Source organism: Acartia tonsa, chromosome 13 (assembly GCF_053477335.1).
Source record: "Acartia tonsa isolate MP-2025a chromosome 13, ASM5347733v1, whole genome shotgun sequence".
In the NCBI taxonomy this organism is placed as follows: domain Eukaryota; kingdom Metazoa; phylum Arthropoda; class Copepoda; order Calanoida; family Acartiidae; genus Acartia; species Acartia tonsa.
This window is the reverse complement of record NC_137272.1, coordinates 12,757,515-12,822,367: the sequence shown is the minus strand read 5'-3', so window position 1 is coordinate 12,822,367 and position 64,853 is coordinate 12,757,515. Positions and strand designations below refer to the sequence as shown.

Here is a 64,853-nt window from a genome sequence, read left to right as displayed (position 1 = left end):
TGCTAGGCCAAGCTGCTGATCTTTACTCAAATAAGGTAATCATATACTATCCTGGTGTAAAAGTAACAGGTTGTCTGTCTGTCTGTGTAGCATAAGATTCGATAACCGCTGGACCAAAATGGTTTTCCTTTACGGTGGTACGCTCTCGTGCTTGGGGCCTTTCTTGTTACGCTCAAGCTGCTGATCTTCACTCAAATAAGGTAATCATATACTATCCTGATGTAAAAGTAACAGGTTGTCTGTCTGTCTGTCTGTGTAGCATAAGATTCGATAACCGCTGGACCAAAATGGTTCTCCTTTACGGTGGTACGCTCTCGTGCTTGGGGCCTTCCTTGTTACACTCAAACTGCTGATCTTTTCTCAAATAAGGTAATCATATACTATCCTGATGTGTGATATGCTGGGCCTACATAGTCTCTTTTACAGTGGAATTTTACATAACTTATTACATCCAAAAACAAATCGCCCCCTAAAAAAAACTTAAAAACTTTTCCAATAAAATTGATAGTGGACAAATACATAATATATAATATATTTAGACTAAATTAAATTCAATTAAAAAAAATATATGATATTATGGCTTAAAATTCAAAAGGTCCGTATTGACGTTCTGACAATAATTACAGAAAACCTTTGCTTTTAATAAATACTAAAGAAGCCAGGCAACGGTTGTAAAATATTTTGTCTGCTATTATTTAGATAAAAATATTGGATATTGATTTAAATTTGGCAACAAAAAGTGCATTCGGTTGTAAATTATCTAGAAAGACAAGGATGACAACATCCATAAAAGCGAAGCTCTGAAATGGAAGGACAAACGAACATTAACACTTGTAGATTGTCAGAACTGAATTAGCAGAATATTAATGCGTCAGTACAAACAATATTGTAAGTAAATTTGTTGCAAAACTGCATAAATAGATTATACTGTTTAAGGACATACTTACATTTTTGGGACTTGTTTATAGAGATGCTTTGCGTATAACATTGTACCTTGTTGTAATAGGAATCAGTTTTAAAAAATCAGAAGAATAGGATAATTTTAACATACAAAAATTTGTTGTCAAAAAAGTTAAAAATCGACATGTTTCAAATGGACGTACGGACATTCTGGTATTGATTATAGAGTTGCTACGCTTTCTAAATTATACCTAACTACTACAGAAGTTTTGATGCAAAGTTTGGAATCGATAGGACAATTCTAACCTGTTTAAATTAACGGAAAGAGCTAACTCTCTGTGACGGACGTACGGACGGACCGACCCTAATTATAGAAAAGCTTCGCTTTTAAAAACATAAATTTTGTGTAAAAAGGGTGTTTCTATTGTATCCACAGTCTTTAGATAGAATTGAAAGGATGTTTGTTTGTCTATCGAATGATATCGCTAAAAGCTGAACCGATATTGTTCTCCTTTACAATTTAGCTTCTCATTGGTCTTAAGAAGATTTATAACTATATTTAGGGTGGAAACTACCACCTTGCCATAGGAAAAAATATCACTCAACCCCCAAATCTTTTTTCTTTTGGGGTTGAACGCTCCTCCCCCCCCCCCCCCTAGAGGGCGTAGCTGCTATTATAATATTCATATAATACTTCTTGTGGTTGCAAGAAAACTTTCAGGGGCTTGGTTTTTTTTGTGGGGTGGTTTGTTCTCCCCCCCCCCCCATCCCTACAAAACAGCCACAGTATGACCAGTAGATATATTCTCTGACTGAAATAAAGAGCTCAGTTCAGCAGTTAGCGAGATCTTATGCTACAAATGGACAGACATTATTCTATTTTGTACAAATGTGCTATTTTTTCCATTCTATTAAAAAAAATAAATTATTTTACAAGATTGTTATAACATCTATAAAATTTGTGTAAAAAGTTTGAAAAATAAGTTTTTACATTTATGAATATGCTTTTCTTTTACATAAAGTTTAGCAAAGGATATGAAACAAATTTTATCTTTTCTTTTTTACTTAAATCCTGGGAGGGAAGTACATTTGACAGTAAATAAAATTTATACCCAAAAGTTTAAATACAACAACGTTATCTTATTTGTGGACTCAAGAAATTTAGGTACTTTGGTTGAATTTTGATTGGTAGGTTCCAAAGTAGTGTCAAAATATTCAATAAATAGTTTTAATCATTTCATCCATTTTAAGTAATAGGATGTCGGTCACTAACCGCAGGATCGAAATGGTTTTCCTCTACAGTGAAGCTTAGTATAAGTCTATTAAAGGTTTACAACTAGTTTTGGGAAGGGTACCTCTACCCTCCAAAGAGTAATCAACCTTAGAACAAAAAAAAAATCTCAATTTACTTTAAAAAATTAGGATATAAAAAATAATTTTATTTTCTTTTTCAGGCGAAATGATCAGACCAAACTCTGGGGATTAATACAGGAATCATCATATTGCATTTCAACTATTATAAAACAAGTAACAGCATGCTTGTCTGTCTGTCTGTATGTATGTTTGTACTAAAAGATCTTGGTAACAACTTCATAGATAATAGGTTTGGACTGTAGATTACAATGGTAACCAAAGTTCGCTTGTTTAAAAATTTTAGTACTTTCATTGATTTTTATTTTGATTTTCTATTGGTGTCCAAAAATGAATAATTTATTCTACATAAGGGTCAATTTTGTTTATCATCATTTGAAATGTAATTTATTCAATGTCGAACATATTATAAAAAAGTATATATTGTAGAATATGAGGAAGAGTAAATAAGAAGATATTTGATTGGATTAATTTAGCTCATTACAAAAACACATCTACACTTTAGCAGAATATTATATAAATACATTTACATATACAACATAAACATAGTATTGTACATCATATACAATTTTCTTACTTATTTTGTATCAAAGCACATTGTATGCTCAACATTTTTTTGTTTTAAGCACATTTTTCTAATATGCAACTTAATGTGTATCCAAACACAGTGTGACTTCACATTGAAACAATTTAGTTTAAATACAAGCACAGTGTGACTTTAAATTGTAACACTTATTTTGTATCCAAGCACAGTGTGCCTTAACACTGAAACAACTTAGTTTTTATCCAAGCACAGTGTGTCTTAAACATGGCAAAAACTTATTTTTTCATACAAACCCAGTATGCTCTAAAATTGAAACGACATTTTTTTTTATATCTAATCACAGTGCACTAACATTGAAATAACTTAGTTAGTATCCAAGATCAGTGTACCTTAACATTGAGATAACTTAGTATAAATATAAGCACAGTGTGACTTTACATTACAACAACTTATATTGTATCCAAGCAGCATTAAAACAACTTATTTTGTATACAAGCACAGTGACTTTACACTAAAATAACTTATTTTGTATCCAAACACAGTGTGACTTATTATTGAATTAACTTAACTTGTTTTGAATTTTAGCACATTGTGCCTACAGAATGTAACAACTACTTTTTTATCCAAGCATAGTGTGTCTTAATATTGAAACAACTTATATCATATTCAAGCACATTGTGCTGACATTGAATTAACTTATTTTGAATCCAAGCACAGTGTGTCCTAGCATTGAACTGTTTGAAGTAGAATGATAAAGTAAGTAATGATTGCCCCAAGAGTGGCTGTTAATGTCTTTCTTGTCACATCATAGAATCCTCAGATTTATTGTCAGAGTAATCATCACAAAAACATTGGAAACATTTACATTTCTACATCTTTTGAAAGAAAGTTACTTTGCTTAAGAATATAAAGAAAAAAAAGCCAAACAATATCAAAACTGTAGGGACAGATCAAGAAGAAAAAGAATTAAAGAACTGAAGTATAACATGGTATTTCATAAACATTAATAAAGTTTAATGAAAGAAACATTCTTCTAGCTATACTATAGCCAAAGTTGGAGTTTTTTCGTTAACTTTGACAGATGGATGAATGTAAGAATAGATGATCAATAGTAGCTAGAAAGTAGCTTGTACTACTAATGAAAATCATTAATTATCAATGATCCAAGTAGACCCCAATGTGTGACCAAAAGAGGGACAAACAAAGTTTTTTGAGACCAAAGAGCAATGACAATAAAGCAATAAAAGAAATCAGGCCTGGTGGAAGAACTGAAAACTATATGCATTTTGTTATAAAGGCATAGTCAAATTTTTGAACCTTCAACCTCTAAGAGCATATTTATATGATTGAAAGAGAAAAAAATTGTATTGTATGACATTTGAACTTAAACTTAACTTAATATATGTGATGATATTTGTGATGATATTCCTTGTGCAGAGATAGGTCCAATATCCTCCAAATATTTGATTTGTTTTACTATGTTCATTGTGTCTTCTTCAGTTAGAAGCCTGTGCCTAAAAAGTCAAGAAGCCAAAAAAGGTCCAATACATGCCATATATGTAAATGAAGTTATCTTTGGATAAGGAAAATTGTGGAATCAATCATTTTAGATTTATAAACTTTTATCATATTTTAAATGTGTTTATTACAGTATAATTATTCCTACTGTAATTTCTTTTTTTGCTTAAAATACTACAAATAAAGGAATAAGATTTCAAATTATTTAATGATCACTTTGTAAAATTTGTAATGTCTACCTTTTTGTCTCTAAGGAGAGAAAAAAGTTTCAAGTTTTGCCATGTGATCAAATATTGACATAAAGCTTACCTTAAATTTGCTTTAACCTTCTTCAATGTAGAGTAGCATCTGTCACAGCTTATTCCAATATATATCAACTTGAGAACAAGCACCACAATCATACCAATGTTGACACCAATAAGCAATTCATCCCTAAGGTGGAAGAATTTAAGTGAGCTGGACTCATAGCAATGATGGCACAGTATAGTGATGAAGTAACTGTGCATCACAACTCTGATACTGTAGATTGTATACAGGGTAAATAATGTTTTGGATACAGATTTCTGGATAGTTTTGTACATAGTGACGAGATCCACAGATGTTTCAATCCTATAATCAATGGATTTTTTACTCATGACTTAGATTCTATTAAAAAATGTGGATATGGTAAAATGTTCTTGGGAATTGAATATCTTCAAAATCTATTAACTTTAAATGCTGTTTTAATGGCCAAACATCTGAAATTAAAGATGATGCTTGCAAAAAAAATCTTATCAACATAAGAAAGCATTAATATAATCTGGAATAGTGAATACTCAATAATGCACATAATTTTGCAAAAAAAAGACTTATTCTATGCATGATTTCTTTAAAAAAGCGCCCATGTGCATCATTAGATCATGGCTATACCAGACCATGGCTATACCAGTTTCCAGAGAGTAAACAAAATTAAAAATTAAAGAATGTAAAATCCACTATCCTTATATCAACATGTTTTGCTTTTTGTACCAAAACAGCTACTGCCATCCCTATGACAAATTGGGGTATCAGTGCTGTTATGATTGTAAATACTGCACCGACTAACAATGGAAGTATCATGATCATGGTCTGATTCATCATTACGCTAAATCCCATCACCAACACTGTAGAAATCTCAATCAAATATATTACAAGCATTAAAGAAGGCATGTATGGGTTTAGTCGCAATTGTTTTGCCATCTCATTGTCGTAGTTTGTGTTTTCATCATCTGTTGGATTATGTACAATAAAATGTTTAGCAGAATTGTCTTCATTGTTGTTTTTATAATTACAAACTTCATTTTCTATATCATAGGATCTTCCTGCTTTCAGTTTGATAATATTATTCTGTCTATGTGTTTGAATGATGTTTTCAGTGGTGCTAGTATCTTTCAAACTTTCTTTGTTCTCCACGTTAGTTTGATTCTCACCGATAACATTTCCATCAACTTTCTCAATAACAATTAGAAATAAATCTCTGATAAGAATTGGAACACAGGCATTGCTAACAAAAAACAAGCAGAGAAGTATGGAGCTGAATATTTCAACAATCAGATTTTCTGTAAATAATCCTGTAAATAAAATATGTTGTTAGGCTAAACAAGTCTGCATATAGACAACATTTGTTTATTAAAATTTATTAAGATTATGTGTTGGCTCAATTATGGAGTTGTAGAATCAGCCATAAGGTAGCAGATTTACCAAAATTATCTTTTATAAAATCTTTTGATATCATGTTTATAAAACCTAAATTCTATATCATAGATGATCCATTTCTTTAATTTAAATAAGGTAATCTTAGTGCTTTCCCCCATAGTGCCTATCAAAAATTGAAACTCCTTACCCTTAATTTTTAAAATGAATTAAAAATAATAGCCAGTGAGGTAAATTTTTCCAATGTTATCCATTACAGGCTACCCTAACATTACCCCAAAAAATTACAAACTTGTTCTGCGAATTGTTAGCTTTGTAGTAAGAGATGCATAAAACTTCAAAGTTCAAAAGAAATTACAAATTTTGCATAAAAAAATTGAAATAACATTACCTTGTACTTTACACATAACCTCATAATAAACCATAATACTGAGCACAATGAACAGATACAAAATACTACCAAGCTTACTAAATATTTTCAGTGCTTTGTAAAGCTTCAAAATTTGTGTACAAACTTTGAACATATTTCTGCAACAGGAATAATTATATTCAAAAGTAACAATTAAATCAAACAAGGATGACAACATTCATAAAAGCGAAGCACTGAAACGGACATTAACATTTGTTTAGTATCTGAACTGAATAATCAGAATTTAAAAGTATAAGAGTCGAAGCAAAATTGTAAGTAAATTTGTTGAAAAACTGCTTGAAGCAGGATAATGTTTATGGTCATACTTACATTTTTGGACTTGATTATAGAGTTTCTTCGCTTATAATATTGTTCTTTGTTGTCCCAGGAATCAATATACCAAAAATCAGATCAAACGGATAATTAGAACACTTGAAAATTTGTTGTTAAAAAAGTAGAAAAATCAACATGTTTAAAATGGACGTATGGACATTCTGGTAATGATTATAGAGTTGCTACGCTTTCTAAATCGTACCCAACTACTACAGGAATCATCATGCAAAGTTTGAAATCGATAGGACAATTCTAACATGCCTAAATTAACGAATAAAAGCTATCTATCTCGGACGGACGTACGGACGGACGTATGGACGGACCGACCCTAATTATAGAAAAGCTTTGCTTTTAATTAAGAAAAAAATAACATAAACAGTTATAGAATGACAATGCATTTAATCCTACGAAAAAAAAATGTATAAAGAAGATTGAATAATAATTTCATGTTAATTTATTGTAAAACTATCGAAATTCATTATGCTTAAACTTAACATATGAGAACTAACTACAGTCATACTGAAAGTGATATTTTTTATTGTCTTAAGAAACACCAGTTAAAATAAAAAACAATACATCATATGAAAATTTTGTATTTTAAAGTTTAAAAAATTTAATTGTGAAAAATTAACATACATTCCCAGAAAATGATTGAAGAGTTTTCTGCATCATAATTGTACCTCATTGTTACATGGATTTGAATGAAATATTTAAATCAAGTGGTTAGCAAGATTTTAAGCTACAGACAGACTTATAAACAGTCTATTACTTTTATATTAGGATAGTAAATACTAATAGAAACAAATGAAGCACATGACTGAACCCAATTTTGAGTTTCTCTGTTTGATCAAATCTCTAGCTCTCTGTTTATCTAACAAAAATTATCCTGGACCATTGTTTATCCCAGGAAGGGAGGGGACATTTGGTTGTGAATTACACTTGTCCCCAAAGTTTTGTAATTATTTTTTCTTATTTGTTAGTTCAACAACATTGGGAACTTTTATTGCACTTTGGTTGGTTGGTTCATTAAGTTGAATGTCCAAACATTTCAACCACTAATTGTAATCTACAGAAGGGGTAATTTTGTGTATCATCATTGAGGATGTACATCCATTTAACAGTGTTTCATCCCTAATTGTATATCCCAGGATGAGAGTGTACATTGGGTTATAAGTTAGATTAGATTGGTTCCCAAGTTAAATTGAGTAAGCTCAAAAACTTTGGGCACTTTCATTATTAGAATGAATAATATTCCAGAAATTCCTTTTCTAAGTTGGATGATTATTGTGTTCATCTAGGATAATGAATCTATTATATATAATTTTTGATGCAATATAATGACTGATTGTTAGATGTTTATGGCCGGGCCTATCCTGCTAACTGCCTGGGCATATGTTCACTTTCAAACAGACATCCTGTTAACTATAAGGTAATATTGTAGCTGTCTATAGTACTCTAACAAAATGGGGATAGATGTTACTGCTTTTGGCCTACCTTTTCTATTAAATATACTATATCTTTTCTAGGGTGTATCTTTCTTATTTCTCTTTCTCTTTCCCTCTAATATGACGTCAAAAGAATATGTAGGCCCAAAGCTGTGACATGTATCCCCATTTTCCTAGGGCACTAAACACAGCTACGTTGATATTATGTTATTGGTGCATTCACACAAATACGCTGAACCCTAATTCCTTAATTAAAAAAAAAAATACAACTAGAAGGGATCTCTAACCCTGCGGGGCGTATACTTGCGATATTCTATAACGGGAAATGTGGGTATCAACAAATAGGACATTAGGATAAAGTCATTCAATCAAAGAATTAGTTTTTTCCCTTTATATGTTATACTTATACCCAAACAATGGGATGTTGGTATAAAGGGATAAAATTAACAACAATTAAAATATTTGTCCTTAAGACCTATTTCTTCATAAAGAGTTTTTAGATCATAAAAAACAATTTATTATTTTTTAAAACATGTCTAGGACTACATTAAATTTATTTTTATTTTCCCCACAGTGCACTGAAAAAAAACTTTTAAAACATTTAACTTTTTTGAAAAGTCATTCTTTCTATCTTTTATTTAACTTTCATGTGTACATTTTCACTTCAAAGCTAGTAAAGAATAGATTTAGCTATTCTATCTTTTGTTGTTCTAATAGTTGTTGCGCCCTTACCCTTTACTAGAGAATCTAGAAAACTTATCTAGAACCTAGGGAATGTGGGGACATTGAAATGTAAATGACACCGGTACCCAAACTTTTATAACCAAGTTATCTTAATTGTTGGCCCAAAACTTTGGGAACCTTAGTTTTATTTTGATTTATTGGTGTCAAACTAGTAGTATCCGAACTATTCAACCAATAATTTAAATCTTATTATCTCTGTGGATGTACACCAATTATCATCTATTTTCTTGTGCCTGATTAAAATTAAAACTTATTCTAATTTCAGTGGTGTATGTGTTTTGGCTGGTGGAATATTACTTCTTATATGTGATGTTCAACAAATAAGGTATTATAATTTTGTTTTTGTTAAAACCGTCCTATTTATTTCAAAACTTTCTATGACAATTTCTGTAGTTTCTAAATGTAGCAACTCTATAATCATAAGCGGAAAGTCCGTATGTCCTTTAATTACCTAGCTTTTTACGTATATTATAATATCAGGAAGGAAGTGGTTATTGGACATCAGTACCCAAAGTTAAATGACTTCATTATCTTATTCGTTAGATAAAATATTTTGGGTAGTTTTATTGATATTTGATTGGTAATTAATCTAGTAATCTTAAGTATCTGAAGGTATAATTTTGTTTATCATCATTAGAATTGTATATAAATTGTATAGTCTTATTCCTCCCTTATAATTACTGCTGAAACTAAAGATTTTCTTTATATTCTAGTTCTAAAAGACGAAGACACCGAAACTGTGTAAGTGCTCTGAAAAATGGAGGTCTTATGGTGGGACTGGCACCCCTAGTTAATGGAGTAAATGTGCCTAATGGAGGTAGGTCTATAGATACATTTCAACTCTATAAAATGGAGGTCTTATGGTGGGACTGGCACCCCTAGTTAATGGAGTAAATGTTCCTAATGGAGGTAAGTCTCTATATAAATGTAGATCTTTTGGTTTTCCGATACAATTATTTTAATTTTTAACCCAGGAGAAAATAGGCCTTATGGTGCTAGATTTTATGGTTATGAGTAATGGAGGTAGATTTTATCAACTTTAAAAGTTAAAAAAGTTTTTATAGTCTTTTTAAAGTTTCATTTACAAAACCTTCGATTCTAATACCCTTGTCTGAAAGTTCCAACTCTGCAAGGCAATGAGTTGCGCCTATTTATGAGCAAAGGTTATTGATCCTTGTCAATTGTCTGACATAACAGCATTTGACATTATTTTTAATGTCTTTAGTGTATCAAGACTCGAACTTTCTGTACAGCAAGGAAGAGGACAAATACCCAAAGTTTTATGCGTTGGTCCAAAACCTTTATGCAATTTTATCCAATTTTGATTGGTCAGTTCAAAACTAGAAGTGTTCAAATTTTTCTACCAATAATTGTAATCTGTGTATTTCAGTTCTTGGGTTGGAAAACGACGAACGAGCCGATGAAGAGATAGCAAATAGAAATCTTGAGCAGTTTCTCTATGAAGATTTTTTATCTTCTTGTAATAAGGTATATACATAGATAGAGATAGCAAATAGAAATATAGAACCATTTCTTTATGAAGAGTTTCTATCTTCTTATGTTAGAAAAAAATACTTGAAAAAAGTTACCTATTTGTGATGCTTATTTTAAGTTAGGTTGAGAAAAGGTTTAAGAACCTTGCAGGGTTTGAGTGCCAGGCAGGGGCTTAAAATTAGTCTTTTAAATAACTTTGTTGAGCATTGTTAATCTCACCCCTTTATTTTTAATAAATTTAAAAGAGGGGATAGTTTTAATTTGTTTAATAGGATATGTAAGTTAGTTTAGTTTATTCTGGGTACTAGGTAGCTGCTCAGGGTTAGGGCACCCCAATTCTAGAAGCTACATTGTAAAAGAGAACCATATCAGTTCAGCGTTTTGCAAGATCCTTCAGTACAGACCGACAGACAATGACATCATGTTACTTTTATATAAGAATAATAATCTTAATTTGTAGGTAGAGGATAAAATAAATGTAGATGAATTAGAAAATAATTGCTAGGTTAGGTTAGATAAGTTCGGTATGGACAAACATTGTCAGTTTATCGTGATCCTTCAGTGCAGACAGACAGACATCCTGTTAATTTTATAAAAGAATAATAATCTTAATTTGTAGGTAGAGGATAGAATAAATGAAGATGAATTAGAAAATAATGCTGTACCCAAATCTAGATCTAATGAATATCAGGTAGTAAGAACTCAGGAATCTTAAGGGATATGACAAGTGGATAATAAATTAAAATTAATTCTCAAAGATTGAAATCATTGGTTGAAAAGTTTGGACACCCTTAGTTTCAAACTAACCAATCATATAAATCTTTTTTTAAGACAACGAATAAGTAAACTTGGTTATTAAACTTTAATAATTGTCCAATGCCACATGCCACATGCCCTCAGTTGGTAAATCTTGTTAAAACAAAGATGATAACATTCTTGAGTAGCAAAGCATAAAAAATTGTGAATAGACCAACGGACAAAGTGATTTATAGAGCAAATATTCAAGAAAAATTGTTTGATGTTTTAAAAATATGCCAAAGCTTCGACTTCAATGACCCTTGGGTGGTTTCCCCCTAAGTGCCAAGTCGACCACAAAAACACACCCCTTATTTTTAAAGAAATAGAAAAAAGGGGTATAATGGAAAGAGAACGAAGTAACGGATATCGTCGAATTTTCACAGTTGCTTTTCTCCTATTTCTAGCCCCTGCTCTAACCCTAATCATGAGGGGCAATTATTAACATTTACCTAACCAAAAATAAACTATCAAAAGCTACTGTGAAAATACGACGAAACACACTGCTTCGTTTCCATGGTCCAAAAGTGGAGGGGAAGCTTTTTATTTATCACTTTAGGTCAGGTTATATTAGGTTATGGTTAGAGCACATCTAGTGTAGGCCATATGGTTATAAATATTTTTTTAAGGGGGTTCCTCGATAGGCACTTTGAGGAAAAGGACCAATTCAATGTTTGTTTGCAGGTTGAACAAGATTTGCTGCTACAGAATAGAAGATTTTCTGCCTAAACAAATAGTTATATTTATCACATCGTATTATAGACAGTATCCGCGGATGTTAAAATAAAAAGAATTAAGATAACAACCAGTATTGTTAGCCCCGAGTAACCGGTCTAACAAAACTGGTAATACTTTTATTTAACAATTTTTTGTAAAATTTTCTGTAAACATTTCTATGCATGATTTTTCTGTATAGCTGAGAACTGGTCTAATCCAGTGGATATTAATCGGTTTAGAAGTCAAACTGGAAAAAATATGTCAAAATTAATCATTATATTAAACCAAACATTTTTTTTAAAGCGAAGCTTTTCTATAATTAGGGTCGGTCCGTCCGTCCGTAACGGATAGCTTTTGTCGTTAATTTAGGCATGTTAGAATTGACATATCGATTTCAAACTTTGCATGGTAATTCCTTTAGTAATTAGGTACCATTTAGAAAGCGTAGCAACTCTATAATCATTACCAGAATGTCCGTACGTCCATTTTAAACATGTTGATTTTTTTTTACTTTTTTAACAACTAATTTTTATGTGAACTAATTATCCTATTGATCTGATTTTTGGTATACTGATTCCTGGGACAACAAAGTACAATATTATAAGCGAAGCAACTCTATAATCAAGTCCTAAAAATGTAAGTATGTCCACAAACATTATTCAGTTTTCCAACAAATTTACTTGCAAATTTGCTTCGACTCTTATTAATTTATATTCCGATTATTCAGTTATTACACTATACAAGTGTTAATGTCCGTTTGTTCTACCATTTCAGTGCGCTTTTATGGATGTTGTCATCCTTGTTTTAATGGATTTAAAGGGATGTGAAAATAGACGCTAAATTGATATTTATATCCAATAATGATTAACAAAATTACCCCTTCTCTAGACTATAATCCTTGGTTGAAAAAAAAAGCCAATTACTTACCAATCAAAATTTCATTAAAGTACCAATAGTTTCAAACAAGGTTTATATAGAACTTTGGGAACCAGTTGAAGTCCTTAATGTCCCCTCCCTCTCTTTGTTTATAATCATTGGAGGAGATATCAATTTATCGTTAATTCTTCCCAGCATATGAAATGTTTAACATTATTCAGTATGGCTTCGGATCCGATTGTATTAGACCTGGTTCTGAGCCATAATATCCGCGGAAAATTGTCTATAGTACGAGCCGATAAATTGTTATTTTCTAAATGTAAAATAATTTTGTTAGTTTATTAATGTTTATACTGTGATACTTTTTATGATGATTTTAAATGTGTATTTAGAATAAAGTTTGGAATTGATATCTTATTGAACCAGCTGTATTGAACCTATCCTTATAATAAAGTAACAGGATCTGAGTTAGTGTACCGTAGGAATTCACTAAACACTGAGCCGATATGGTTTTCCGTTACAATGTAACTTCAAATAGGTCCAAAGACAATTTTTATCTTCATGGGGGTAGGGTAACTCCACCCTCTCAAGAGAAGCCGCTAGAAGTTTGGAATAAAATGCATTACTGACTAATAAATTACAGAACAACTTTTAGCAAGAACATCTTTATTAACTTTCAGAGATATTAAGGGATAAGACAAGTGATAATAGATTGGTGTACATTCCCATTGATGATAAACAAAATTACCCCTTCTATTTTTGAGACAACAAAAAAGATTCACCGAACTTTTAAAACTTTAGGTACCAGAGTAAATTACAGTCCAATGTCCCCACCATGCCTGCTAACTCTAAAAGATGTCATTAGTTACTCTCCATTAATATCTTAATATCAATATCTCATTGACCTAATTTTTATCTTATTTCATCCATTTTAATGGCATCCTGAGCTGATTATTATACTATGCTCCACAGTTTTATAATAACGCTTTCTTATTGATTGGCTTAACAACTTTGGGGACTTCATTGAACTTTGAATGGTTGGTTCATCCAGCTGAGTGTCCAAACGGTTCAACCACTAATTGTAATCTACAGAAGAGTTAATTTGGGTATGTATATTGTATATAAATGTATCATCCATTGTCTTATCCCTTAAGATCCTCGGGTATTAATGAACATGTTAAGAAAAATTAATAGTTCTTATCTTAATGCAGCATTTATAGATACTTACATTAACAGTTTTTTTTGTTTATGCAGTACTAAAGTCACGCCAGGCTACAATTGAATCAAGACAAAAGTAAATGCCCAGCTCTATGACCTATGTATGGTGAAATTAGACATTAAACCATGATGATTCCAGGTTAAATCAAAATATTTCAGCGGGGTCTTTTTGAGAAAATTAGATTTGAAAATTTCAAATTCAATTTTCACCCCCTAGGAGTTGCCGCATAATCATGACAAGAATAGCAAAGATTATATATCTAAAATTTTAAACAACTTTGCTTTTGTGAAGTCTTTTATAAAATTTCTCTATATATGATTTATTTAAGGCTGAATTTCCGTGACCTTAGCATAGCAACTGATAAAAATGGCAATTAATTAACTCCCGTCAGGAGTGGTTTTATGAAAAACTTTATAAAAGCATGTTGTTCAAAATTTTAAATAAATAATCTTTGCTTTTCTTGTCATGATTATGCAACAACTCCTAGGGTGACGAAAAAAAACACCATTTTTTAGAGTTTATTGAGAATTGTCCAATTTGTAAAAGTTTTTTGATGTTTTTTGTGATTTTCCCAGGCTAGGAACGAGATATTTTGAATCGGACAAAAGTTCCTGATTCTGCTCCTCAAGGCTTTTACAGGGAGCACCATGAACCCATAGTTTTGATGCAATGAATTTTCGACCTCCATAAGAGGGGGGCCTCAAAATTTCAAAGTGCTTGTACCGTCGCAATTTTTGCATTGGTCATTGTTTTTGCATAAATCAACCATATTTTGGTGGGGGACCAAAATTTTAACACAATTGTACAAATCCGGGACAGGCTAATGTAGAGTTAAATCACGTATGCGATTTTGATCTGGAAGATTACTTGCTACACCTTCATATATTATTATCGGGGCTGCCCCCATTTTTTTTGGTTAATTTCAGGTTTATATCGACACACTAGAATTGAAATTTTGTAAAATCTTTAAAATTGGTATAGTACAAAAGCCTTAAAAAAGCACTAAAAACAGTTTTTTTTGCACATTTGAAAAACTTTGCAGTGCTTGTACCGTCGCAATTTTTGCATTACAGAAGAAATATTTTGCATGGATAATTTTTTTGCATAAATCAATCATATTTTGGCTGGGGGCAAAAATTTTAACAAAATTTTTCAAATCTGGGACAGGCTAATCTATATATCTAAAGATTATTAAAAGATAATTGTAACTAAAGATTGCTATAATGCATGAAAAATCATGTTTTATAAAAAATCTTTTCTTCATTAATTCTGTGTGGATTATATATGTAAATATCTGTCTAAACCCGCGACCGTGGCCCAATCGTCGGGGAGGTGATAGGTTCGATTCACGGCTTAACACTGCGTCATAACTAAATACGTTAATAATAATTCCTACTGCTGCTATGTTAGGTGCGCAACATAAATAGTTAGAGTAATGCTTTGGGCCAAAAGAGGCGCAACTCATTACCACGCACAGTTAGGACTTATCAGACAAAGATCTTGCAATCAAAGAGTTGGTTGTCCGATGGGTATTTCTTAACCTAAAATTCTAGATGTTTGGACGGAAAATAAGAGATTTGGCTTCCCTTAGTTATCCTGGGTTGTTGGATTTGATGTTAGAGTGTCATGGACAACAGCCTTGCCCGTATGAGGTATTCTATCTATCTATCTATGGTTTCTAAATAAAGTTGTAAAATGACAACCATTAATCAAAACAAACTTTTTTAATCTTCCACAAACTCTTCTCCTTTTACATACAGAACAGGGATCTTAAGGGATAAGACAATGGACGATAAATTTATGAACCCCCCCACTCCTCACCACAAAGGATGTACAAGGGGAGGGAACATAAGGAAAAATGATGAGAGGATGAATACTCACCCCCTTTTCATGGTAAAATACTACTTCCCCATCCCTAAATTTTTAAAGAAAATTTAGCAGACGAAAATCAAAAGCCGCCCAGGGCTTTTTGTATGTCAATCATAAATAATAATGTGAATAAAAAGAAAAGCTATATTTAGCAAACAGCCGTGGGCAGTCAGAATCAGCTGAATGTTTATTAGAAATGGAAGGATTCATCTTTCATGCACAAATTTTTTTAAATAAAAATAAATTCTGTGTAATTTTTAATTAAATTATTAAAACGACAATATCTAATCATATGATTGAGGAAAAAGTAAAAAAAAATATTATTTTAGATGTTGTTATTTTAGTATTTTTTATATTTAATAACAAAATTTTATTTTTAATTTAAATATTATATTCTAATTATTAAAACTTTACATATTAGTTTTGTAATCCTCCCATTTGAAAATTGGTGGAATAGCAATAAAATTTAGTGCGGCAACTGCGCTGATTAGTTGCTTCGATTTCTCTCTTTTACTTTTTTCTCTATGGGCGGGAATAAAGGTGTGAATAACCCCCCCCCCCACCCCCGCCCCAAAGAAAAAAAGTTTAACCCCAAAGCTTGGACTTCCTTGTACACTCCCCCCTCCAATTATGGTAAACAAAATTACCCTTTATATGAATAAATAGTGAGCAATAGTAATCAGTCCAATGTTCCCTCCTTCCCTGATAGGAGAAGTAGAAAGAAAAATGACAACATCCATAAGAGCGAAGCTGGATAAATTAGATTAATTAATTATAGAGTGACAGTACTTAATAAATACAGATGTTTTTAAGAGGCTTGTTGATTTTATCAATTGAGCTCAGAAACAACACTTTTCCTATTTTGAAATTAGGACCTAATCAGGGTTAGGGGGGCACCGCAGTGATAAGCCCCTCAGGGGTTATGCATTGTAGAATCTACCCATCATCAATTATTTTCAAACTATTTCTAAATTAAGGGGGTACGTGCGGATTTAACAGTGCGCATTAGGCACTTTTGGCGAAAGCCTGTTTTTTCTTTCCTAACCATCTTAACAGAAGAAAAACGGTCAAATCTGCAACACTTCTGCCAAATAAAATCCCAGCTACCACAGGAAAAGTTTCAAAAACAAAATTCGATTAATATATCATTGCCTTTTCCCTGCATAAAAATATATATATTCCTAAAAGGGACGCTTCAAATATCCCGTTTATTAGCATTAACTTCATCAGGGTCTAAAAAAATATTAAAATTTTTTACAAAAAAAGTAAAAGAAATGTTTATATACACAATATCATATAACAAATCATTTATGAAAAATGGTCAAAATCTAAAGCAACAAGGACAATTTTATCAACAAAAAGCGTAGTAACAACAGGACTAAATATGTTATAAATAAATCTATAAAATAAAACAACTTAAATGGTTTTTACATATATATATAACTAAAAATACTATTTCTTTCTAATACGACATTTACAAAATATGTTATCCTTTTAGAAATAAAGCTTTTCTGTAATTATCCAGGTCCCATATTTTACGGCGTATATATGCAGACTGGCCAGCCAATTTTGAAAATAAAAAACGTACATAACGTACACAAAAAAATACGTTACGTACATAAAAAAAGTAAAAAAACGTACAAAAACGTACATTCCTAATAAAAATAAGTTAAATAATTTCCTAGTTACCTATTATCAATACATTTAAGTCTACTAGCAGCTACCTGTAAAGGAGAACCATAGCGAACTGACAGACACAAGATATCCTCTTACTCTATTTAAAAGAACTAGCGTCTACGCTCCTAAAGGCCTCTAGGGGCACTTGAGGAGGGGAGAGTTGAATTTAATAAAAAAAACATGGATGACAACATACATAAGTAGCGAAGCTCAAAAGTTATTTATAGACATCTGGAAAAAAATTAACTTAAAATCAGTGAGCAATTAAAATTCATTTTTTGGGGGAGAAGGTAGTTTTTTTTCTAAAGTCAATTTCTCTTGTTATAAAACTTCCAAAAACCTATGAGAAGCTATCCTGTTAAGGAGAACCATATCGGTTCCGTGGTTAGCGAGATTCTTTGGTACAAACAAACAGACATCCTGTTATTATGTACAAAGTATATCCTATTATAAGGACCAGCGACTACGCCCTTAGAGGCCTCTAGAGGAACTTGATTAGGGGGGGGGGGGGGAGTTGAATTAAAAACCCATTTTTTTTATTTAAAAATAAAAAGTAATAAACAAGGATGACAACATCCTTAAGTAGCGAAGCTCAAAAGTTATGAATGGAAATCTGGGAACTATATAAACTATAGAGTAGTGTCGTAAAAAATAAGCATTTAACTTATTTAAATAAATCACAAAACCTTTTAAAAATATATAATAACGTGAAAATCTAGAAATAAATTCAGCCCCCCAACCAATAAGCAAATCTCAATGAAATTTAGTGGAAGTATTAAGAATGAAAACCGTCTATCAGGAATATGAGTAGAGAAAATCACAAAAACCTATACATCTAGGAATCGATCTAGCACTGCAACAAATAGACAAACCTTAAAGAAACTTTTTGAAAATATGTAGAATGTGAATTTATTTATTCCCTGAAAATTTCAGCCGTCTATCTTGAATAGAAGTCGAGAAAACCATGAAAAAAAAGAAAATCTAGGAATAGATCTTCTAGCACCCCAACCAAAAGGCAAATCTTAATGAAAATATGTAGAATGTGAACTTATTCAATCAAAAAACAGGAGCCGAGAAAATCACGTTTCTCCGATAGCATAACGGACTGACAAAGTGATTATAGAGTAGCTTCGCTAATAAATTTTTTAGTGAGGGAGGGGGGAGTAGACTACCCCCATTTCTGATTTCAATTTTAGGCTATTTTTCTACCATTTTGAATACAGGTTCTTGAAGGGATATGGAAGGACAGAGAAAATAGCCTACAACCTCACAATGATCATGTCGGTTCAGCAGTTAGCAAGATTCTTCGTTACAGAAAAAAAGGATTTATAGGATAAATATATAATGGGATATAGGGTTATTTTGTCTATTGCTAAAGATCTCAGAAAATACTAGTCTTTGATACAAAGTAAATCAGTGCCTGTCTGTCTAAAGCTTAAGATCTTGGTAACCACTGAACAGATTGGGTTCTAATCATCAGGGAATATATCTACTGGTCCTGTGGTAGTTTTAGGCTATTTTCTTAGAGTGTGGGAAACCCACCCTCCAAAAAAAATTAACCACCCCTCAATTTATTTTTATAAACTAATGCAAATCAGCGGGGTGGGGGAACCCCCACCGCACCCTGGGGCGAAGCCTAAATGAAAAAAATAATCACAATCTTTTATTATATTTTTTTTTGTACAAATTTCCAACAAACGATTCCATAAAAGAGAGGACGAAGCCTCTAGAGGCTAGGGGCGAAGCCTCTAATCCTAGTAGAAAGTAAAAAGCTTTAAGTGTCCCTCCCCCAAAGAAAAAAAAGCAAAAAATCATCACAGGACTATTAGGTATGTTCAGTGGTTACTGAGATATTAAGCTTCTGATATACAGACGGACAAGCAGACGGACAGACATCATTCTACTTTGTATTATAGATAATATACTATTTTTGTAATACTTTTTGTACAAATACAAATAAATATACAAATACTTTTATACTTATATTTGATTCTTATTCTTTAAAAACTGAAGATACCAAAAAATAAGACTTCTTAATCCTAAACTGAGCACCATATGATATCTCGGAAAATTTACCCAAGTATATAAAGAATTTGAAAAAAATTATCGTAAAATCTATTAAAGGGGTAGTTGCATGAAATGCATTTAAACTTGAATTTAACTGCATATCTCTTTCTGTTCAATAGTTTAAACTAAATCTATAGGACATATATTTCAAATCCATAAAGGGGGGGGGGGGGGGCGAAAGTGACACTTTTTGAAACCAAAACTAAAAGTCAAAGGAACTCAACCAAAAAAAGAGTTACAGGTCTGACATTTTGCATGGCAGTTGCTTTATAGGGGTACAATATGGAACTGTAAAGAAACGGCGACGCAACCGCCGAAAACCGACGAAAAAAGGCAAACAAAATTTCGGCAGGAAACGGCGGTTTTCGGCGGTTGCGCCGCCGTTTCTTCACAGTTCCATATTTTACCCCTATAAAGCAACTACCATGCAAAATCTTAGACCTGTAATTCTTTTTTTAGTTGAGTTCCTTTGTTGACTTTTAATTTTGGTTTCAAAAAGTGTCACTTTCGCCCCCCCCCCCCCCCTCCCCCTTTAAACTGTAAGTTTTAATAAAATATATGCATAATTTACCTACATATTTTTGTTCTATGAAAATTTAAGATAATATTGAATTTATTTAATATAATACACCTATAGTTTTTGTTAAAATTTTCGTACAAAACATACAAATTACTTTTCTGCTAATATTTGATTCTTATTATTTAAAAAAAAACGTAAAACGTACAAAAATACAAATTTCAAAATACGTTACGTACACATATCAAAATAACGTCCAGAACGTACACAGATTCGATACGTAACGTACAAAACGTACACTCTGGCCAGTCTGTATATGCAAATTTTACGGCAAACGTAGTAAACCAGTAAAATTTTACTATATTCGCGATATTTTACGTAAAATTTGGTAAAAAATTATTTAGCAACTTTTTCAATTTTTACTTTAATACCTAGTTCTAAACAAATTGTGCTTTTATTTTTTTCTCATTTATGTAGTCTTCGTAATTTTACATAAAAAGACAGAAACATGTTTCTAATTTTACAATTTTTTTTATGTTGGATAATTTTAATTATTAATTTTACAATTTTACAATTTATTTTTACGATATTAAAATAAAAACTTATAGGTAGGTACTAAAATTATACATTTTTTTTGATAAAATTTTACTCAACAATTTTTGAGCCGCTGAAAAATGGGACTTTAACAAATCAGAACTTGTAGTAAAATTTGACAAATTTTTCAGTAAAATTTTACTCAACATTTTTTAATGAAAAATGGGACTTTATCAATAAAAACTTTCAGTAAAATTAAACGGTAATAATAGGCTTAGGGGATAAAAATGTTATTAAAGCTAAAAGTTGTCTTATATGATTGATCTCTTTCTAGTTTTAATATTTTATAGATAGGCCTCCAGGTTCAGAAGCTGCAGGCCTCAACGTTACCATTCTCCATTAATTTTACCTAGCATTTTTTATTCTGAAAAAAAAACACTGGTAATTAAAGAAAAAAATAACGATAAATCCAAACAAACACAAAAATACGAGAAATATCATAGAAATACAAAATAAATAATCAAACTTGGTACTGGGTTATATGTTCATCACAAAAATATTACAGATATGTTTCATAAGGGAAAAAATTTTCTCAACTTCATTAAAAAAATGAAGGTTAATCAAAAACAAAGAAAAATTAGACAGGAAACATCTTAGAAATGCTTCACTTGGTACACAAGAATACAAAGTAGGTATATGATTTGGTACAAATGTTTCACAAGAAGAATAATTTTCAAAAACTTTTTTACAGCAGAGAATAAAAAAAGTAGAAATCAAAATATATACAAAAAATGTAATAATGAAATAGGTTCAAAATATGTACAAGAATAATTAAAAATTGTTTTGACTTTTGACAAAGAAAATATGACGAGATTTGACCTCAATAACAACTTAAATGTACCAGTCATTTGCAGGAGGTTTCAGGTAGAATGTGGGATGTGCTTCTCATAAGAAGTGGAACACCTAATAATCTCCAATGTTGAAGTCCGGATCCACATTCTGAACAGAAGTGCATGTCATTTCAAAATTCAGAGTTGTGCAGAAGAAGGTGTATCACCTCCCCCCCCCCCCCCCCCTCCTTACTAAATTAAAGGTGTCCATCCATATAGTGAGTGGGTGAACATTAGGCCGACTCAAGATGCAAAATTTTTTGGCGCGCTATTTTAACCCATTCTATTCATAAATATAAGACTATTGATACCTTTAAAAGTGTTCTCAGACTATTTTTTCAGCAATATGTCAAATTCGAATTTCATAAAAAAGGGGAAGGTTCCCCCCTGGGGGTGAAATTTTTTTTTCTTTCAAACCATGGCTTTATACACCTTCCTGAATTCGTCTTGAAGAGTATATTAAGAATCAAAAAACGTTTCTTAAAAATATTGATCCCAGAAAAAGTTATCCTCAAATAACCGTCAAAATCACCTGATTTTGCTAAAATGGCCAAAATTGTTAGTTTTTTGAGAATAGCCCTTGCTATGATCAAGATATTTTAAAATCGTTTTTTGATCCTCAATGTACTCTTCAAGACGAATTCAGGAAGGTGTATAAAGCCATGGTTTGAAAGAAAAAAAAATTTCACCCCCAGGGGGGAACCTTCCCCTTTTTTATGAAAATCGAATTTGACATATTGTTGAAAAAAAGCTACCAGAACACTTTTTTTGGTATCATTGGTCTTTATATCATAAAAGGAATGGGTTGAAATAGCGCGCCCATTGAATTTCAAAAAAAGTGGTAATTCTGAGTCGGTCTAGTGAACATGTAGGGGATAAATCAACCTCCCGAGGTAAAGCTAACAAATTAATTTTGTTATTGGTATAAGCTGGTATGTAATAAGAAATGATACATGATTTTGACGACCCAACGAATATTATTCGGTTTCCTAACCACACTGGTCAATAAATTTAAAATATAAAACTTTTTAAATATTCAGATATCAAAGTATGATTTTGGAATTAATTTTAGGTCAGCAAACCTTGTCTTCAATGCAGCCGCTGTCAACTACAGTATCTTCAAAATTCTCCTCAGTTTCCTCATCTGTGGCAGATGCAACCTTCAGAGGGTCCTCTGCTTCGCTTACGCCTGGAAGATTGTCATTGAAGAAATACATTTTAAGTATGGCGTCGAAACCGATTAATATCCGCTGGATTAGAAACGGTTCTCAGAAATACTGAATAATCATGTACAGTGTCGTATTACAGATATTTTTAAACAAATATTCGTAATTTAATTAGGACAGGGAAGTATATAAATGTAAACAGATATTTTTGGAAGCGAAAATACTATAAAATTCACATTGTCTTGGGGAAATGTGATTTCTCAGCTTTTATTTATGATAGATGGCTGATTTTTTTTGTATAAAGTTACCTATACCAATGAGCATCTAGTATGTAATTTACTTTGTCTGTTGGTCTGTCAGTCATAATACAAAATATAAAATATAAAACTGGGAGAAGGGTTTCCTGATTCTTGCTCTTAAAATATCCTTATCCATATTCCTCTCTATGAATTTTTTTCTTCACTACCTACTTACGGATGTTGTCAAACTTGTTTTTTTTTATTTAATTTTGTTATCCCAGAATTTTATGGGTTCCTTACCTTACCGCGCAAGGACGGGATTCTCCTTAGATTTTTAAATTATCATCTAGAAAACCCAGAGCATCATCCGATTGTAATGGGATGCGATACACCCAAAGATATTAGTTTAAGAAACATGCAACAGACAACTAACCCTTCGATTGCACGACCTTTGTCTGAGAAGTCCTAACATTGCATGGAAATGAGGTGCGCCTGTATATGGGCCAAGGCATCCCCCCATACTCTAGATATATATGACATGCACCTAACATAGCAACAGTAGGAACCATTATTAACGTCTAAAGTTATACCGCGGTGCAGGGCTGAACCTATCACCTCCCCGACGACGACCGAAAGCGCCATGTTATGCTTTACCTGTATCTTCTCCCCCCGGTTTGTACCATCTTCCAACCTTCTGAAATAAATTACAATCTATAATACAAAGTAGGACGTTGTCTGTCGGTCTGTTTTTTACTTTTATCATTGTACCTTCGTGTTATCCTAGAAATCATTATTCCAAAAAACAGATGAATAGGTTGATTATAACATATTAAAAGTTGTTGTCAAAAAGTAAAAACCAGCATGTTTCAAATAAATATAGGGACTTTCTGCTAACAATTATAGAATTGCTACACTGCTTAAGGAATCATCAAGCAAACATTAAAATCGATAGGAAAATTCTAACATGTCAAGTTGAAGAAAAGAACCAAATGTTACGGACTGACTGACTGACCCTAATTGTAGAAAAGTTTCGCTTTTAATTAATCATATTACTGTTAGTGGTGGTGGATTGAACCAAGTTGCATACTTCAACACAGCCTAGAATATATTGGATTAAACTCAATCTTGTTACATAAAGTAGTAAATTGTTTTTGTCGGTTACTAGTTAACTGATTAAATTCTCCATTCTATGGAGCTTAAAATAGGTTCCTGGATAGTTTTTGGCTATTTATTATTTTAGATACGACTTTGGAAGGTTTTAGGGTATTATTAGGTTTCCTATTGCCTTGAATACAGAGCTCCTAGATGCTAAGAGCACAGCCACTAGTTATTTAAATATTAGATAGACAAATCAAGAGGAAGATTGCTTGGCAAATATATATGGTCATTTAGAAGGGGAGGGAGGGAAACCCCCCATATAAAAAAGGGAAGTGCACCAGGAATCTAACGGAATAAGATAATGGGCGATAAATTGATGCTTATACCCAATGATACACAAAAATTACCCTTAGTAGATAAATAATAGTGGTTTAAACGTTTGGACACTAAACTAAATCAACCAACCAATCAAAATTTAATAAAATTCACCAAAGTTATTAAACCATCGAATAATAAAATGTTATTATATAACTTTGGAGAGTAGTAAAAAAAACAGCCAAATTTTCCCTTCCTCCTTGAAAGTGTACACTCACAATTACTTGCAATTTAATTTCTGCTTTCTACAAATCTCTGAATAACTTGTCAAGTATTTAAAGCCCACAATTTTGTAAATTTTATCTGTGTAGTAAATTCATTGGGTGAATGTCAAACTTTCCGGTGAACTTTGACCTCTTGGGGGCTAGGTGACGTTTGAGGTACAAGTCCCCTCCAAACCACGTTGAACTTTATCTATGAGCATGTGAATTGCAGTGTAACGCACTCAATCACCCAGGGAATCAAACAGACAACCAACTAGTATTCTCGCTAATCAAACTATTCATGCCGCACAACTGACACAGCAGCAGTTGGAACCATTCTAAACGTCTTTAGTTGTGACATGGTGATGAGCCGAGACTTGATGCCATCACCACCTTGACAACGAGCGGATGAACTTTGCGCACATCTCTGATAAATTGTACATGGCTGATCACAACATATGTTTATAATGATTGGAGCTGAAATTTATTTAGAGTTTTCAAAAGCGAACCTTCTTAAGAAATTAGATATCAAAATAAAAAATTTTAAAGACTAAAACCAATTTTGTTAGCCCCGAAGCTAACAAAACTTAATAATCTTATGATTTCTCTTTTGATATTCATGCATGGCATAGGCTTAAGTAATGGCAAGGAAAATGACAATGGTGATAGACTTGTAAGTTTTTGTACTGAAAACAAACTTGTCATTGGTGGAACTATATTTAAACACAAGAATATTCATACTGCCACCTGGAGATCACCAGATCAAAGAACCTTTAATCAGATAGACCACATCTGTATATCTAGACGTTTTAAAGGGTATCTCCTTGATGTCAGGGTTGAAAGAGGACCTGATGTTAATTCAGACCATTATCTTCTATCTTCTAAAGTTCGGCTAAGATTTAAAAAGCAGGACACAAAGCCTAACCCCAGGAAAAAATTTAATTTAACAACCCTTCAAAACTCTGAAAAGCAACAAGAGTTTAAGCTTAATCTAAAGAACAGATTTGAGTTGTTGACTCTTGAAGAGGATGATGGAGTTAAAGATATTTGGCAAGGTATCAAAAAAGTTTATAATGATACTAGCCAAGAAAAATTAGGTTTCAAAAAGGCAAACCAAAAGCCGTGGATCACTCAAAGATCCATTGATCTCATGGATCAAAGAAGAGAAGTAAGACAAAAAACACTCTCTAGAAACTCTCCAGAAGATGAAGACCTGAATAAGATGCTTAGCAGGGAAATCCAAAGAAGTGTCAGAATTGACAAAAAAGAACACTTGGAAAACCTTGCTATGCAAGCAGAAAATGCTGCTAATCAAAATAGAATGAAAGATGTCTATGAGATTACTAAGAGCATTGCAGGTAAAGTACACAAATCAGGATCACACATCAAGGACAAGGATGGTTCACTCCTTAAAACTGATGAAGATATTCTAAATAGATGGGCAGAGCACTTCACTGAACTGCTGAATCTTTCAGTTCCAAAGAAAGAAACTGAGATTCCACCCTCAGATGCACTTGACATTGACTGTCGAGCACCAAATCTATTGGAAATCAAGGAGGCCATTAAAAGTTTGAAAAATAACAAGGCCGCTGGACCTGATAACATCCCAGCTGAGGTCATAAAAGCAGACCTAGATACATCTGCTGAGGCATTCCTACCTTTGATCACAAAGATATGGAATGATGAGTTATGCCCAGAGGACTGGAAGAATGAACATATCTCAATACTAGCCAAAAAAGGAGACTTGACCCAATGTGGAAACTACAGAGGGATAATGCTCCTTTCAGTACCTGGACGTATCCTTAGTAAGATTCTTCTTAATAGAATAAAGAAGAAGGTTAATGAAAAGCTAAGACCTAATCAGGCTGGATTTAGACCAAACCGTTCCACTATTGATCAGATAACCTCTCTAAGAATCATCATAGAGCAATCCAAGGAACTCTGAGCTTTTTGTAAACTTCATTGACTACAAAAAAGCATTTGAGTCTTTAGACAGAAGATCTCTCTGGAAAATCTGCCGACACTATGGCATTCCAGAAAAGATAATCAATATTATAAAAACTATCTATCAAAAAGGAGGTGGAAATGTAATGTATAAAGGTAAACTATCAACCTTTTTTGAGATTGTAACAGGCGTCAGACAAGGATGCCTTCTTTCTCCCTTCCTTTTCCTCCTTGCCATTGACTGGATCATGAAGAACTGTGAAAGTAATGATGGCATTCGCTGGGAGCTATTTGGCAATCCCAAATATTTAGGAGATCTGGACTTTGCTGATGATATTGCTTTGTTAAAAAGCAATAGAAGTCAAATGCAAAGAAGGACTAACAGGATAGCTGAAACCTCCAAGAAAATTGGACTAGAAATAAATGTTCCTAAAACCAAAATACTCAGATTAAATGCAAATTCCCAAGAACCAATTACTATTGGAGACCAAATTCTTGAGGATGTAGATTGTTTTGAGTATCTTGGAAGTAAAATTGATGAAGCTGGAGGCACTTTAACAGATGTTAAAGCTAGAATTAACAAATCTAGGACAGCCTTTGCCAGCCTGAACAAAATTTGGAATTCTAACAACATCTCCATAAAGACTAAGTTAAGACTGTTCAAGTCAAATGTTCTCTCTGTTTTGCTGTATGGGGCTGAAACTTGGTTCCTAAACACAGCAGTGGTCTCCAAGCTACAGACATATGTCAATAAATGTCTCATGAGAATCCACAAGATCTTTTGGCCAAATAAGATCACAAATGCTGAGCTTCTAGAGCGCAGTGATATGTCAGACATTAAACTGACAATAAAACAGAGAAAATGGAGATGGTTGGGGCACACTCTAAGGAAAGGGCATTATGATATAACCAATCAAGCCTTGACTTGGAACCCCCACATAGGAAAGAGGAAACCAGGTAGACCAAAAACAACCTGGAGGAGGGAACTCTTAAGTGGAAAGAAAGCTAAGAAAATTCCATCTTTCAGCAATGCCTCAAAACGTGCCGAAACAAAGGAAGATTGGAGAACCATTGTGCATGGCCTACGTTCTGCCGAGAATTAAAAGGCAATGATAATGATGATTCATGCAAAATTGTCTGTAATACGATGCTATATAATATATACATAATTTTTCAGTATGTTTGAGAACCAGTTCCAATCCGGCGAATATAATTCGGTTCCTAAGACATACTAGAGAAAAATTATCAATCTTAGTTTATAAAATTAGTGGGTTGGACCAAATACTTTTTTGGCCTGATACCGGATAACGGCTGGTTTCTATTGCCGGATATCCGGATCTGGTCGGATATCTGGCCAACGTTCGATATCAGGTAAATTGCCGGATATCCGGCCGGATAACCAGAATAAAAAATCAGCCGGATATCCGGTATCCTGATAGTTTCAATATCCGGTATCCGGTCGTATATTAAAAATGGCCGGATATTCAGTCTAACCCTAAAAATTACCTCGTGCTTGCTTCCCAGATGGAAGAAATAGTTTCTTCCATAAATGGTTAGTCCACATCTAAGTAAAAAATATTAATGTTGAAACTAAAATCCAGCTTATACTAACAACGGGTATAGTGCCTTTTTTGGCAACGCCCCTTAAGGCGCGATTCTTCGTATTTTCACAGTAGCTTTTTTCCTGTTTCTAGGCCTGCGGGGCAAATCACCTAACCCAATATAACCTAACCTAACCTAAAATAACCTATTAAAAGCCATTTTAAAAATACTACGAATCGCCCCTTAAGGGGTGTTGCCATGAAAGGGACTATACCCCAAAAATTTATTTACGAAATTTATTCAAAAAAAAATCACTAAACGATTATTAGCTATCGTTGGGGGATAACACTTAGTAGAATTGACGACCTTTTTATCTGCCCCCCCCCCCCCCTAATATTATTTCAGATTTATTTCGCTGGTTGGTTATACCTTATTCCTGGTTCAAGTCATAAAAAAGCGAAAATAATATCATAAAAATTATTTATCGCATTGTAGGTATTATAGACCGCTTTCCACAGACAGTAAAATAAAAAAAAAAATAGTGGTTGAAAAGTTTGAACACTCAACTTAATGAACAAACCAATGAGAATACACAAAAATGCCCCTTTTATAGTATAACTTTGAGTTGAAAGATTTGCATACTTAACTTACGTCCCCAAAGTTGTTAAGCTTTAGTAACTAGTGAAATAAACAGCCCAATACCCCCCCCCCCCCCCAGCCCCTCCATACTGAACAAAACGGCAGAACATAACAATTCAACGCATAACTTGTAATGTAGGCAAGCCGGCTGTTTATTACACTAGTCTCCAAAGTTTAGTAATAAAGTTTTCTTATTCGTTGGCTTAACAACTAATTTCAAACTACAAAATGGGTAATTTTGTGATTCATCACTGAGGAGATACATCAATGTATCGGCCTTTGTCTTATCCCTTTAGATCCCTGAATGCTAATAAATACTTACTCTGGGAATGGGCATGTACAGGTTTGTAGTGGGTGAGGCTCCTGTCCAAACTCTTGACGAATCTGATCACGGTAGTGCCCACTTGATAGATGACTGAAATAATATTTTAATAGAGCATCAACAATACTACAGCGGCTCGTTAGTGAGCCTTTAAAATAAAACGTAGCAATTTATCGATATATAATCATTTGGAAGTTGCACAAGTGATATCAGCGTTGTGGAGCCGGGAGCCCCTTTTAAGTTTTTTAAAGTCCATTTTTATCAAAAATTGAACTTTTAAAACCATTAAAAGTCAAAAATAGACTTGGCAAAAGTATGTTGAGATTTTCCTGATTTTAGGTCAGTGCCGGAGTTAAATCCGGAGCTTGGGCCGAAGCCGTGGTTCACATATGCGGCTCCGCGGAGCCAGAGCTGCACTAAAATCAAATGGCTCCGCAAAGCTGGATAAAATGATGTCTGATGAGACCTTACACACTACAGATCTACAATATCAAATTGCACGACCTTTGTCTTGAATTCCGAATGAGTAATGAGCTGCGACTGTTTTGGCCAAGGCATTCGTGCGACTGACACATCAGCAGTGGGAACCACTTTTATCGTCGAGTGATTGCGCAGTGGTAAGCCGAGTTCAGATTCGAACCTATCACCTTCCCGACAACGAGCGGATGCGCCACAACATTCATTTACCTGAGCATAACTTTATATCCAACTTTGACAGATTTACAGAGAAAGCAGAGGAAGCGATTTCCACTAACTTTCTTATTAGAGTTAGTCTCTTCTTCCTGCAAATTAAAAAATTAATAATTAGGTAATATTGTTCTTTCTTAATATGCAGGGCGACCACTCCAAAACCAAAAAAATATAGTATTTTTATAGTATATTTTTTTAATCCATATAGTATATATAGTATATTTTTTTGAACTCATATAGTATGATATAGTATCGGACTTAAAACTATTAAGTAATACATAGTATATACATCATCAATAATAACTCAAAGCATAGCTGTTATCAAAGCAATTTCACATATAAGGGGCTTACTCTGTGATTTTTAGGCTAGGTATTACTGTGAGACTATAAGTTATTTAGGATAAAAGTTTACTTTTGGTTAGTATTTCATTTCACATAGGTATATTTAATTATTTTTTGGATAGGTCTCAGGTTCAGGTGCTGCAGGCTATCTGGAAGGTGGTTTCTGGACAAGTAAAAAAATTATTTCTGTTTGAAGAGTTAGAGATCAACTTATAAAACAAAATATGCATCTTTTTGGATGTTATTAACATAAAATTAAAATAGGCCTCCAAGTTCTGGTCTTGCAGGCCTCCAGGTCCACTCTGGACAGGTTGGATATTTTTTTATTTGAAGAGTTAGAGGCCAACTAATAAAACAGAATATGCATCTTTTTGAATGCTATTAACATATCTGAAGAAAAAATTTAAATCGGCCTCCAAGTTCTGGTCCTGTAGGCCTCCATATCCACTCTGGACAGGTAAAAAATTCAAATTTCTTATATGAAGAGTTAGAGGTCAACTTATAAAAAAGAATATGCATCTTTTTGGATTAACATAACATAACTGAAGAAAAAAATTAAAATCGACCTCTAAGTTCTGGTCCTGCAGACTCTGAACAGGTAAAAATCAAACTTCCCTCAATTGAGAAGGTTAATGGTATATTTGTTAAACAAAATGAGTTTATATTTGGATGTTCTTTATATATTTAAAGGAAAAAATAAAATTGGACTTTAGGTTTAGGAGCTGCAGGCCTCCAGGTGAACTCTGTACACGAATAAAATAAAAATTTTAAATTTAAGGAGTTAGATGTTTATTAAAGGGGGGGGGGGTTTTAATGCAACCATCTCGTAATTAATGTATAAATGGCACTTAGAATTCAAATTTCGATCTGAAATTTTGCATGAGTAATCCTTGGTAGGTCTATTTTCCCTAAATCGAACAAAAAGTTGGGAAAATAACGGCTAACAGCTGGCGGCTCAGCAGTTTAGGCATTTTTTGGGCTATTTTCAATGCAAATCATCACGAAACCTATCTCCACATAATACTATTTTCTGCTCCAAAATGTTTTCAAACGGTTCTAACCGGTAGTTGCTGGTACTAGAAATCTGAAAATGTTGTTTTTGTATCATTTCACATGATTTAAAACAAAAATATGTTTCAAAAAGTTGATTCCTACGTAATTTATGACAAATTTGCCATAAAAATAGCCAAAAAACGGCTAAACGGCTAAGCCGTTAGCTGTTACTTTTTCAACTTTTTTGTTCGATTTAGGGAAAATAGGCCTACCAAGGATTACTCATGCAGAATTTTAGATCGAAATTCGAATTCTAAGTGCCATTTATACATTGATTACGAGATGGTTGCATTAAAAATCCCCCCCTTTAAACATATATCTAAAGAAAAAATACAATTGACCTCCAGGACCAGGTGCTGCAGGCTTCCATGTAGACTCTGTCCAGAGAAAACCTGGAGGCCTGAACTTGAACTCTTAAAATAAGAAATTTGAGTCTTTTACCTGTCCTGTATGAACCTGAACTTGGATCCCGATATGTTAATATTATCCAAAAAAAAATGCATAATCTGTTATATAAATAGACCTCTAACTCTTCATATAAGAAATTTGATTGTTTACCTGTTCAGAGTGAACCTAAAGGCCTGCAGGACCTGAACTTGAAGGCCGATTTATATATTTTCTTCAGATATGTTAATAAGATCAAAAAAAAATACATTTTCTGTTTTATAAGTTGACCTCTAACTCTTAAAATAATAAATTTGATTTTTTACCTGTCCAGAGTGGACCTGGAGGCCTGCAGGGCTCGACCCTGGGGGCTAATTTACAATTTTTTTTCAGATATGTTAATAACATCCAAAAAGATGCATATTCTGTTTTATAGGTTGACCTCTAACTCTTCATATAAAAAATTTAATTTCTACCAGTCTTGAGTGGACCTGGTGGCCTGCAGGACCAAAACTTGGAGGCCAATTTTTTATCTTTTTCTTCAGATATGTTAATAACATCTTGAAAGATGCATATTCTGTTTAATAAGTAGATCTCTAAATTTTACAATTTTACATTGATACCTAGCCTAATAATCACGGAGTAAGCGAAAGTGGTAAAACTTCCCCCTCACCCTTAAGCTAATTCTATGAAAAATAACTGATATTTAAACCATAATCACACACTAAAATATATTTTAAAGGATTTTCTTCATCTCTTTTTTACTGTACCTAGAGCATTATGCATTTTTGTTGTATCACAGTATCTTTTGAGCCCCCGCAGGGGCTAGAAATAGGAGAAGACCTACTGTGAAAATAAGACAAAACGCTCCTTAAGAGGCGTTGTCACAAAACTGACAATATTCGTTTTTTGTTATATAAATGTAATATTATATAGTATATAAAGTAAATTTTGGTCAAGTAAAGGTAATAATATATAGTATATATAGTAAATTTTGGTCATATCTATAATACAAAGTAGAACGATGTCTGTCTGTCCGTCTGTCCGTCTGACCGTCTGTCCGTCCGTCTGTCTGTCTGTCCCTTAAGATCTCGGTAACCACTGAACCGATCGGATTCTACTCTTCAGGGTATCTACCTATTGGTCCTGTGGTGGTTTTAAGCTATTTTCTCGGGGGGTGGGACACCCCCAACCCCCCCAAAAACCAAAAAATCCCCCCCCATTTTTTTTTTTTTTTTTTTTTTTTTTTTTGAAGGAGTTTCCATGGTCCTTTATGGTCTCTCGCAATAATTTTTTTTTATCACCTCTTGGGCAAAGCCCCTAGAGGCTAGGGGCGAAGCCGCTAGTAGTATGATATAGTATCCAAATTCATCCTATATAGTATAAATAGTATATATAGTATGCAGTGGTCGCCCTGAATATGGCTTCGAAACCGATAAATATCCGCTGGATTAGAACAGATTCTAATCAATACTTAAAAACATGTATAACATCGTATTACAGACAGTTTTCTTCAAACAATAAAATAGATACCAGTTTGTAAGCCCGGGCCTTCGGCTCCTCGGAGCTAAAAAAAACTGATTTTAATCTTTAAATTTTGTGTTTTAATATCCGCGGAAATCTGTCTATGATACAATGTGATAAATATTAAAGAGCCGAGCGTATTGATAGTTAATAGAAATAATATCCAAAATTTTAGTCAATATTTAGCAGCACCCCTATTTTTTGCTTCAAAATTGAATAATAAAATTGAAACAAATTTACAATAAAAGGTGTTTTGTCTAAATCTAAGATTGCTTGGGCTGTTTATTGCACTAGTTTATAAAGTTTTTATAATTACGTTATCTGAATCATTGGTTTTACAACTTTCGAGGACTTTTACTGAATTTTAATTGGTTGGTTAATTAAATTGAGTGTTCTAACGTTTCAACCACTAATTGTAATCTATAAAAAGGGTAATTTAATGTTTCATTATTTGGTATGTATATTAGGGTGGGTCGATATTGGACATTTTTTTTCTGAGGCCAAAGCGGGGATCTGCAAATGATTTGTATGAGTATAATACACCTCTGGATGATTTAAAATTTATATTACGTCTTAAAACCGCTGACGACCAGACATTCAAGGGGGGGGGGGGAAGTTCTGACACTTTTGCGTAAACGGTGAGTATAGGCTTTATCTTTGGACTGAGAGGATAGGTTCTTAGGGATAAAATCATTCTTATATGATGAATTTCCCCCAGATTTAAGATTTTTTGGATAGGCCTCCAGGTTCCGGAGCTCCAGGCCTCCTGGTGGTCTCTGTACAGGTAAAATTGAAAAAAAAAAATTTTTTTTTAAGTTACAAGTCAACTTATAAAACAAAATATGCATCTTTTTTAATATTATTCACATATTTGAAGAAAAATATGCATATTTTGTTTTATAAGTTGATTTTTAACTTTAAAATTTTTTTTTTTTTTTTCATTTTTACCTGTACAGAGAGGACCTGGAGGCCTGGAGCTCCGGAACCTGGAGGCCTATCCAAAAAATCTTAAATCTGGGGGAAATTTATCATATAAGAATGATTTTATCCCTAATAACCTATCCTCTCAGTCCAACGATAAAGCCTATACTCACCGTTTACGCAAATGTGTCAGAACTTCCCCCCCCCCCCTTGTATAGCTAATTGTAAATGGGAGTCAAAAATTTATTTAACCAGAAGTATGGCTTCATGGTGCTCCCAGGAAAGGCACTGAGGAGTAGAATCAGGAACTTTTGACCGTTTCAAAAAAATCTCGATCCTAGCCTGAGAAAATCTAAAAAACCTCTACAAATTGGACAATTCTCAATAAACCTTTAAAAAATGTGGTTTTTTAGTGATTTCTAAGGTTAGGAACGAGATATTTTGAAACGGACAAAAGTTCCTGATTCAGCTCCTCAAGTCCTTTCCAGGGAGCACCATGAAGCCATGTTTCTGATTCAAAAAACATTTTGAATGTCTTCATTGCATATTAATAAGTAATCAATTATATTTTTTAGTGGTCGCGTTCTAAAACTCAATTTTTTAAAATTCTTTTTCGGTCAGAAATGTTTTAAAGGTTAATTTTATCTGTTGCATATCCCCTCTTTGTCTTATTCCGATATGAACCCGCCCTAATTATATCAATTTATCAACCATTGTCTTATCCCTGGGTGTTTACAGACCCCAACCGTATCCAACTGCTTAGATTACATCACCTTATCAGTGCTTATTTCAGCTAGTTTGTCATAGCGAGACTTGGGTGCCAGAGATTCCGTGAGGATGGGAGTATTTACAGGCGGATCATTGCTCTTCACCAATTGCATCACTCCAGTTTTCTCCTAAGACATTGACAACTTTGTTATCAAGTAGAACAGCAATAACGAACTAACAAGTTTTGATTAGAATTAAACAACTTTTGTAAAAATTTGACGACAAATTTTACCCTGTCAATAAATCTATGTATTGTATATCCATTATTACCTCTTGCTTTGGATCAGTATTCTGATCTCTGATCCTGATCCTGTCAGATCTAGGTCTGCCAACAGTTCTGGTGCCAGCTGTCTCCACACAGTTACCTCCCTTTTTTGTTGGCGTCCGTAGGCCATCATTTTTTCTGTTCTGGTCCTGTAAAAAGAGAGAAATGGTTATACAGGGTGTTTTTTTTAATGGAACAAAAGTATTGCTTAATATAACCAACTTCCCATTGACAGAAATTAATAATCTAAATCTTAATTTCTTCATTGGGTTGGGGAGTTTTGTATACGAAAAATATAATCGTTGATTTTCAACAAATTATGCCATAAAAACCGGTTTTTCTAAAGTTCCTATTTTTGGAAGATTTTTGGATCATGACCAATTTAAAGAGTGTGCAAAAATGCGTACATTTATAAAATTCAAATTGCGCGGCTTGTGTTAATAGTAGAAAAATGTTATGCATATCGCTAGAATCGTCATAAACTCTAGTTTTTGGGTGTGTAAGAACTTTTCCTGTGCTACTTATAGTTTAGGAGCTACTTGGCAAAATGTCGCAAGTTACTTAAAACTTTCTCACATTTTCCAACGTAGCTTCTATACTACAAATAGCATAAATATGATACATAAATTTCCAAAAACTAAAGTTTATGACAATTCTAACGAGATGCGTAACATTTTTCTACTATTAACACAAGCTGCACAATTTGGTTTTTAAAAATATACGCATCTTTGCACACTCTTTAAATTGGTCATGATCCAAAAATCTTCCAAAAATAGGAACTTTAGAAAAACCGGTTTTTATGGCATAATTTGTTGAAAATCAACGATTATTTTTTTCGTATACAAAACTCCCCAACCCAATGAAGAAATTAAGATATAGATTATTAATTTCTGTCAATAGGAAGTGGGTTATATTAAGCAATACTTTTGTTCCATTAAAAAAAAACACCCTGTATATTGCATCGTATTAGACAGCTTTCCATGAATATTAAAATAGAAAAATTTAAAATTAAAACCAGTTTTGATAGCTCCAATAGGCTAACAAACTGGTATTAATTTTATAATTTTTTATTTTAATATTCCTGGAAAATGATCTGTAGTAATATGCTATACATAATTTTTCAGTATGGCTGAGAACCTGTTCTAATTCAGCGGATATTATCCGGTTTCAAAGCCATACTGGAAAGAAAATTCGCACAATGTATGCCATAATCTGCTTTTAATATTTAAATAAATGTTTCGTTTGCTTTTAGTTTTTTTTTTGTCAACATATCTTAAGGTAATTTATTTTAAAGACAACTATTAAACTTAATTAAGTAATGTTCATTTTTTCGAGATAATTTTCTGAATAAAGCTTAAGACAGACCTTCAGCGTTTTACCAGCAGACAACCGTTTAGGCCTAGGGCTTAAATTCAAATTAGCATTTGAAATCCAAACTTCATTTCTGCGCTTGAGAGTATCCCCTTCTTTCACATTTTCCTTGGAACCTCTTTTAGGTGTAGATGTTGTAGCTTTCATAGTCAATTTGGGCGTTGCCTGTTGTGGTCCTCGACATCTTTTGAATCTAAAACAGTATACAAAGAATAGACATTTAGTTACACACTGGTAGTTTTAAAAATCAGAGGTGGATTCTTTACAAAAATTTGCCCCACTAATCGCTTAGTGGGGCAAAATTGTTTTCGTGAAAAATCCACCAAAATCACATTAAAATCTACAAAAATTAAACAAAATCATAGAATGGTTATTAACATAAGATTTTATTTCATTTTTGTAGATTTTTTTATGTGATTTTGGAGGATTTTTCACGAAAACAATTTTGCCCCGCTGAGCGATTAGAGGGGCAAAATGTTTTTAAAGAATCCACCTCAGGGCTCGGCAGCCGCGCATTAGCCGCTCATAAGTCTCAAATTTAAACCCGCTAGATAGAGAAAAAGACATTTTCTCAAAAATGGATTGTCTGCATGTTTACTGACATCCGTTAATAATTTTTGAGCTTCGCTACTTATGGATGTTCGTATTCATGTTTTTAAATATTTGGCTGAGGTGAATTCTTAAAATTTTTTTTACCCCACTAAAATTTTAGTGAGGCAAAATTATCCCCTCTAAATATTTAGTTTGCCTCACTGATTTTAGTGGGGCAAACGTTTTTTAAGAATTCACCTCTGTAATATTAAAATAAAATATTAAATATAATAAAATTAAATAAGGCTTATTTAAATAACAATAATGACAACAACAACCAAGTGAAATATAGAGTAGCTTTGCTACTGAAATTAGAATAAAATACTTGGCATTGGTGATCAGTTTCGCAACCGATGAAGTACAAACTTTCAGCAACAACTAAAATAATAGGTTTTACATTAGTTACTTTATGCATCGTATTATAGACAACTTTCTGGGGATATTAAAAGAAAAAAAATAGATTAAAACTAATTTTGTTAGACCCGAAGGACCAAAGACCCAGGTATAAAAAACTAGTATTAACTTAATGATTTTTATTTTAATATTGATGGAAAGTTGTCCAGAATACAATGCTATGCATGATTTTCAGTATTGCTTAGAACCTGTTCTAATTCGGCATCGAAGCCATACTGGAAAGTTTTTAAAACTAAATCTTGAATTTAAATAAGTATTGCTATTAAAATTTATGTTTGGTTATAATTAAGATCTGTTTGACTTAATAAGCGCATTTGACTAAACGTTCAACGGAAAATACGCCAAAAAATGACCCCCTTTTTCCAGCCACTAATGACACACTAACGGTAGCCGTCCTATAACAATATTAAGACATAAAAGAGAACCTGGTGCTTAATGGCTTGATGTCTTATGAAGAATCTTAGGGTTCCCATGTCCAGGTCACAATCACAAAATTTCTTCTTCTTATAATCATCTTCCAACATCTTGCGTAGCTTTAAAAAATGCGCGGGTAAAAAAACGTAACCTTGGATATTTGTTACCCGTGTATTTAACATTTTTGATGTTTTTGACAGAAGTAAAAATATTTACATTTTTAGTAGGGTTGGCAATCCGAATCCGGAATCCGCCCAATTTTTAGCCAATTTTGGAATCCGAATCCGGAATCCGTTTTTTAATAGCGGATTCGGATTCTTAATTGGTAGGCTAAAATTAGCGATTTGAGTTTTTTCTTTCAACTCCCCCTTTTTGAAGGCAAAGATTATCATCATTATATATATAAAATCTTTTAAAATCTGGTTAGATTCTCGGAAATGAATTATAGAGAACACCAAGAACATTAATTTTTAGGACATATATAGCACTTAATTTTTTTAAAAAGCCTTTTAAAATATTGCTAGAATCTGGAATCCGAATTCGGAATCCGCCAAAAATAAGAATCCGGAATCCGCAAGAATCCGCCATTTATTGGACGGATTTTTGTAAGAATCCGAATCCGGTCCAAAAATTTGACGGATTGCCATCCCTAATATACAATATCTTTTAAAATCTGGTTCGATTCTCGGAAGTGAATTATAGAGAACACAAAGAACATTAATTTTTAGGACATATGTAGCACTTAAATTTTTAATTAAAAAAAACCTTTGAAGATATTCTAGAATCCGGAATCCGAATCCGCCAAAAATAAGAATCCGGAATCTGCCTTTTTTGGACGGATTCTTGGTAAGAATCCGAATCCGGTCCAAAAATTTGACGGATTGTCATCCCTAATTTTTACACACACTAGGAAGTTTTAGTGATTCCCATATGTATAAGGTTTTCAATGCAGGAATATTTTCAATGTTTTTTTTCTTAATGTTTTAAGAGTTTTGTTTTTCTTTAAATCTTCAAACAAAAAATGATAAATCACCATGCAAAGTTTGAAATTTGAAGAAAAATTCTAACATGCCTTAACTACCGATAAGAGTTAACTGTTTAGGACGGGTGGAAAGACCCTAGTTGTAAATTAGTTATTTCTCGTATAGTTTTATATCCAGTAATCCTTGGATATAAGAATGTACAATTATAAGACTAAAACCAGTTATTTTAGCCCCGAGATGCCGAAGGCACGGGCTAAATCTGAAATGCATTGAGAAAAAGATCCTTCAATAAAAAATCTAAATGCTAATCTTTCTAAAAGTATTTTTTATATTAGCCGTAGAATACATTTTGTTTGCTTTACACTAAATATCTAACGATTTGGTTGAAAGTTTATACTTTTAATTGATTTTGCGGGCCTTAATCACAAACAAGGACACTCTCAAGCAAAACAAAATAATAATAATGACGGGATTTATCCTTTTAAGTTGTTTTTAACGATGTCTGTCCGTCCGACTGTCTGAAGCTTGAGATTTTTGGGAAAGTAAGGACATCCACCCCCTCCCTTAAAAAAAATATTTCTTTTTAAATAAAAAAAAATACAGGTTATGCGGGGAACCCCCACCATACCATGGGGTGAATTTCCTCTGTTATGTAGGTAAATAGGAAGAGGCGCTGACCTGAAAATAATAGTGAGCATCCACAATGTGTCTGAGTAGCAGGCTGTTGTTATGCTCTTCCCTGTTGCACAATGGGCATCTCTTTCCCTGCGTAGATGCTGTTTCCAACACTTCAACATCACTTAAAGAGAATAATAATTACATAGAAGTAACAAGATGTAATCATATGGGTCTCCTATACAATGTAGTTTCTCGTAAGACATAGGAAGGGAAGGTACCACCACCCTCCCAATAAAAATTCTCCCTAGAGAAGAAAGTGACGCTAGGCGGCGCTACTATAAGGACTTACTAGACCTCCCTTACAGGGGTGCCGAAACTTTTTACTTTAAAACTACAGATCAAAGGAAGAGGGGGGGGGGGTCTAGTAGGGCAAGGGTATAGCCGCTAGTAATCCATAAAAATATGAGCATTCCAAAAAACATGTTCTGTAGGTTAAAAAAAATTTGTGTTTATTTTTTCTTTTTTAGACTTTATTACTTATATTAATATCGTATCGTAATATAGACAGCTTTCCGCAGATATTAAAATTAAAAATTGCAAGATTTAAACCAGTTTTGTTAGACCCGATTTGGCGAAGGCCCGGTCTAACAAAACTATTATGATTTATATTTGTTTGTATCACGATTCTATACATGATTTTTAGCATGGATAAAGACCGGTTCTAATCCAGCTGATATTAATCGGTCTAGATGCCATGCTGACAGAAAAATATTAAAACCTGCTGGAAGTATTAACGTCATCAACTTCATCTTTCAGCTTCTTCAATATATCCTTGTATGGAGCAAACCTATAGAGTGATATGATAAGAATCTTTTATCAGAAAAAATGCAAAGAGGTAGTTGCACGAAATGCAATTAACTTAAATTTAGTCAACTACATATTTATTATTTTTTCTTGTTCAAAGGTTTAAACTATATCTATAGGGCCTATATTTGAAAGAATTTAAATTTTCATCTACGAAAAATATTAAGATTTGAAAATCATTTTCTTAGGATATATCATTATAACCAACTTATATGGCTGTTTTATTTCACAAAAAAAACAGCATGCCGGCTATTTTAGTGGTGCCTAATTGTTTAATCTTTATTGTAATACAAAAACGTTAGACGGTTATTCATTTATCTTATGCGTGCAAATAATTTTCTGCAACAGTTTACACGCAGGTTAAAAACCTATTTGAACGTCTGGACGGACAGGGGGGGGGGGTAATGCAACCATCTTGTAATCAGTGCACAAATCAGAATTTTGCTCTAAAAATAGCCAAAACAATGTTCAAAAATTTTCAAAATTAAAAAAATCTTAAGAGGATAAAATGCATTTCGTGAAACTACCCCTTTTGATGTCAATACAGGTTGCTACAATGTTCCTCATTTATTAGTCAATTCGTTTTCATTAGAAAGGAAGGGTTTGGAGTAAAGAGGGTGAATTAGACAGCTGAAATAAACATTTTATTAGTGTTGCGAGAATCTATTAATCTACCTTGGTTTGTTTATGATAAGATCAATAACTTGTCTATGCTCTACCGCCATATGATCTGCAAATGAGAGAGTATCCAACAACTTCTTGGGGCACTTGGGACACTGCCCTTGCTTCTCTGAAAACATCCCTTAAATTTATTATAATCAGTGTTGCGGATCTGCATTGATTGTGTGCGGATCTTGACAATAAAAATAAAATCATCAAATTTTTCAAAAAATATTTATTCTTTAATCTCGAAGTCAAAAATACTTTTAATTTTCAATTCTGAACCTAAACCTTAAAGATTGGCTCTCATCACGAGAATGTCTGATTTTCAAAATTTGTAAGTGACTATTTTATATAAATTTAGGTAGATTTTTCCACAAATTTATACCCCAGGATCCGGATCCGCATTTTTTTGCGGATCCGTACCCTTGACTCAAAAAAATGCGGATCCTTGCGGATCCGGATCCACAACACTGATTATAATTATAGGACAAAATGTGATTTTTGAAAATAAAATTTTTCTATTTGTTGAGGTAAAACTTTATAAATTTAAAATTAAAATTATTTTAAATATACAAGAATTTTTTTTTTAATACTTTCACTTACACAAACGTTAAGACATCTTTATTGTCAAAGAAAAAAGGTGAAAACGGAATAGCCAATTTTTTTTTAAAAGGAAGTTCATTTTGACTTTTAGTTTTGGTTTCTAACAGCATCACACCCGCCCCCCCCCCCCCCCTTTGTCATACAAGTACTAATGTTCGTTTGACATACCTTCTGAAATACGAGCTTCACTTTTATGCATGGTTGGTCCTGCTAAAGGGAGGGGGAGGATAAAAAAAATATGTGGTTGGCGGAGAAATATACAAATTAAGGGAACTGATTTTTTTCCATTTTTCTCCCCTCCTTAGTGAATAAAAAACTAAAAGAATATGCGGAAAGGGGGATAATATGAATTTAAAAAAAAAAGAGTTCTGGAAATATTTTTCCTTTTTCCCCCTTCCTTGCTGGAAAAAAACTAGGAGGGGAAAAAAAAGTTTGCAGCAGGGAAAAAATGAATCTTGTGCAGAAAATACACCCCTGCATCCATGTAAAATATAAATTACTTGACCTTTATAAACTTTGTTGACAGCAGTTTGCATCTCTTGCTTCACATGAATCCTAATATTAACATTATTTTTACGGTTGAAATTTTATATAAGGATATTTAAGTTCGTGTTCTCGACATTTTTTTTTGTAGCAAAGATGCCTTATAATTCACTTTGTCTGTCCTATCGTCAGTCAGTCTGTAACGGTATTGTGGAACTTGAATTTCTCAACTTCTATTGAAAATAAGCATCTAAAATTTTTTATGAAGATTCCCATGATGAATGCTCATCTAATCTAAACATGGTTTTGTCCGGAAAGATGTATTGTAAACGTTATTTTTCTAATATTTCATGATTTTCTTTCTAATATTTTATTTCTGCATATTCACTCTCTATTTTGTCTTTTGTTATAAAACTGAACATCTGCTCATTCCATTTTTTTGTGCTTCGCTGAAGCTCTACTTTTCTTATGGATGTTGAAACAACCATTTGGGACTTTATTGAATTTTGTCTGGTCGATTCATTAAGTTGAGTTTGTTAACGTTCCAACCTCTAATTGTAATCTACAGAAGGGATAATTTTGTGCATCATCATTGGGAAATCACATTAATCTATCGGTCATTGTCTTATCCCTTTAGATCCCTGATATTATGTAGATAATGTTCCAACTCCTCTCCTGACACAATGAAGCATGTAGCTCTTGATATCCAACTTGCGGCCACAACACTCCAATTTCATATTTTCCTATCACAGAACTAGGGTTGGGCCGGATACATTTTTGGCCGGATACCGGATATCCGGCTGATTTCTTATGCCGGATATCCGGTTCCGGCCGGATATCTGGCCAACGTTCGATATCCGGAAAATTACCGAATATCTGGCCGGATAACCGAATATCCGGCGTCAAAAATCAGCTGGATATCATGTAACCGGATAGTTTTAATATCCGGTATCCGGCCGGATATTAAAAATGACCAGATATCCGGCCCAACCCTACACAAAACAGGGATTAGTTATTTATCGCATCATATCATGGACTGCTTTCCACGGATAATAAAATGAAAATTTATATGATTAATACTAGATTTGTTGGCCCCGAGGGACCGAAGGCCCGGGCTTAAATAACTGATATTAATTTTATGATTTTTATTTTAAGATTAGTGGAAACTGTCTGTTATAAAATCAGTATGGCTAAGAACCGGTTCTAATCCAGCGGATATTTATTGATTTCGAAGCCATACTGAAAAATATCAAACTTGGTAACTATATTTATTAACTATTATCTGATTTAAAAAGGATAAGAGTTAATCGCATGTTCAAAATGTGTGTGTGATCTCGCTAACCGCTAAATTGGTATGGTTTTCCTTTACAGTGAAGCTTTTCATAGATATAGGGTAGGTTTATACCTATTTTGTGGGTGGGTGCTCCCGAGAAAATTCACCCCTAGAAAACATGGCCCCCTTCAATAAAAGAATATTTTTCTTAAAACAAAACCTAAAATTAAGATTGTAAATGTTCAATTCCCCCCTCTTCCCTTAAGTGCCCTTTGAGGACTCAAGAGGACCAAAAATAATTTTTTTTACAAAATTTGAAGGTGTTGGATACTGTTGTTGTTTTGCTTTCTTGTTTTCTTCTATTGCACATTCATCACGCGATCTACAAACATAAATATTATAATTAAAAAACAACGAAAACTTTACCTTTTAATGGATTTGAATTGTCAGGGGGTCATTTTTTCGCTTATTTTCCGTAAAGTTAGGTATAACCTTTTAGTCAAATGTTCTTATTATTTCAAACTGTCCTTAATTATAACTAATGTATATATATTATGTTCAAAAAATCTTCTAAAATATTAGTAAAAATCCTTTAAATTAAATTTATTTCCAACTTTAGTTTTACATTGACATCTGAAGAGTGCAAACATGCACGAAACAATTTGTAATGTCTGAATAAATATGTAAAATTCATATTTTGTTTGTGAGTTAACCTCTTATATATATATATAGGGTAAAGCGGGGCGAACTCGGTCTTTTTTTCGGTTTTTTGAACCTGCAAATCGTAAAAATTATTTTTTTTAAATGGGACCAAGACCAGTAGAAAGATCTCGGAAAAGTCGATCAGGTCCTAAAAGGACGTAAACCTAGGACTTTTGGAAGTTTGTCAAAATTGATCTCTAAAACGGCACCGACTTCGCCCCGCCTTGAGGCGAAGTCGGTAGGGCATTTTCAAGCTTCGAAAAATCGATGACGTATTGATTTTATTACAGCATGCCCAAAAGGTAAAAGTTGCTAAATGTAATAAAGAGTATGCACAAAAAATTTTATTAAGATAGGTAAATTTTTTCTACCAAAAAAAATAATTTTTCCGAAGTACGCGAAATTTGACTTTTTTTTTCGAAAATTTTTTTGATAAAAAACAAATAAATACTACTAGAAAAAATAACTTTTTATGACTTTAAAGGCCTGATCCTTAAAATTCAGGCAATTTTGAATAGATTTGGCCAAAAAAAAAATTAGTTCTATTAGCAAAATTTCCTAAAAAAATCAAGTTGAAAAAAAGAGAAAAGTTTGGCAAAATCTGTGGTCGATTTTCCAGCTTCAAAAAACCTATGACATATTGATTTAATTACAACATGCCCTAAAGGTTAAAGTTGCTAAATGTAATAAAGAGCATTCACAAAAAAAATTATGAAGATCGGACAATTTTTTCTACAAAAAAAAATAAATTTTTTCTAAGTACGAGAAATTTGACTTTTTTTATCGAAAATTTTACTTTTTTATATAAAATTGAAAAAGTTAGTATAAAAAGTGAAAAAACCGAATTCGCCCCGCTTCACTTTTAGTCGATTTAAGAAAAAACTATACAAGCTTTTTTAAAGTTTTAAACGGAAATGGATAGCCTATTAGATTCTTAATAAGTCCCCTGAAGACGTCTAAGCTCTAGCTCTTACCAGTTTTTGTCCAACTTACCGTTTTTCCGACCGAAGCAAAAAAATCGAAAAAAAAATTTTTTGTCGTCCGACTTTAAGACCCAATAAGTACCCTAAAAATTCATCTCACAAAAATTTCATTTTATACTTTTTTGTAGGCAATTTAATAAGGAACAAATTTAATTTTATGTTTTTTTCTGTCAGTCGATGAGAACATGGAGAAAAATGTCATTTAATGAAGGTGGTCAAAAAAATACCGACTTCACCTCAAAACCGAGATCGCCCCGCTTTACCCTATATTACCCTGTCCCGTTTTAGAAAAATTTTGTTAAAATTTTTGCCCCCAGCCATAATATGGTTGATTTATTCAAAATAATGACCCATGCAAAATATTTTTTCTGTAATGCAAAAATTGCGATGGTACAAGCACTGCAAAATTTTTAAAATTTGCAAAAAGACCTGTTTTTAAAGCTCTTGTACCATCTCAATTTTAAAGATTTTTAAAAATTTCAATTCTAGTGTGTCAAAATAAACCTGAAATTTACCAAAAAAAATGGGGGCAGTCTCAATTCTAACATATGAAGGACAAAGGTGTAGCAAGTAATCTTTCAAAGTAAAAATTGCCAGATTTCATACACAAATAATAGGGTTAGGCCGGATTGGATGGATACAGATATCCGGCTGATCTATAATTCTGGATATCAAGTATTCAGGTTTATATTGACACACTAGAATTGAAATTTCATAAAAATCTTTAAAATTGAGATGAAACAAAAGCTTTAAAAACGGTCTTTTTGTAGATTTTAAAAAGTTTGTACCATCTCAATTTTAAAGATTTTTACGAAATTTCAATTCTAGTGTGTCAATATAACCCTAAATACGTGATATCCAGAATTATGAATCAGCCGGATATCTGTATCTATCGATTCCAGCCCAACCCCATTATTTATGTATGAAATCTGGCAATTTTTACTTTGAAAAATTACTTGCTACACCTTCTTCCATTATATGTTAGAATTGAGACTGCCCCCATTTTTTTTGGTAAATTTCAGGTTAATATAGAGACACTAGAATTGAAATTTTGTAAAAATCTTTAAAATTGAGATGGTAGGTACAAGAGCTTTAAAAACAGGTCTTTTTTGCAAATTTTAAAAACTTTGCAGTGCTTGTACCATCGCAATTTTTGCATTGCAGAAAAAATATTTTGCATGGGTCAATATTTTGCATAAATCAACTATATTATGGCTGGGGGCAAAAATTTTAACAAAATTTTTCAAATCCGGGACAGGCTAATATATATATATATGAAATAGCTATAATTAAGAACAGTTTGACTTAATAAGAGCATTTGACATACAGGTTACATTCAACTTAATGGAAAAAACGCGAAAAAATGACACCCTTTTAAAACATACTATTTTTTTCTGAATTAAAGCTCCTGTTAGGAGTAAGTGGGTTAAATTAAGCATTACTTTACATACGATAAAGAAAACATTCAGTATAACAACTTATTAAGTTTACATGCATAGTTTCTTGATTAAAAGCTAAATGTAAATTTTTCCAGTATGTCTTCGAAACCGCTGAATTATAACCGGTTCTAAGCCATACTGAAAAAAATATGTATCGTAACATATTATAGCCAGTTTAATAGGAATATTAAAATAAAATCATAATACAATTACCAGTTTTGTTACCCCGAACTTTCAGCCCATCGGGGCCAACAAAATTGGTTGTAATCTTTCATTTTAGCGGAAACCTGTCTATAATGCGATAAATAACTTTTCGTGTTTCAGAGGAAGTCATCTAATATAATTAATTAAAAGCTGAATATGTTATTACATTGTTTAATATTACCTTTTAATTCCAGTGAACTTCTGAGTATTTGAAACTGCAGCCTGTTCTTGCTCCGCTTGTTCTTGGCTTGCACTGGATTGTCCTTGGTGGGCAATAAGGTAATGGTTTTCAATGTCTTCTTTAACTTGAAATGTTTCTTCACATTGAGTGCAACTGTACGCTAAAAACAAACAAAATAAGGATCATTAAAGGAATACGAAGTAGCGGATTTCGTCGTATTTCAAAGTAGTTTCTCTTCCATTCTTAGCCCATGCGGGGCAATCATAAACATGTTATATTTACCTAAAATAACATATTAAAAGCTGCTGTGAAAATACGACAAAACCCGCTACTTCGTTCTATTACGTTAAATTCAGTGGCGTGGTGGGTTTTGCCGAATATTTTAACAAACCCCTTTACCCAAAATTGAAAGGGTTGTAAATTTTTTTTCTTCACAACCCTTGTCAAGAGGGTGTAGGGGGGTTGATACATTGGAGAATATATTTACCCCCCTTTTTTGCCAGGGGGATGGATGAACCCCCACACACTCACCTTCTGCACGACTCTGGTTAGATTATAACTTCCTTAATGAATAAAAATTTAGGATTCGGAATCAGATAATTAATTATTATCAGGTTATTGAAGGATTTTTTTCTCTTCATGTTAATGAGTTCGGTGCGTTTTTTTTCTCTCAATGTTTTTGATGGTATTTTTCAATTCCATTAATGCGTAAATTACAAAAAAAAATATTACCTTTGACAGCAGATTCTACATCTAACAGTTGGCATGTGCTGTTGTTCTAAATTAAAGGAAATTCAAAATTTAAACTAAATATTTTTTGTATAGTTTTATATACAAAGACAAACTTATACAATATACATTATACATACAAAAGTTCAAAGGGGGTAAACGAGTGTTTGTCCAGGGGCGTCCAAGCTTTTTATTTGGGGGGGGGGGGTAATTACCCCCCCTAAAATCTGTTGGTAGGGGTAAAATTTGTTTACCCCCCCCCCCAAAATTTACCCCCGGGGTAAAATTTTTTTTTTGGGGGGGGGGTAATTTAAATTTTATCAAAAATTTGGTATTAAAAATGCGCGCGAAAAGGCACCCCCAAATTCGTTTGGGGGGGGTAATCGCCCCATTACCCCCCCCCCCCTTGGACGTCTATGTGTTTGTCCCCCTAAACATTTGAAACCTCTCATTTTATCTATCTAAATATTTTGAAAAATAATTAAATTAGATTAGAAAGGGGATGTATAAAATATCCAAGCAATATTATCAAATATTTACTCAATGTAAGTCATTAGAAGATATGGATAACGGAAAGAAAACAAAGTAACGGGTTTTGTTCGAATTTTCACAGTAGCTTTTGATAGATTATTTTAGGTTAGGTCAGGGGTGTATATTCTACATGGGATCCCCTGCTCAGGGGGGGGGAAAAAAATAAAAAATAAGTGGTTGGAGGGAAAAAAAATAAAAAAATTAAGAAAACTGAAAACATTTTTTCCATTTCCCCCCCTCCTCGGTGAAAAAAACTTTTAAAAATGTGTGGTAGGAGGGATAAAATAAATAAAATATAGAGTTCTTTAAATATTTTTCCATTTTCCCCCTAATTGGTGAGAAAAAACTAGGGGGGGAAGAAAAATAAAAAATTTTGTAGCAGGGGAAAAAAATCAATCTTGTGCAGAATATACACCCCTGGGTTAGGTAAATGTTCATGAATGCTCCGCATTGTTAGAGCCCCCCGCATTTGCCAGAAATAGGAGACACTGAAAAGCTACTGTGATAATACGACGAAACGAGCAACTTTGATTTCTTTCAATGATCCATATATTTTTTTTACCTGGTTATCAAAATCCCCACTCACCCCAGTTACATCCAAAGTCCTAAGATTATCAGATTTAGGATAAATAATATTAAGGGTTGGCAATCTGTCTAATTTTTAGAACGGATTCGGATTGAGATTCTTACAAGAATCCGTCCAAAAATAAAATGGATTCTCCGCAGATTCCAGATTTGTATTTTTTTGGCGGATTCCGGATTATGGATTCCGGATTCTAGCTTTATTTTAAAAGGCTTTTAAAAAATAAGTTAAGGGATTAAATTTTACCGGGTACTGGGAAGAATCTAAAGCTGCGTTTTTTCATATTTTCACAGTAAAATTTCTCCTATTTCTAGACCCAGCGGCCAAAATGACTTGTTAAAATTTAAAATATATATTCTGACAAAAAAAAACTCAAAACGCTAAATTTAATAATCCGAACCCGCTATTAAAAAAACGGATTCCGGATTTTTGATTCCAAAATTGGCCAAAAATTTGGCGGATTCCGGATTCGGATTACCAACCCTAAATATTAGTGTAATTTTATCAAGTTTTAAGAAAAACAAGGATAACAACATCCATTAAAGCGAAGCACTGAAACGGTAGACCAAACGGACATTAACACTTGTATAGTGTAAGAACTAAATAATCAGAGTATAAATGTATAAGAATCGGAGGAAAATTGTAAGTAAATTTGTTGAAAAACTGCTTGATACATGATAATGTATATGGACATATTTACATTTTTAGGACTTGATTATAGAGTTGCTTAGCTTATAACATTATACTTAGTTGTTCCACGAATCAACATACCAAAAATCAGATCAATCGGATGATTAGATCACATAAAAATTTGTTGTTAAAAAGTAAAAAAATCAACATGTTTAAAATGGACGTACGGACATTCTTGTTATGATTATAGAGTTGCTACGCTTTCTAAATCGTACCTAACTACTAAAGGAATCACCATGCAAAGTTTGAAATTGATAGGACAATTCTAACATGCCTAAATTAACGAAAAAAGCTATCCGTTTGTGACGGACGGACGTACAGACGGACCGACCCTAATTATAGAAAAGCTTCGCTTTTAAAAACAACATCAATAAGAACAAACAATCATTGAATAGACATACGAACAAAGATAGTTAAAGAGAAGATGTTCAGTTCTCAGAGAGAGAAAAAATGAATGACAATATGCAAAAACTCAAAGGAAATCACGAAACCTTTCAATAATAAGGTCTGGCTTTTGACAGACAGACGTACAAAACAATGAATAGATTAGATGCGCATATGTCATAGGAATCTTCAATAAAAATTTCAGCTGTATATCGTCAATAGCACTTTTTGCTAAATATATCCTATTATGTAAAGAAGTGAGGTTTATGTTTGTAGCTTAAAATTTCAATAACTACAGAAATGATGATGTCCTTCATAGGAAAGCTTCACATAAATTTTATAGATTTTTGAGTCTAGATTGAAGTTTTGGGTTTTAGACCAATTTTGCTGTAATACTTTTAGCTAGGTAGACAAATATTTAAACTTTTTTTTGAGAATATTAACACCAAATTCTTATGTTCGCATCGAACTTTTATCGACCATATCATATAATAATCATCAAATCTGAAGATTCCTGTTTGATTCAGAATCATTGTCATTAGCATTTTCTTGGTTTGAAGGTCCCTCATTTCCAGCCCCCATGAATCCAGTACCACGCGGAGTCAGATCTAAAATAGCAAGTAAATTTTTGTCTAAACGCTGTTGCAGAACAGTAAACTGTAGTACAGTAATATTTTGAAAAAACTATTCGCCATTCGGATAATAAAATATCAAACTGACAAATGGCAAAAATTTGAGATAAGTTTTTACATTTTTTTGTGGATAACTTCAAGAATATCTTTTCTTCAACTAAATCAGGGATCTAAGGGGATAAGACAAAGGCCGATGAGTTTATTTACATTCCCTATGATGATACACAAAATTGCCCCTTCTGTAGATTACAATTAGTGGTTGAAACGTTTGGACACTTAACTATCCAATTAAAATCAAGTACTCAAAATTGTTAAACCGACGAATAAGAAAACGCAATTATAAAATTTTGGGGACTAATGTAATAAACAGCCAATGGTCCCCTCCCTCCCTGAACTAAATACACTGTACCTGTTGGCTGCTGTTGAACATTTAGATGCTGGTTATAATAGACTTGTGGGTTAAATGCGGTACTTGCAGTCATCTGTGTCATCATCTAAACAAGGACATTTATGGTTAATACAGTAAAATAATAGAGGGGGCAGAAGCTATATATAACTGTGCCCACTGGACGGGGACCCTTGCCCGATTTTGCATTGGGTCTTAGAAATAAGCTATTAGCGTCGGAAATATAGGTAAACACGGTCGAATCGCTACAAAAGAACAAAAACCAATAAGCTAGCAGATGAAAAGGGTCTCCGCCACTTGGCCCAGGTAGTTGCCAATATTATACATTAAGATATATAAGTTGGAAAGAATTTTAATGTTTAATGGAGATTTGAAATCTGCATCAAATTTTAAGAATTTTGTATAAAATTCGTTTTTGTATAATTCTTTGTCTAAAAGCGGAAATACAATTTAAGTTAATTAATTTTGACATCTGTGATTGGTGGATTGAAAACTATCTGCGCTATGATTGGAGAAGCTCAAGTGTCGTACATCATTCAACCAATTAGAGCGCAGGTAGTTTAAAATCCACCTATCCTATTGGTCAAAATTTATTAACTTAAATTGTATTTCCGCTTTTAGATAAAGAATTATACAAAAAATGAATTTTATAAAAGATCCTCAAAATTTGATGCTGATTTCAAATCTCCCTCTAACATTAAAATTCATTCCAACTTATATATCTTATTATACATCTATACTAATATATTTATTTATGTTCAACAAATACATGTAGAAACGAGAAGAGAGCAACATTACAGAAAAAAAGGACCGACATGAGACAGATACCAACATTTAGAAAGTATCATAAAACAAGAATGATAACAACCACAAAAGCGAAACTCTGAAACGGTAAGATAAACGAACATTAACACTTGTAGAGTAATTAGCTCTATTGTATCAACGCTATACCTGATAGTTAGCATAGTAATGCTGCCTGTAGTATAATTCTGCCTGTATAAGATCACTGTAGCTGTGGGATGGAGATTGGATGGGTGGATAACCACCTGGATACATAGGCTGGGGTGCATACAGTTGATTGCCAGATGGATATGGGTAATGCAGAGCACTAAAGGAGTGGTTCATAACATGATTCGGTAAAGTTATTTATCACATCATAATATAGACAGCTTTCCGCGGTTATAAAAATAAAAAAATATAAGATTAAAAACAAGTTTTGTTATCTTTGAGAGGCCGATGGCCGAGGCGAACAAAAAAACAGGTAATAACTTTATGATTTTTATATTAATATTTGTAGAGAACTGTCTGTAACAAAATGCTGTACATTATTTTTCAGTATGGCTGAGAACCGGTTCTAATCCAGCATATATTAATCGGTTTCAAAGCTATACTGGAAAATTTTTTATTTTATTTATATCCTACTAACAGTTCAGAAACAATTTAGTATTAAACTCTTAAATATAAAAGTAAGAAGAACATAAATCATATATTAAAGGACGCCTGCAAGAACTCCCACGCTTTAACTGCTGAAAGACTGCCACAAGTAGACCAAATACCCCAAATTTGAAGCCTTCAGCTTCAATAACAAGAAAGTTCTATGCATTTCAAAATAGCATTTTATGTACATTGATATTTTGAAAGATTTCCAATGCTCATAAAAGAAAAAACAATATTAAATTACGTCGCCTAGACACAAAATTATAACCTTATCTTTGTCAGAAACTTAGATTACCGGTAACTGATTACATTTTTACATTAAAAACACCACATTTCATAGTCAAAATCTATGAAAAAAAATCGATTTAAATTGCATTTTTAAACGAAAATCAAAGCGGACACAAAGGGGGAAACTTATACAACCTCAGCTGTGATTGTTTGTTAAGCTGATTCAGCCTTCTGATTGGCTACAGTACACTCGGTACAATGCAAGTTAAACTTAATTTTTTTTAATGATTTTGACTATAAAAATGGGTATTTTTATTGTAAAAATATAAGGGGGGGGGAAGTTCTGACACATTTGCGTAAACCTGGTGTATAGGCTTTATCTTTGGACTGAGAAGATAGGTTATTAGGGATAAATCATTCTTATATGATGAATTTCCCCCAGATTTAATATTTTTTGGATAGGGCTCCAGGTTCCGGAGCTCCAGGCCTCCAGGTGGTCTCTGTAAAGGTAAAAATTAAAAATAAGATTTTTTTTTTGAAGAGTTAGAGTTTAACTTATAAAACAAAAAATGCTTCTTTTTGATTGTTATTCACATATTTGAAGAAAAAACATACATATTTTGTCTCATAAGCTGACATCTAACTCTTTAAAAAAAATCTTTTCTTTATTTTTACCTGTACAGAGACCACCTGGAGGCCTGGAGCTCCGGAACCTGGAGGCCTATCCAAAAAATCTTAAATCTGGGGGAAATTCATCATATAAGAATGATTTTATCCCTAATAACCTATCCTCTCAGTCCAAAGATAAAGCCTATACACCAGGTTTACGCAAATGTGTCAGAACTCCCCCCCCCCCCTTAGTTACGGGCAACCTAAATTTATGACAAAAATAAGCTTATAATTTTGTTTCTAGGCCACGTAGTTTAATTTCAAAATTTCTAACATTAGCATTGAATTTCTTTCAAAATTTCCATTGTATATAAAATGTCAATTTAAAATGCCTAGAACTTTTTTGTTATAGAAGCTGAAGGCTTCAAATTTGGGGTAATGGGTCTACTTGTGGCAGTCTTTCAGCAGTCAAAGCGTGGTATTTCTTGCAGGCTTCTTTTAAACATATAATATAGATGAAGTAAATCTAAAATGCTATCTCGACTTATTAGAAAAGTTTAAAATATTTTTCTGCAACTATTTCTTCCTTGTTATTTTTCAACTTTTTAAATCATTCTGTTATCCCTGGAGGCTAGAGGAGCTCCCAAATTTAGTTGGGGTGATGGCACATCTTGTTGCATTGAGGATGCATGGCCCAGGCTTAAAGATGAAGCCCTGGGCAGCAATCCTTGAACTGGCTTGAACACTGGTCCTCCATGTTGTTCATGGTCAGGTGACCTGCAATAATAAATCAGCCAACTGCTAAGAGTGGAAAACAATCCAGCAATGTTATTGGTTTGAATGTGTTTGTAGATTACATCTAGTGGTTGAAACATTTAGACACTCAACTTAAAGAACCAACCAATATAAAATCCAATATAATTCCCCAAAAATGCTAAGCCAGTGAATAAGAAAACACCATCATAAAACTTATCATAAAACTTTGGTGACTGGTGTATTAAACATCCCAATGTCCTCTCCCTCCCAGATTGTTATGCTCATTACCTGAAGCCCATGCTTGTCGAAGGACGGGGTGCCGTTTCATCATGTTTTTCTGAATCTTCAGCATAATGTCCCAAGCTTGTTGATGGGCGTGGCGTTCCATAAATGTCATCATCATTAGCAGATGTTGCAGCAGTTTCCTGGCTATCTTTAATTGGTGGAGTTTTCTGGCTATTTTCCATTGGTGCAGTTTCCTGGCTATCCTTGGTTGGTGAAGTTATCTGGCTATCTTCCATTGGTGCAGTTTCCTGGCTATCTTCTATTGGTGCAGTTTCCTGGCTATCTTTCATTGGTGGAGTTTCCTGGCTATCTTCTATTGGTGCAGTTTCCTGGCTATCTTTCATTGGTGGAGTTTTCTGGCTATTTTCCATTGGTGCAGTTTCCTGGCTATCCTTGGTTGGTGAAGTTACCTGGCTATCTTCCATTGGTGCAGTTTCCTGGCTAACATTGGTTGGTGAAGTTACCTGGCTATCTTCCTTTGGTGCAGTTTCCTGGCTAACCTTGTTTGGTGGAGTTTCCTGCCTATCTTCTTCTGTCATCACTTCTGCTTGAGATACATCTGGATTCAACACAGTATCACTTTTCTCAACTTTTGTGTTAATATTTTCATTAGCCAAAGAAACAACCTTATTGATTCTTGGATAACCAGCTGTAATTTTCTTTTCTATATTTTCTACTTTAAACTGTGCCAACAGTTGTTCAAATTCAGCTAGATGGTTTTCATCCATGTTGCAACTAAAATATAGAAATTTAGTTAACCGCAATTTAATAATAGTTATTCTGAGTATTGCTTTAAAAGTAAAACCGATAAATATCCTGTGGATTAGAACAATTTCCCAGTCATACTAAAAAATTATGTATAGCACCGTGTTATTATATCCAGTTTTCCATGAATAGGGTGAGGTGGGGCATAGACCGGTAATTTTTTACCCACCTTCATAAAATGACCTTTATCTCTATGTTCCTTTTAAATGACAGAAAAAAAAAACATAAAAGCAAATTTGTTCCTTATTAAATTGCCTACAAAAAATAATAAAAAAAAGTCGGACGAAAATTTTGTTTTTTCAAAAAAAATTTTAGTAGGTGTGTAAAGATCGACCTACACAAAAATTGGTAAGACCTAGAACTGATCCGTAAAAACCTTTTGAACTAAGAATTGCCCGAATTTGTTCCTTATTAAATTGCCTACAAAAAATAATAAAAAAAAGTCGGACGAAAATTTTGTTTTTTCAAAAAAAAATTTAGTAGGTGTGTAAAGATCGACCTACACAAAAATTGGTAAGACCTAGAACTGATCCGTAAAAACCTTTTGAACTAAGAATTGCCCGATTTTTCCAAATCCGTTGAGAGCTTAAATATAGAGTTAATATTTTTTTTCAAAAATGACCAAAGTTCACGCAGGGCTAATTTCGGTAACGTAAAAAAAAAATTTATTTGATTTTTAAGATCAATTTACGGTTTTCTTTGGTAAATTCTAAAATTCAATATGGCCTTTTTAAGAATTAGGCCAAAAAGTGAATAGAACACTTTTTTTTATAAGAAAATTTTTGTGAGAAAAAAATCAAATATTTCGTCTTTTTAAAAAAATGATTTTTGACATACAAGGAATAGTCCGATCCTTATGAAAATTTTTGTGGATAATCACTATAACCTATTCTAATTATGATTATTTATGTTTGACTGGCCGTTTGGCCGTTTTTCATCGATTTTTTTTCGGTTGAAAAGACGTTACCGGATTAGCCCCACCGTGGGGTAAAGGTCAGTAATTTCTTTGAGTCCAATTATGACAAACTTCTAAAAGTCCTAGGATAACGTTCTATTAGGACCTGATAGTCTTTTCCTTAAGCTTTCTAATGATCTTTGTTTCATTTGAAAATATTAATATTTAACCCAATTTTTTTCAAAAAAAAAAAACTGAAAAATTACCGGTTTAGCCCCGCCTCACCCTACAAAAATGTACAACCAAAAATTAAAACCAGTTTTTTAGCGCGTGCATTCTGCATCTCGGAGCTAAAATCAACTGGTTTTAACAATTGTATATTTCTATATCCGCAGACAGCAATTTAAAACTCTTCTCTATATATAACTATTATTGCATTGTATTATAGACAACTTTCAACGGATATTAAAATGAAAAAGGGGGGGGGGTAGTTTGTACAGTTATAGGAAATGAAATTCAGTATAAAAGTTTGGGAGGGCCGTGTGGGCTTGTTTTTATAGTTATCATTATCAACCTAATTCTTTTTGTAGGCTCTCTTATATGACTGGATGTACAAATAAAAATTTGAAAATTGAATTTCAGCACTTTCCTTCTTGGGGCTTGTGGAGCAAAAAAAAACCCCAAACACTAAAAATATGAGTTCTGAGCTTATTTTTAAAGATATCAACCTGATTTTTTTTAAATAATACTTTTTTAACATAACTGAATCAACGAACCATTACAGATTTCATTTTAGGACTTTCCTTCTAGGGGCTTGTGGAGCAAAAGACCCCCAAAAACACTAAAAATATGCGTTCTGAGCTTATTTTTAAAGATATCAACCTGATTTTTTTTAAATAATATTTTTTTAACATAACTGAATCAACGAACCATTACAGATTTCATTTTGGGACTTTCCTTCTAGGGGCTTGTGGAGCAAAAGACCCCCCAAAACACTAAAAATATGCGTTCTGAGCTTATTTTTAAAGATATCAACCTGATTTTTTTTAAATAATACTTTTTTAACATAACTGAATCAACGAACCATTACAGATTTCATTTTGGGACTTTCCTTTTAGGGGCTTGTGGAGCAAAAGACCCCCAAAAGCATTAAAAATATGCGTTCTGAGCTTATTTTTAAAGATACCAACCTGATTTTTTTTTAAATAATACTTTTTGAACATAACTGAATCAACGAACCATTACAGATTTCATTTTGGACTTTCCTTTTAGTGGCTTGTGGAGCAAAAGACCCCAAAAAACACTAAAAATATGAGTTCTGATCTTAATTTTAAAGATATCAACCTTATTTTTTTTTATGGAAACTTTTTTAACATAGCCGAACTAAGGAACAATTACAGATTTAATTTTAGGACTTTCCTTCTAAGGGCTTGTGGAGCAAATGACCCCAAAAACACTTAAAAAAAGAGTTCTGAGCTTATTTTTAAAGATATCAACCTGATTTTTTAAAGAAAACTTTTTGAACATAACCAAACTAGGGAACCATTACAGATTTCATTTTGAGACTTTCCTTCTAGGGGCTTGTGGAGCAAAAGAACCACAAAACACTAAATATATTAGTTCTGAGCTTATTTTTGAAGACATCAACCTGATTTTTTAAAATAATACTTCTTTAACATAACCGAACTAAGAAACCATTACAGATTTCATTTTCGGACTTTCCTTCTAGGGTCTACTGGAGCAAAAGACCCTCAAAACACTAAAAATATTGGGACTTTCCTTCTAGGGGCTTGTGGAGCAAAAGAACCACAAAACACTAAAAATATTAGTTCTGATCTTATTTTTAAAGATATCAACCTGATTTTTTTAAGAACACTTTTTTAACATAACCGAACTTGGTAGGTATCTTTTACAGATTTCATTTAGGGACTATCCTTCTAGAAGCTAGTGGGGCAAAAGACCCCCAAAAAGTATTATGTTAGAAAAGCACTATTTAAAAAAAAACAGGTTTGCTCCACAAATCACAAGAATGAAAGTCCCAAAATGAAATCTGTATTGATTCGTTGATTCGGTTATGTTCAAAAAGTATTATCTAAAAAAAATCAGGTTGATATCTTTAAAAATAAGCTCAGAACTCATATTTTTAGTGTTTTTGGGGGTCTTTTGCTCCACAAGCCCCTAGAAGGAAAGTCCCAAAATGAAATCTGTAATGGTTCGTTGATTCAGTTATGTTAAAAAAGTATTATTAAAAAAAATTAGGTTGGTAATCTTTAAAAATAAGCTCAGAACGCATATTTTTAGTGTTTTTTTTTTTGCTCCACAAGCCCCTAAAAGGAAAGTCCCAAAATGAAATCTGTAATGGTTCGTTGATTCAGTTATGTTAAAAAGGTATGATTTAAAAAAAAATCGGGTTGATATCCTTAAAAATAAGCTCAGAACTCATATTTTTAGTGTTTGGGGGGTTTTTGTGCTCTACAAGCCCCAAAAAGGAAAGTCCCAAAATGAAATCTGTAATGGTTCGTTGATTCAGTTATGTTAAAAAAGTATTATTAAAAAAATTAGGTTGATATCTTTAAAAATAATAAGCTCATAACTCATATTTTTAGTGTTTGGGGTTTTTTGTGCTCCACAAGCCCCAAGAAGGAAAGTCCCAAAATGAAATCTGTAATGGTTCGTTGATTCAGTTATGTTAAAAAGTATTATTTAAAAAATCAGAGCTTGATCTTTAAATCGTTTTTATGCCGCGCTGAATCGGGGCGATTCAGAGGTAAACTGTAGGCGCGCTGGTGGTAAGCCACAGCGCACCTGATTTTTAAAAGATTTTCGGTGCGGTGTTGTTAAATCGCTTGCGCACTCACTAAAATATCGATCCGCGCCAGTACAACTTTATTACTTAAGCAGTGTCAGTAAGGTATTTTATATAAAATACCGTGTCAGTATAGTATTTTATATAAAACATTAATATATAATTTATTTTAAAAATAACTATAAAAATGTTTTCACGATAGTTTTGCAATAAAATATTAAAGTAATTAAAAAAAAATATTTATTTATTAAATAAATCACCCCGATTTAAACCGCCAATGCCACTCGGTGAGTGGCATTGGCGCGCCGGGCCCGCGCCACTGCCCGATTCAAATCACCCATGCAAATTCGATTTAAAGATTGATATTAATAATTTGATGGTGCGCCAAATGAATCGCCCCGGTTTAAATCACCTATAAACGATTTAAAGATCGAGCTCAGGTTGATATCTTTAAAAATAAGCTCAGAACTCATATTTTTTGTGTTTGAGGGGTTTTTGTGCTCCACAAGCCCCAAGAAGGAAAGTGCCAAAATTCAATTTTCAAAGTTTTATGTGTACATCCAGTCATATAAGAGAGCCTACAAAAAGAATTAGGTTGATAACTATAAAAACAAGCCCACCCAAACTTTTATACTGAATTTCATTTCCTACAACTGTACAAACTCCCCCCCCCCCTTAGTAAGCTATGAATAATTAAATTTCTAGAACATATCCTATTATATAAAGTAGTTAGCGTTTTTTGTCTGTCCCGAAGGATCTCACCAACCGCTGAACTGATATTGTTCTCCTTTACAGAGAAGCTTCTTATAGGCCCTGGGAAGGTTTTAAACTATTTTTGGGGAGGGTGTCTTCTACCCCTCCCCCAGAAAATATTTTTTTTTTAAATTTTTTAAAAATAGGATGAGGTCGACTTTTCCCCCTCCTATCTTAAGTCGCCCTAGAGGTTTCTAGGGGCGTAGCCTCTAGTATTGTATATAATAACAAAAATAAACAAAGCTAATAATTGTCCGATTTTTATTTTAAATTTTGTGGAAAACTGTCTGTTTTACGATGCTATACATGATTTTTCAGTAAAACTGAGAACTGGTTCTAATCAGTTTCGAAGCTATACTGGAAACCATACATATTTAAATATACCGCATTTGACTCTATATTTCTATATTAATTTAATACCATGGTTTGGATATTTATCAATGTTCAAAAAGGGGACTCTACAAGAACGAGAGCAAGTGATATCAAGGACTCAAGTAGTGATGTTAAGCATTTTAAGGTGAATTTAATATAAGTTTATTAGACAAATTCACGAATAAAATTGTTTTTAATACGCTTTATGATAAGATATTTAAAGATATATCATAAAATACAGAGATCTAAAGGGACTAGACAATGGTCGATAAATTGATGTACATCCCGAATGCTGATTCACAAAAATACCCGTTACGTAAAATTATTGGTTGAAACGTTTGTACACTCAACTTATTGAACCAACCAATTAAAATTCAATAAAAGTCCCAAAGTTGTTAAGGCAACCAATAAGTTAATATGAAACTTTTGGGGCAGGAGTAATAAACTGCTCGATTATATGTTATTCATCGCATCGTTTTATAGACAGCTTTCCGCGGATATTAAAAAGAAAAACTTTACCTAGGTAATTTAAAAACCAGTTGTTTTTAGTCACAAGGGGTCGAACGCCCGGCTAACAAAACTGGTATGAATTTATTTTACTATTCGTGGATAATTGTCTGTAATACGATGCTATACATAATTTTTTGGTATGGCTGAGAACCAGCGGATAAAAATCGGTTTCGCAGACATTAAAATTACCTCCCAGTATACAACAATTTTATCAGCTGTAAAACTTGGGTGCTTGAATAACTTTCTAACTTCAGTTTCTGCCCATTTAATTTACATTCACATATTCCACTAAAAATCTCTCTAAAAATATTAAATGATAATTGTATACCTACTATGTATGTATTGAATAAAAAGATCTATGAAGTTATATACACAAGGTAAAAAGGGGTGGGGTGGGGGATGTGCTTATTTTTGAAACCAAAAGTAAAACGCGCATGATCTCAGCCCATAAAAGAGTTACAGCTCTAAAATTCGGCACAGCAGTTGATTTTATGGAGAGAAATATGGAACTGTGAGGAAACGGCGGTGGAACTGCCGCTCCCGCTGATTATTTTTGCCTTTTCTAACCATGATAGACAATCTTCAATCATCTGATTTATGCTTCTCTTTTTTTATAAAAAAAATCCCATATATTTTTTTTTTGCAAAAATATGTGGGAAATTTTTATGAAAAAAAAAGCTTAGGTATCTCAGATGATTAAAAATTGTCGTTTATGGCGAGAAGGGCAAAAAATCGGCAAAAAACGCCGTTTCTTCACAGTTCCACATTGTTCTCCACAAAAGCAACTGCTGTGCCGAATTTTAGAGCTGTAACTCTTTTATGGGCTGAGATCAATAAATTATCATGCGCGTTTTACTATAGGTAATCCAGAATCCGCCCAATTCTTGAATCCGAATCCGTTTTTTAATAGCGGATTCCGGATTCTTATTTGGTAGGCTAAAATTAGCGTCTTGAGCTTTTTCTTTCAACTCCTACTATTTGAAGGCAAAGATTTTCATCATTATATATAATATCTTTTAAAATCTGGTTCGATTCTCGGAAGTGAATTATAGAGAAAACCAAGAACATTGATTTTTAGGTCATATGTAGCACTTATTTTTTTTTTTTTTTTTAAAGTCCTTTTAAAATGTTGCTACTGCTAGAATCCGGAATTCGAATCCGGAATCCGCCACTTTTTTTTGACGAATTCTTTAAGAATCCGGAATCCGAATCCCACCCAATAATTCGACGGATTGCCATCACTATGTAAAACATTGATGTAATTAAAATTTCTTCTTTAAGATTTAAGCTATCATACATTCAGAATTTCTTTTTAATAAGGCAAACCCGCCGTTTTCATATTTATTTGAGCCGATTAAAAATTAAAGTCAAAGGAAAATACAATTACTACTCCATTGTTTTTTTGGGAACAACGCACTCCCCCCCCCCAATTCCACCAACTCATCTGCTTTAATGATTGCTTTTGGATAATGGAAAGAAAACGAAGCAGGTTTCGTCGTTTTTTCCCAGTAGCCTTTGATACCTATGTTATTTTAGGTTAGGTAAATGTTAGAAATAAGGAAAGATTCTATTAAAATACGACAAAACACGCGTCTTTGTTTTCTGTCGATGATCCGATTCCTATTTTACCGTAAAACTGGGGACGCAGCAGCTAAAACAACAGAGTGTACATCAATTGACTTGTCCGAAGAATGTACAGTTAGGTCTAGATTAAACCCTTTTTTAAAAATCTTCTAAAATTTTATCATTTTGAAATTTCTCTTTTTAAGATCTATTCCAGTATGGCTTCAAAACAGATTAATAAACGCTGGATTAGAACTGGTTCTCTGCCATACTGAAAAATACAGACAATTTTTTACGAATATCAAAACAAAATATCGTAAAATTAAAATCAGTTTTGTTGGCTAAGGGGCGAGTGTACAAAACTGGTTTTAAGCTTTCATTAATAATAATTTTTCATTTTAATATCCACTGTAAACTGTTAATAATACGATACGACAAATAACCAATAAATGATTACGGCATTTGTAGAATTAGAAGGGGAAACAAACTAAGCATCTCATAAGGCTACGTGTTAGGACAATTAGAAGTATCCTAGACAGTTCAAAGTTCATATAAGTTTAAACTATTTTCCAAAGAAGTTGTATCAACTTTTTTTTTATAGCTAGTCGGTTCTTTTAGTAAGTAGTAGATGTAAAATTTTTCATAGAATTCAAATATGCAATCGGTTTTTTTGTAGACCTCTTATTTTTTAAGTAATTTAAGTTTTTTAAAAAAATAATTAAGTCGGTTTTAAGGTACTAAAACGCAACAAAATAAAAGAAGAAAATGGTCAGTAAGAACAAAAATAGTAAGATCTTTAATTTGACACCTTACTTTTAAAATTCTGTTGAGTAATTATTGAAAAAATCTATTTTTTTAACCTCGGTATAATAAAAACTTTAGACCTAAATATTTTCTCAAACAGACATAAAAAACATGGGTTCATATATACCATTAGAATCAGAAAAATATTACGAATCCATTGTAAGCAAAATTGAAAAAAATTAAAAAATTAAAAAATTACAGAAATGGCCAATTATTTTTTTTGTTCAGACAACACTATTGTCTTTCCTTTTTTACCCCCTCTTTACCCCCTCTTTACCCCCTTCCCATTTTTATACTCAATTGAAGAATTAAGAGGTTGCCTGTAAAACATAATATGATATTTTCATATAATTCCTTTTATTGTAGTTTATATACTATATTGTAAACTTTTTTTTCAATTTTGCTTACAATGGATTCGTAATATTTTTCTGATTCTAATGGTATATATGAACCCATATTTTTTTATTTGTGAAATAATAAAATTAAGTTCAAAGTTTTTATTCTCGTGGGTTTAAAAAAATCGATTTTTTCAATAATTACCTGACAGAATTGAAAAAGTAAGGTGTCAAATTAAAGATCTTACTATTTTTGTTCATAATGACCATTTTCTTTCTTTTTTTTGTTGCATTTTAGTACCTTAAAATCGACTTAATTTTTTTTTTTTTAAACTTAAATTACTTAAAAAATAAGAGGTCTACAAAAAAACCGATTGCATATCTGAATTCTATGAAAAATTTTACATCTACTACTTACTAAAAGAACCGGCTAGCTATAAAAAAAATAGTTGATACACCTTCTTTCTATTTATTTTCAGTTTTCTACTATGTTTCATAATAAGTGAAAAATGTGTAATAAAAAAATCGAAAAATAATCTATTGATTTAAAAAAAAGGGTTGTTCCTGTATCAAGTGATCCAGAATGGTCCGCTGATGTATTCTCCCCAGTTTCGTGGATTTTCTCAATTTGTGTCCACATGGTGTGTAGCACATCACTGAAATACAGTATTGTTAGCAGCGAATCTACTCTAAAATCACAGTATAAATTAGCACCCCCCCCCACTATTTCCTTACCTCCACTGTAGAAAAAAATATATGTCTTTTTATTGGTAATATCCTGTTAGAATTTTTTTTTTCAATTTTGAAAATTTGAGTAACCCTAAAATAGTTGTAGCTGTCGGAGGGGGGGTGTACTCAAATTTTCAAAATTGAAAAAAAATTTATAAAAGGAGAACGCCTTTTTATTTATAAACCGACTGAAGATTTGTTTACTTATCAAATAAAAATAACATGTTTAATTAAACTGTGTTGATCACTCTATGTCAATCCTAATCCTGTGTTGGTTTTAAGCTATTTTCTTGGGGGGTGGGACAACCTCCCCCCAAAATGAAAAATCCCCCTCCTCCAAATTTTTATTTTATTTTTAAAACTAAAATTAAAAAAGGGGGGTTGACTAATCCCCCCCCTAAAAAAAATAATTTTCCCCCCCAAAAAATTCTTTTTTACTTTTTCTTTTTAAATCTTAAATATGAAAAATTAGGTTTATTTGAAAGGTGAAGCCGCTAGTGAGGTAATAAAGTGTTAGGCTTGTCCTAAAAAAATGTCTAAAATATTATTATACCTGATTTCTTTAAAGTTATTTCTTTTCAGAGGGATTGAAGCCATTTGAGATGTTTGGTCGTCATGATTTTCAATGGCATCTTCAAGAGTCATATCCACATCAGTAGGCGTGTCTTTTTCAACACCTACGTTTGTTTCGCGTGTGCCGTTCTTTGCATTCTCTACATTTTTGCATACAACAATTTTTTTTAATACCTATTTGAATCCAGCGCATGCATACATAGGATTTTACGTCCAAAGAAAATATAAAAGAGAGAGTTTACTGTTTTCGTAATATAAATCCTAATAGCAACAGTGTGTGATTCTAGAGAGGAATCTAGTTAACCACTGAACTGATATGTTTCGCTTTTGTAGTTAAGCTTCTTTTAGGTCCAGGGAAGGGTTAAATTATTCATCATATAAGTAATCGCCCCTAAAAAAAATCCTTCCAAAATTTTTTTTGTACTTTTTCTTTTCACACCTAAATTGAGAGTCCACTAATCCCCCCTACCTCTCTCTAATGCACTAGTAGCAGTGTCCTCTAGGGGCGTAACCGCTAATTCCATGAAAAGCAGGATAGGGGGCTAGAATAAAGGTCGTAGATATGGAGTAGCACCCTACTACAAGAAATAGAAATTATTAATATTTGATAAATTTTGATCTACGTGA

At 32.8% G+C, this 64,853-nt stretch overlaps 4 protein-coding genes across 6 annotated transcripts in view; 1 reads left to right on the top strand and 3 right to left on the bottom strand.

The window, feature by feature from the left end:
• The window catches only part of LOC145303834 (uncharacterized), a 12,886-nt gene extending 434 nt beyond the window's left edge, over window positions 1-12,452 (top strand). For 2 of the 3 annotated variants that reach the window (XM_080145472.1, XM_080145473.1), the window contains exons 2-8: window positions 2,355-2,391; window positions 8,099-8,175; window positions 9,201-9,260; window positions 9,649-9,752; window positions 10,326-10,423; window positions 11,049-11,120; window positions 11,909-12,452. In XM_080145472.1, coding sequence (XP_080001598.1) covers window positions 2,355-2,391; window positions 8,099-8,175; window positions 9,201-9,260; window positions 9,649-9,752; window positions 10,326-10,423; window positions 11,049-11,120; window positions 11,909-11,953 — 493 coding nt within the window. In that variant the 3' untranslated portion in view covers window positions 11,954-12,452. Of the gene's footprint in view, window positions 1-2,354; window positions 2,392-8,098; window positions 8,176-9,200; window positions 9,261-9,648; window positions 9,753-9,790; window positions 9,845-10,325; window positions 10,424-11,048; window positions 11,121-11,908 lie in introns of all 3 variants that reach the window. The other variant, XM_080145474.1, reaches the window with a different exon arrangement.
• On the bottom strand, window positions 4,206-5,058 carry LOC145304344 (uncharacterized). The gene is made up of 2 exons (XM_080146213.1): window positions 4,643-5,058; window positions 4,206-4,329 (listed from the first exon to the last, which is right to left on the bottom strand). Exons 1-2 carry the CDS (start codon window positions 4,966-4,968, stop codon window positions 4,206-4,208), a joined length of 450 nt encoding a protein of 149 aa, XP_080002339.1. The 5' UTR covers window positions 4,969-5,058.
• Window positions 5,282-7,431, bottom strand: LOC145304343 (uncharacterized). Its single transcript, XM_080146212.1, has 3 exons — window positions 7,427-7,431; window positions 6,396-6,532; window positions 5,282-5,922 (listed from the first exon to the last, which is right to left on the bottom strand). Exons 1-3 carry the CDS (start codon window positions 7,429-7,431, stop codon window positions 5,282-5,284), a joined length of 783 nt encoding a protein of 260 aa, XP_080002338.1.
• Window positions 12,453-21,113: 8,661 nt separating the features above from the next.
• Window positions 21,114-64,383, bottom strand: LOC145303833 (uncharacterized). Its single transcript, XM_080145471.1, has 30 exons — window positions 64,207-64,383; window positions 63,491-63,580; window positions 61,852-61,929; window positions 60,412-60,522; window positions 54,125-54,856; window positions 53,707-53,857; window positions 51,758-51,916; window positions 50,810-50,894; window positions 50,285-50,376; window positions 48,674-48,718; window positions 47,584-47,629; window positions 46,852-47,011; window positions 43,652-43,724; window positions 42,747-42,812; window positions 42,092-42,143; window positions 40,996-41,122; window positions 40,235-40,303; window positions 39,517-39,637; window positions 37,867-37,974; window positions 37,353-37,405; window positions 36,431-36,629; window positions 35,071-35,214; window positions 34,806-34,928; window positions 29,806-29,900; window positions 29,119-29,211; window positions 28,122-28,179; window positions 24,049-24,093; window positions 23,650-23,689; window positions 22,673-22,779; window positions 21,114-21,699 (listed from the first exon to the last, which is right to left on the bottom strand). The coding sequence occupies exons 1-30, from the start codon at window positions 64,296-64,298 to the stop codon at window positions 21,664-21,666; spliced, it is 3,450 nt and encodes a 1,149-aa protein (XP_080001597.1). The 5' UTR covers window positions 64,299-64,383; the 3' UTR covers window positions 21,114-21,663.
• Window positions 64,384-64,853: the final 470 nt, after the last annotated feature.

Coding starts and splice junctions, on each gene's coding strand:
- LOC145304344 (XM_080146213.1), bottom strand. CDS start 4,968: ATGAGTAAAAAATCCATTGATTATAGGATTGAAACATCTGTGGATCTC. Junction 4,330..4,642: donor AAGGTTAAAGCAAATTTAAG/GTAAGCTTTATG, acceptor TTGACTTTTTAG/GCACAGGCTTCTAACTGAAG.
- LOC145304343 (XM_080146212.1), bottom strand. Junction 5,923..6,395: donor GGTTATGTGTAAAGTACAAG/GTAATGTTATTT, acceptor TTTTATTTACAG/GATTATTTACAGAAAATCTG.
- LOC145303833 (XM_080145471.1), bottom strand. CDS start 64,298: ATGACTCTTGAAGATGCCATTGAAAATCATGACGACCAAACATCTCAA. Junction 47,630..48,673: donor GTGGGGATTTTGATAACCAG/GTAAAAAAAATA, acceptor CCTTTAATTTAG/AACAACAGCACATGCCAACT. Junction 42,144..42,746: donor GCTACATGCTTCATTGTGTC/AGGAGAGGAGTT, acceptor AATGTTAATATT/AGGATTCATGTGAAGCAAGA.